This window comes from Podarcis filfolensis (assembly GCF_964270895.1).
Source record: "Podarcis filfolensis genome assembly, chromosome: 2".
Classification (NCBI taxonomy): Eukaryota; Metazoa; Chordata; class Lepidosauria; order Squamata; family Lacertidae; genus Podarcis; species Podarcis filfolensis.
The window spans coordinates 4,361,611-4,422,558 of NC_139605.1; the positions used below are offsets into that span (position 1 = coordinate 4,361,611).

The following is a 60,948-nucleotide window of genomic DNA, read 5'->3' on the forward strand; positions in this document are numbered from 1 at the left end:
GACATTCAGTATTGTAGCTGAAAGTGATTCTACCTTGGTCTGCCTCTCAATCCAGACAGATCGCTTATTGAATAGAGCAACCAAGTTTTTCCAGCAAAACAGTCTCCCAGTCAAACTTCTGCGTTTAGTCAAATTGTTGCCATTCAAACTTTCTTCTAAGCTTGTTCTGCTGCCTAACATGGACCTCAGAGAGCACAGCACCTCTACTAACCACCACCACCACTGGCCTAACCCTGTTTTGTCCGTAGTGGCCCATTTCAAGTAAGATCTGCTGACCTTCCACTCAAGAGCTCCCTTGGGCAGGAAGAGGTGGTGTTGCAGAGGCTCTCCCTAACACTTCCTTTAGTGGAGTTCTACTTTGACATCTCTCAAGCTTCACTGAGCGCCAGTCTTGTTTGAAGGATCTGTGTGTATTGCTGGAGCCTGAATGAAGTGGCTGGATGGCTGATGTCACTGTTTGATTTATATGGAGATTTGTAATGTTTTTGTCTGATTGATACACATGAAACCAATGCCAGCATTTCTTGTATTTCTTCTTCACTTCATGTTTGCAGTTCATTTTATTTGTTTTTCTAAGGATCAGGTATTGGCCGTGTGCTGAAAATGCAGAATTTGATGCTGAGCCAAGGAGGTATCTCTCAACTCCATAAGAAAGATCTATTTTCCCGCAGTACCCTATGCCTTCTTAGCCAGAATTCCCATTAAGTTCAACGGGACACACAGAACCTGGACTTCCTTACTTGGGACTAAGCCCCATGGGGCATATGCAGTTGAGGCCAAACTTGCACACAAACACATACATGTCAAACTTTGTGTCCTGTGATTCATTGTAAACATGTTTTTCCTCCAGCTCTGCACCTGCCACTCAAGCTTCGCAATGACTAAAGTTTGTTGCAGTGGTCTTATTCTCCTTATAATTATCAAAATCATAGCTATTTATCATTGCCAAGATCAAGAGATATTTCTGGAGGTTGCCAAGACAGCACAATCAAGGGCAGCATGAGGTTATATCTAGCTCTGTGCCTGGGGAGAAAGGTTGATGCAGAGAATAGCTGATATGTCAGAGACAGTCTGATTGAACAGCTGACGGATACCAGAATGTTGCCCATACTGGGAAAGTCACTGCAGCTGTCCTCTTGCAAGAGTTTTTGACTTCTGATTATCTGGCTGGGCAGGAGAGAGGAGCAGCCACAAGAGAAGTGTAGGAGGTAGAGGCAAAATGATTTCCCTCCTGCTTCTCCTGCTAATGACGCATGGAGACTGCGAAAATCAAGGAAAAGAATGTCCCTTGAATCTGATCTGGGAAGAGAGTCGAACACAGAATTACTACCGGCCCGGAGACTTCCTAATTGCTGGGATCATATCTCCAAGTATGTTGTCTCTAGAAGACCCATACATTTTTTCCCAGATTCCCTCAAAAAGGCTTGGATGGTAAGTAATTAGATGCCACTGGATGTCATGCTTCTCCAACACCACTCCAATAGTTTCTACGTAATTCATAATAATAAAAGCAATATTCCACTTCTAAGGCTGTGTGCCTCTCTGTTTTCTTTCTTTGCAATGGAAGTTTTTATTTTTAAGTGGTAAATAGATTTACACCTTGTAATTAGTTGATCCTCAGATGAAGAGCAGTATATAAATTTATTAAATAAATAAATAAATAATAAAAAATATATGCCTTGTCTCAGCCCAAACTACAAACATACATATCATCATTTGGGGATGAGCTACTTTGAGATTGAGATTGCCTAGAAATAACATTTGTTTTCTTTACATGGTGAATAGGTTTCTGACATTTTTAATTTGATGTTTTATTGCAGTTTTTTACCTAGGTTCTACTGGCACATCTTGTCTTTCTTGTTCTCCACTCAGGAGATCAACCTGGATTCCAGGTTCTTACCCAACATCTCCTTGGGCTACAACCTCTTTGAGAACTTTTTGGATGCAAGGATGACTTCTGCTGCCATGCTAGACCTGCTTGCAGGGGGGCAAAGCAATACTCCAAACTATAACTGTGGAGAATGGAATAACCTGCTGTCTGTTCTTGAAGGGTGCAATTCTGCCATCTCGAAAGAGATTTCAGCCATGTCTGGCATCTACAAAATCCCACAGGTATGAAGGATAGGGACAAGAAATAAATTCCACTTTCTTTCCAAGAGAGTCAATATGGGAAATGAAAAAGTGAGCAAACCCTTAGCGATAGTAGATCTTTCTTTCAGCATCCACCAATCTGGCACTGTCCAAATATTTCAGACTAAAACTGCAATCAACCGCAGCAAGCACATTTTTTTCAGACAATAACAGATAATAAGTAATAAGAGACAATAAATACAGTATCTATTCCTTTTCCTGAAAGTGAAACAAATCACTAATCTATTTCTTTTATCAATAGATCAGTTATGGCTCTATGACTCAGACACTGGATGAGAAAACTGAAGTCCCCTTTGTCTACCAAATGGTCCCCAAGAGGGAAATCCAGTATTGGGGGATTGTCAAGTTGCTCCTGAATTTTGGATGGACATGGACTGGCCTCTTGGTTTCAGACAATGATGATGGAGAAAGGTTCTTGAGTGCCTTGACACCTCTGATGATCAACAATGGAATTTGCATTGCCTTATTAAAAAGAATACCAGAACATAACCTAGATCCATATCTCATCCCAAGTGAACCATTTATCATATGGGACAAAGTCAAAATATTTGTTTACTATCAAGTGGCATTTATTGATCTCATGGTAATACAACAATTTCTTGAGAATCAAATTGGGGGGAAAGTCTGGATCTCAACAAATCTTCCAGATGCTAATGCTAATTTGAATATAAATCCGGATCTCTTCCAGTACATCCATGGATCTTTGTCCTTCATAATGAAGCCCCAACTAAGGAAAAATTACCAACACTATAAGACAATTTCCAAATTTCTTGAGCAGTTTTGGGATAAAGCATTTCATTGTTTATATAGAAAGGACACATTGGCTGAAAAAGGTCGGACAAGATGCACAGAGAATGAGAAACTGAAGATGGTGCCAGAAGAGGAGCTTGAGAGAGCCCTGTCTCAAGACAGCTACATGACTTACTTCAGTGTCCAAGCTGTGGCTCAGGCTTTGAATGCTGCATATTCATCCAGATCAAAGGTCATGCTGATGGCGAGTGGAGGAGACAGGCTGGAACGTCTAAGGCTACAGCCATGGCAGGTATTTCCTTTTCCTTGTTGCAAATTGCCCTCATTTTCCCACCACTGGATTCAGATTTAGGACTGAGATTTTTATTTCTTTTTGCTCATTTTGGCGGAAAATCTTAGTCAGTCTTGTGGCGGAAGTAAACCTTTCTGCCTATTGTGGTTATGCCAGAACAGTCCCCCAACATCTAGTTCTTCGTCTCTGGCACCCTGAGAGAGATGCAGCCATCATAGCAGAAGTTGGTTCCTCCTCATCTTCCACTGTGTCTCTGCTGGGACTTGAAATTGCCCACCAACTGTTCAACAGCAGGAACAGAGAACACAGTTCTCCTAGACTCAGTCTTCCCCGTTATGGTATGATGTGATTCAATTTTTAATTCTATATTACTATCTAAACTTTTACATGATGAAATTGGCCTTTGTCAAAAGAGTGCAGGGTGGTTTAACAACTTGGATAGTATGAAACACACTGTAAAACTACAGAAAGAACATGAAAAGCAAAGAGCTTCTCAGCTTGCTGGAAAAGCTGTTGAAATAAAAATATTTTTTTAAAAAGGATTTATATTTAAATGATAGTAACTATTAAGAAATTTACCTCTATGCCAATAAATTAGCACAACCAAATGATAATGGGAGACGATGTCCTCCTTTGTGGCATTGTGCAAGTTCCACTGAAAGCGGCTACACTTTGAAGGGAAAGGAGAGACTTCACATTTCCAGGCTTCCACATTATCTAGGATTCTGAGCAATAAAAGTTTCAATCACATGGGAGTATGTATGTGCAAATTCCCCCTACTTTCAGATAATTTTACCAGGCGGGGGGACTACTCTGAAAAGCCACACATCCCACTCCTACGCTCTTGGCTATGAGCAGACCTGAGCAGCCCCTATTGACAAATATCCTTCCCTGGTGATACAGTGAGCAGCTGAGGAAATGGTGTTCTATTCATAAGGTAAGGGTCTAACTGTGCAGTAGGAGTGCCAATATGGCCCCTATGCCTGGGCCTGTAGGTGTCATGCAGCAGGCATGGCTTTGGCACCAAAATTTGTGGATGCCCGACCCCTTCATGGGGAATTTTGTCGGTGCTTAGGCACCCAGGGCCCCATGGAGTTGGCATCTATGCTGTGCACTGATTTGTAGGACCATCTATGTTTAAAAAGATTTGTATTTGCGCTATTTTTATTTTTTAAGAAGTATTTTATTCTTTTGTATTTACCTTATTCTCCAGAAACCTTTTTTTTTAATACAATGAGTTGCCTACAAATGTTCTAATAAAGAAAAAGGAATGGTTGCAAAAGGCTCATGTCCAGATGAAATGTGCACAGACCCCAATTCCTATATATTATTATATATATATTAGTTTTATATATATATTAGTTTTCAAATACAAAACAGAATTATACATTCCATACATCTTAATTACATCTTATTTCTCTTTTTTGGCTTCCCTCAATTTGTCTGCCAATCCTTCATATTTTAACTTTTTACACATTTCTTCCTTATTGTCTATAATATTACTGTAAACTTCCTCCCATTTTTAATACTTATTATAACATTCTCCCATCACAGCGGTTCATTAAAACTTACAAACGTAATCTGATTATCACTTAATTTTTGCAAATATTCAATAAATTTTCCCCAGTCTCCTGTAAATCTTTGGTCTTGTCAGTTCCGGATCCTTCCTGTCATTCTGTCCAATTCTGCATAGTCCATCAATTTTGTTCTCCATTCTTCTATCGTAGGTAGCTCCTCCTGTTTCCATTTCTGGGCCATCAATACTCTTGCCGCTGTCACTGCATATAAAAATAACTTCTTTTCTTTCTTATTTATCTCGTTACCTGTAATGCCTGGTTTCTTAACAAATGTATATTTCAACATTTTCTTCAATTCATTATATACTATTTCCCAAAAGCTTTTTACTTTCTTGCATTCCCACCACATATGATAGAATGTACCTTCTTTTTCTTTACATTTCCAACATTTGTTACTAATCTTGTACATTTTTGCTAACTTCACCGGTGTTACATACCATCGACACATCATTTTCATCACATTTTCTTTTATAGTTGTACATGCAGTAAATCTTAGACCTTCTTTCCATAATTTTTCCCAATCCTCCATTTGTATATTATGTCCTAAGTCTTTGGCCCAATCAATCATAACTGATTTTACCTCTTCATCCTTCGTGCACCATTCTAGTAATATCTTGTACATTTTTGCTAAAATTTTAAAATCATTATTCAATATTTCTGTCTGAAATTTTGATTCTTTATCAGCAAAACCCCTTTGATTTAAATCTTTTCTGAACATTTCACTAATTTGAAAAAAATGCAACCAGTCATTAACATATTCCTTAATTTCTTCAAATGGTCTCATTTTCCATTTACCTTCTCTTTTACTTATTAACTTCTCATATGTCACCCATCCCCTAGTCATATTGACTTTCTTCACACTCGCCTCCAACGGCGATAACCAATATGGAGTTTTTTGTTCCAACAGATTTTTATATCTTTCCCACACTTCAATCAGAGACCTTCTTATGATGTAATTTTCAAAACCTTTATGTACACGTTTCTTTTCATACCACAAATACGCATGCCACCCGAATCTATTGTCAAAACCTTCCAAGTCTAACAAATCAGTATCTCCTAATTTCACCCATTCCTTCAACCAACAGAGGCAAGATGCTTCATAGTACAATTTCAAGTCTGGCAGGGCGAAGCCTCCTCTTGCTTTCGCATCTGTCAATATCTTAAATTTTATCCTCGGCTTCTTACCCTGCCAGATATACCTTGAAATTTCTCTTTTCCAATTTTTAAAAATTGCTGCCCCTTTGATTACTGGAACTGTTTGAAATAAAAATAACATCTTCGGTAGCACATTCATTTTAATCGTTGCAATTCTTCCCCAAAATGACAATTTCATTCTTCTCCACACCTCTAAGTCCCTTTTAATTTTATTCCATGTTGGAACTGTTACGAAAAAGGAGCAATGCTGCTGAGTGCTCCAGATGGCTGGAAAGCCAAACAGGATGTTGATGTTATGGGACTGTACCGTGGGAACAAAGGACAGTCTATTCTGTGCTCTGAGCACCGGATGTTAGCTCAGAATGTCACATGACCCTGTACCAGAAGTACATGGGTGGAGTTATTCTCTCTCTGCTGTGGCTGCTGAGGAGTGCAGACATGTTTCCTCTGCACTGCTGGAAAGACAGAAATAAAGGCATGTAAATACATTTCTGTCTGTCTCTCTCCCCTCCCTGGGGATGGCAGGGGGGAGTGGTTGTGTTCTTCTCACGTTGAGGAGGATCGGCCGATAGAGACCTCGCCTTGTCTTGCCGGGAGTCGCTGACGGGGGAGGCCAACAGGGAATCAAGCCGGGCACCTGGAGAGTGGCCAATGCCTCTGAATGATATGGCTTTGAAGATCCAGACATATGGTAGCAGAAGCTGCTGGTTATCTGATCCATGGGAATCAGCATGAGAGGTGAGAGGTTGATGGATCGTGTGCCATCCTCTGCACCAAGGAAAGAAGATAACGTCTGCATTGCAGCCAGAAGCTGAACAGACGGCTGGACACCGAGAGGGGGTGTTTTCCAAGCATCGGAGCCCCGGAAAGGTATGCTGAATATCGGGCTGAGAGTGTGAATGCAGATTGATTTATTCTCTGGTTCACAGAAGAGCTGCGTTTGGAAAAACAGCTCTGAGAGCCTAGGCTTGCATACCAGAGATTCTTGTGGTGAGATAACGAAGAAGAGGTATGCACAGTTGCTAGGCAACGACCGTCAGTTGACTTGGAAAGTTACTGACACCTGGGGCTGGCTCAGTCAGAGCACTGCAAAAGAAGTTGTTTTGACTTCGCTTCTTTGCAAGGACAGTGAGACAGCTTGGAGATTGCCTGCCTGAGAGAGGCAGAAAAACAGCTCAAAAGAGCTTTTGGATTTTACTAGCTCGAGTGTGAGAGCTGAGACTTGGCTTCAAAATGGATGCCAAAAAGGGGGGAGGCTTGCCTTACCCGCCTCCCCTCACTAATGACAATTATTCATCTTGGTCTGTAAAGATGAAGGCCCTGCTGCAGAATCAGAGGATTTTTGGGGTGATTGAGAACCCCATCCCTCAAGCACCAACCCGAGGTTGGGAATCACAGAATGTGAAGGCCAGGACGGCTATAATTCTGTGTGTCTCGGATGATCAACTTGTGCATGTTCAGGATTTGGAATATGCGCGTGAGATTTGGGAGACGCTGCGTAGAACACATCAGAGAGATGCTGGATCTTCAGCGTTGCTGTATTTTGAGAAGCTGACCAATCTGAGGCTTGCGCCTGATGGAGATGTTCAAGCGCACCTGACGGAAATGAAATATCTGCGCCAACAGATGGTGGAACGTTTGGAGGTCAATGACGTCCGGGGGTCCGGCACACTTCCCTTGCGCAGCTCTGGTCTTCCCCCCTGGGACCTTTAACTCAGCAGAGCGTAAAACACAGCGGAACAGAAGCAGGAACGTTCTTCGTGTGAAGGCAATAATTCAGGCTGAAATGCAGCAGTCTCCTTATCTTAAAGTCTTTATTCCTTAGCAAAACACAGCATCTATAAATCTCCTGGCGACAGTTCGCACATGGCTGCTGCTCTCTCGGAGCAAACACGCACACAGTGTGTGTCTTTCTCTCTCTCTCTCAGAGATACTGACCACTCCCAGTGTTCTAAACACACCTCTCGGAATGTGAAGCGTCACTCAGAACTTCTTAACCCTGTAAGTTCTGACTCTCTCAACACCCCCTCTCGCATCACATTCTGAGAGGACTTGTGAGCACACCTTCTCACCTGCCTGTTGAGTCTCCTCACAAATCTCTGGTTCGCACTGTGCGAGACCAACCCACGCATTTGTGACTTGAAACCTCTCAGGTGGAATTCCCTTTGTTGCCCGTGAAGACCGCCTGGGCACAAACTGGGGTTCTTCTCCTGACCCACTGGGGCCAGCAAGAGCGTCTTCTTCATCAGAGTCCCCCTCTGACTTGACCCGTCTGTGAGCTTTCTCCATCACTCTAACAGGAGATGAGGGCTCACTCTTGGACACTCCTTTCACAACCTGTGGAGACGCCTCCCCCTGGTCCTGATCCTGATCATCGACCAGATCACCATTATCTGGCTCTCCCTCCTGCTCAGATTCGGATTCAGACAGACAATCTGAGACAGTGTCATGGCTGACTTTGCGCCTTGAACTATTTCCCTGCTGCTCTTTGAACTCAGCATGCTTGCTGACCAGAAGCTTGGTCTGATCACCTTCTGGGTACGCAAATCTCCACCCCTTGGTCGCGGGTTCATACCCACAGAAGATCATTTCCTGGTATCTTGGACCACCCTCTTGCTGCAACCACTTTGGTACAGGCACCATGGCCCTGCAACCAAACGAACGGAAGAAATGCACCTGTGGCTTCTGTCCGTTGAGCAAGAAATATGGGGTGTCACCTACCACTGCATTGTAGCACCTGTTCATCGTGAAATTGGCCGTTTTTACTGCCTCCCCCCAGAAACTGTGAGGCAAACCAGAGTCACTCAATAGGACTTCTGAAACTTGGATCAGAGCCTTACTCCTCAGCTCTGCCACGCCACTCTCCTGAGGCGAAGTCACCTTGTGACGTATCCCCCTCTGGCGAAAGAAACTCTTTAGAGCAGACCCAGTGACCTCAAAACCACGGTCAAACTGGAAACCTTGCACCTTGGTGGAGAACCTCTGTTCCACCTCTGCAACCCAATCTTTGATCAGTTGCGCTGCTTCCTCCTGCGTTGTCAGAGAAAAAGCCCAGGAGTTCCTAGTAAAATCATCGATCAAAATCAGCAGATGCCTGGCTTTGCCCAGACTTGGCTGAGGCATAGGCCCAAACAGGTCTGCGTGCACAAGCTCAAAAGGCTTTGTGGTTACCCTCTCCACTCTGGGATAACTGCATCCCTTGTTCTTGGCTTTTCTACAAGCCCTGCAATTTAGTGTTGCACCACATTCTCTTACCTTGCACCCTTTGGTGCATTCTGATAATACCTGCAAGTCATCACAAGACCCGTGTGCAATCCTCTTGTGCCACACGCATGCACATGAAACATGAGTGTTCCCCGCTCCCTTTCCCTCCAGAGGTGATTCCAGAACAAAGAGATTGTTCTGATTTTTCTCAACACGTACCAGTTGCTTCCCCCCTCTGGAAATTGTGCAAACATTGTTTTCAAAACTCACTGAATATCCCTCCTGTAAAAGGCAAGGTACAGATAACAGGCAATGTTTTATCTCAGGGAGAACATAGACCTTCAGTTCAGCCTGTAAAAAAGAGACAAACATGTTAGCAACATGGGTCACATGTCCCTGTGAACCAGTAGCAAATTTAACTGTTTTCTCAGTTGAAACAGCCTTGCAGTTCCACATTTGTCCATCAGGTGGCGCTGTTACCAGATGGGCATTCGCAGCCGAGTCAACAACCCAACGTAGGACTCTCCCCCCTCTGGAGTTGTCCTTCTTTGTTGCCTTAGCAACTGACTTCCTGCTGCCCCCGACCTTGGAGCTTTCGCTGCAGGTGTTGTTGTTGTCCAAAACTGCCATAGACGCAGACAGCTGATAAGCGTTTTCCTCCCCTTCTGGAGCGCGTACTTTCTGCGGTTTCCCACGCCTGCTCCCTCTGTTGCCATGGAAACCTGGCTGGTTCCCATGGGAAGCAACGTTGGGACTTTCCTGCCCTTTGTCTCACTGTGGACAGCTTCTGCGCAGGTGCTCCGGAGAACCGCAAACAAAACAGCAACGAATGGAAAACTTTTCAAACTTGCCTTTGGACGTCAGTGCCCCCCCACTCTTGCCAGCAGCACTACTTGAGGCTTTTCTGCATTGAGGCTTGGGGACGTGGCTTTTGGCTTCCAGCTCTGTGGTTTCTCTGCAAACCTTCTCCAGCTCCTGCCAAACAGCCTTGGCACTCTCAAGACCCTTGGACTGGCCTTTCTGGCCTGCACCCCCAAACTTAGGTGCACAGCCTCCAGAGGAACAGCTAGCCACTGTTTTCCTCTTCCCAGCTCTCGGCAGCTTCCCAGCACATGGCTGCCTATCACGTTGGCGTGTCAAAGCATTGCAGCAGCTTCCTGACACGGCTCTAGCCCACTTTGGGCTTCCAGGGCGTTCCACAGCCCCTCCTGGCATCTCTGGGCGTTCCCCAGCTTCTGCAGCGTCTGTGCAGCACTTGGCCCCCTCTGGGCGTCCCTCAGGCTGGCGTCTAGCCCCCTCTGGTGTGGCTCCCACTTTCTTCAGTGCCTGCCACTCTACCCAGGGCTCCTTCCCGTCTGCCTCTTCAAAAAGGACTGCACGCGACTCATGGCTCTCTGCCATCTTGCCCCGGGGCCCGGCCTACTTACGGTACAGTAGCACCTCCCGGTCCGGCAGATCCCAGCTCCTCCCGGCTGGCTCCAGCTACTCCTTAGCTGGCCCTTTGGCTGCACCTCAGCCTCTTTGCCTGCAGTCACACTTCCCAGCGTCTCATCGGCTGGCCTCTGGCTGCAGTCTCTCACACGCACGAACATTTCTTATCTTTATTGCTGATCACCCATAACCTTTGGAGGTCAATGACGTCCGGGGGTCCGGCACACTTCCCTTGCGCAGCTCTGGTCTTCCCCCCTGGGACCTTTGACTCAGCAGAGCGTAAAACACAGCGGAACAGAAGCAGGAACGTTCTTCGTGTGAAGGCAATAATTCAGGCTGAAACGCAGCAGTCTCCTTATCTTAAAGTCTTTATTCCTTAGCAAAACACAGCATCTATAAATCTCCTGGCGACAGTTCGCACATGGCTGCTGCTCTCTCGGAGCAAACACGCACACAGTGTGTGTCTTTCTCTCTCTCTCTCAGAGATACTGACCACTCCCAGTGTTCTAAACACACCTCTCGGAATGTGAAGCGTCACTCAGAACTTCTTAACCCTGTAAGTTCTGACTCTCTCAACAGAACGCAATTTCCGTCTGCAGGAGGAAGTGTTCTGCTTCATGATGATAAACAGCTTAAATCGGACTTACAAAACGGTTGCCAGTCAGCTGGTGTCAGGGAATCAGGAGCAGGAGCACTGGGGAGAGAGGATTGGGAGAGCGAAGGGGAAGAATCCGAGGGCAGCGTAGGGGAGTATGACAGTGGCCCGAGAGATTCCATGAGCTTCTCCAGCGAATCAGAAGATTCCCAGAAGGGGGCGCCGATGGTCAGGGCAAGGGGGGTCCCAGGGGGGACGCACCAGAAACAAGGAGCCAGAGGGGAACCCCAAAGCAGCAGTGGAGGATCAGGACCAGTTTCCCCACCAGAGCGTAGTGGGGGGGAGGAGTCACATGTGTCAGGAGCAGTGTCTCCTCCAGAGAGGGAGTCAGGGCTGACCACGCCTCCAACGGAGGGGAGGTCAGTTGCAGCTAGCCCCCCCGATGGGGGAAGCAGTGACAGCAGCAGTGGAACGGTCAGGAGGAAAGTTGCTGGCTGGGCGCGCGCGCCAAGTTCAAATGTGCAGGCGCGCGGAACAGCAGGAGACCCGGATGGGGAACCAGCTCCTAAAGCCCGCCGGAGGGAGGGAGAAGGCTCAGGGGAATCAGCGGGAGAAGAGGCTAGAAAGGGCGGAACCCCGGCGGGCAGGCGGACCCAGAGGAGGAAGGAGCAGCGGAGAAGGTGGAGCAAGGCTAGACTCTTAAATTGGTGTCAAGGGGGAGGAGACTCAGACGGAGCATCAGTGGTCTGACACTTTAGACGTGGGGCTGCGTGCTGCGGCTCTGGAAGTGAAACTGAACTTCAATAAAGGCTTTTATACTTAACAACGAAGCAGCGTTGGTCCTTTGTGAGCTGGGACCTAGGGTAGCCCTGACAGTATGCTCCGTCTCACATAAAAACCTCGCAGCGTGAGTTGGTGCAGCGAGGGGCAAGACTTGGTGTTTTGCGAGCTCACGAAGATAGGCAAAGATGACTACAGAGAGCCAGGTGAAAGAACTGCAAGAAGCAGTCACGACGCTTTACGCGGAAGTAGCAGCATCCAGGAAAAGAGAAGAAGAAGCAGTAGCGCTCTGCCGGGATCTGCAAGCCAGGTGGGACCGTTGGGGGAAAGAGGGGCTGCCAGGACCCAAACCGGAGGGAGTTGGCCTCGGGAAGAGGGGGGGCAGCCTGGTGGCGCACTTTGATGGGAACCTGCAGCAATACCCTAACTTCAGAGCTGACGTGGTTTACGCGCTCAATTTGCTTCGGAAAGACTTTAGAGATGAGGAAGAGAAGGTGGGCTTCATAATCACTCATTTGCATGGGGAAGCAAAAGCGTGGCTGCGGAATTTGTGGCGCGAAAAAGACCCTGCCCTCAAAGATTCCGATGCATTTATCAAAGCTATGGACGCTTGCTTTAAATCTACGGTAGATGTAGATATTGCTCGGAGGGAAATGCATGGACTACAGCAAGGGAAAGCGACGGTGAGGCAGTATCACTCGCGCTTTTTTGCCTTACTGAACGTGCTGGGCTGGGAGAAGGACTCCATTGCTGTCAGAGACCTGTTCTGGGAGGGGCTAAGTGGAGAGGTGAAAGATGAACTGGCAAGAGGAGAAAGACCCCAAAATACCCAAGAAGTTGCCCAAAGAGCGTTGGCAATTGGTGTGCGCCTGGAAGGACGTAAGGGAAGCACCCCAGCCAGGACAACCCCTTTCTTTCCCAGAGAGGCGGGGCGGGCGCTGTCCATGCCTCCTTTGGGAAGGGGAGAAGAGCCGATGGAGATTGGTGGTGCAAGGGCTCAGACTGCCAGCAGAGCCCAAACACCGGGAGCAGTCAAGGGGAAGGCTCCTAGAGGGACCAGGAAGTGTTACATCTGCGACAGTGCACAGCACATGGCCAAAGAGTGTCCCCAGAGGCTCCAGAAGCACACTGCAGCCTCAGCAACAGTAAAGGGAACAGGTGAGCAGCTGAAACAGCTGCAGGGGGAAGAAGAAGCCTGGTTGGAAACAGAGCCACTGGGGCCCAACCAGGCAAGTCAGTGAAGCAGTCCCCAGAGATTTTACAGCCCACAGACCCCCTCCCACCCAAACCAGTGGTGCAACTCACCGCATCGCTCCAGTTGCCCAATGGGCACACCATGCAAGTACCAATAACCATTGACTCTGGGAGCAACGCAGACTTTATTGGAGTGGACTTTATCAAGCAACATCGCATAGCACTCATGCCAGCCACGATGCCCCTAAACGTCGTCACGGTCGATGGCAGGAAGCTACTGGGAGGAGAGGTGGTACAGCAAACACCACCGATGGTGATGCAAATCGGAAACCACCGCGAAGTCATCAGCTTCAACGTCACCCACCTGTCGGACACGCCCATAGTGTTGGGTATGAGTTGGCTGGATAGGCACAGCCCGGCATTGGCATGGTACCAGCGGCAGTTGACCTTCTGTTCCTCCTACTGCGCAGAACACTGCATCCAGACCCGCCAGGAGGAGGAGGGGCAAGAGGATGAACCGCAGCTACACCTAGGCATGGTGCAAGCGGTACCCAACAAGTACAAGGAGTTTTTGGAGGTCTTCTGCGAGAGGGAAGCGGATAAGCTGCCTCCCCACAGGCCTTACGACTGCAAGATTGACCTCCTGCCGGGAGCGACGCTGCCGACTGGGAAACTGTATTCCATGTCTGAAGATGAACTGCAAGAACTCAGGGAGTTCATAGATCACAACTTGAAGCGGGGGTTCATCCAAGAATCTAAAGCAGTGGGGGGCAGTCCCGTGTTTTTCGTGAAGAAGAAGGACACGCCCCAACGGAGACTCATAGTTGATTTTAGGACCATAAATTCCAAAACAAAGCCCGCAGCATTCCCCATGCCCAAGATCGACGACCTGCTCGCGACGGTGAGGAAGGGACGGATCTTCACCAAGTTGGATCTACGAGGGGCGTACAACCTTATACGCATGCGGGAGGGCGATGAGTGGAAGACAGCCATGTTTACACCTTTAGGCACCTATGAATATCGCGTAATGCCTTTTGGTCTGCAAAATGGCTCCCATACCTTCCAAGCTTTCATGCATCACGTGTTAGCGGGACTCCTCTACAAGAAGTGCGTCTGCTTCCTGGACGATATCCTGATCTTCTCGGAATCGCAGGAGGCTCACGAGAGGGACGTCAAGGAGGTCCTGCAGAGGCTACGGGAGCACAGACTTTACGCCAAATTAGAGAAGTGCCAGTTCGACATGACGGAGGTGGATTTTCTGGGCTACAAGCTGTCCGACAAGGGACTCGCCATGGACAGCGCCAAGGTCCGCGCGGTGTTGGACTGGAAGAGCCCGCGCAATCGGAAGGAGGTCCAGAGGTTCGTCGGCTTCGCCAACTTTTATCGCAAGTTCATCAAAGGGTTCGCGAAGGAGACGGCGGCCATCACGGACACCCTCAGCTCCAAGAAGAAGAAGTTCACCTGGACGGACCAGGCGGAGCAGTCCTTTCGGAGACTCAAGCGTCTCTTCGCGTCCGAAGAACAGCTGCTACATGTAAACCCCAGCAGACCAATGAGGGTTGAGACGGACGCCTCAGACAGAGCAGTGGGGGCCGTCCTGTTGCAGCAAGATCCGCAAGGGGAATGGAGGCCGTGCGCATTCTACTCCAGGAAACTCAGCAAGGCGGAACAGAACTACACCATCTGGGACAGGGAGTTGCTGGCCATTCATGCAGCTTTCAGGGCGTGGCGGCACTTCCTCGTTGGAGCCAGACACACAGTGCAAGTCCGCACGGACCATAAGAACCTGGAGTACTGGCGCACGGCGCGGTTCCTGAACCAGAGACACATCCGCTGGGCGGAGTTCTTTGCGGATTTCGATTTCCGGATAGAATACATCCCGGGAGACAACAACGTCATGGCGGATGCACTATCCAGGAAGCCGCAGTATCTCGAGGAAGCAGCGCCGGTGGCGGCCAAGCACATTTTCGCACCGAAAGCGTGGGCGTGCGCTTCAGCTGCCGTGGACCTGGACGCGGTGCGTCGAGCGCTGCAGACGGATTCGTTCGCACAATCCAAGATGGAGGAGGTGCGAAGAGGCACAGCGAAGGACGACGAGTTCCAGATACGAGACGGACTGCTCATCCGCAAAGGGGCTCTCTACGTGCCCGGAGACGACCTCCGCGCGAAAGTCTTGCAGCAGCTACACGACGCGCCCAGCGCTGGGCACTTCGGCAAGGACAAAACGGCGGAATTAGTAACCAGAGACTTTTGGTGGCCCAAGGTGAGGGGAGAAGTCGCGGATTACGTCTCCAGGTGTGACACCTGCCAAAGGGCCAAGCCAGTACACAGGAAGCCAGCGGGTCTACTAGAACCCCTACAGACGCCGCTCGAACCGTGGGAGAGAGTGGCCCTGGACTTTGTCACAGATCTGCCCAGCTCGCGAGGCAAAACAGCGGTGCTCGTGGTCGTAGACATGTTCACCAAGATGGCACACTTTATTCCGTGCGCGAAGGTGGCCACAGCGGAACAGACCGCCAAGCTGTTCATAGACCACGTGTTCAAAGCTCACGGCTTGCCGCGGTCCATCCTGTCCGACCGGGGTCGCCAATTCGTCTCGAGCTTCTGGCAGAAGCTGCTGGGCATCCTGAACGTCAAGATCAACTTAGCGTCGGCACGACACCCGCAGACCAACGGACAAGCGGAGAGGGTCAACGCCATCATGCAGCAGTACCTGCGATGCTACGCCAATCAACAACCCTCGACCTGGGTGGACTACCTACCGCTGGCCGAGTTTGCCTACAACAACACGAAGCACGGGTCTACGGGAGTGACACCGTTCTTCGCCAATAATGGGCGGCATCCCAGAACTTTCCCAGGGTTAGAGACGAAGGGGGAGGGGGAGCCAAGGGGAGCAGAGCACTTAGCAGCAGAGTTACAGGAGGTCCACGAGCAACTCCGCAGGCAATTGGAACTGGCGAAACACGCCTACAAAATGCAGGCAGACAAGCACAGGAGGGTCGGGGAGGACATCCAGGTGGGGGACTGGGTCTGGTTAGCAGCCCAGGCAGTGCCGGCCAGGACGCTAGCTAAGAGGAAGCTCAAGCACAAGCAGCTGGGACCTTACCAGGTCGCGGCGCAAATCAATCCAGTGGCCTTCCGGTTGACACTCCCGGAGGGCTCCAGAATGCACCCAGTCTTTCATAGGTCAGTGCTCACACCCTACAGGGAACCCCACAGGTTTCAGGCGACAGGGAACGCGCCAGACACACTTAGTGAATCTCCGAAGAGGGAGGGGTCACGGAGGGCGACGCCACTCAACGAGGTCACGGAGATTTTGGACTCGAGGTGGGGGGAAGAGGGGGTGGAATACCTCCTCGCCAGGGAAGGTACCCCAGCCAGTGCCAACAGGTGGGTACCGTGCTATGCCGTGGAGGAGCACTATCTTAAAGACGAGTTCCATGCACTCTTCCCACACAGACCTATGCCGGCAGAGTATTTCGACGACTGGCTCTTCACGCCCACACTGTCAGCCAGTACGTTCCAGGGTTTTTCATCAGCTGAAGAGACGACGCCAGACACTAGCTCCTCGGAGGGGTCTCTCTCGGGGTTTGCCACAGACCGCTCCTATTGGTGGGACACTCAACCGGAGGTGGGGTGGCGCAGGGAGCTGCTGCGGGGACCTTTGCAAGCTGTCTCACCAGAGGTACCCGGGGGAGGGGAGGACATGGACGTGTTGGGGGAGGATCCTGGATTCGAGCACATCAGCAGAGAGATGGAAGCAGAGGAAATCGACGTCGACGAGCCCGTTGCGGTTGGGCCGGATCCAGTGGACCGGCTACACACCAGGGGGGAAGAATGGTATCCCGCACTCACACCCACTGGACTGGAGCACCCGGAACCCACACCCGAAGAGGGGGAGGGGGGAAGGGGGGGCTTCGAGGGGGGGATGGATGTCAGGGAATCAGGAGCAGGAGCACTGGGGAGAGAGGATTGGGAGAGCGAAGGGGAAGAATCCGAGGGCAGCGTAGGGGAGTATGACAGTGGCCCGAGAGATTCCATGAGCTTCTCCAGCGAATCAGAAGATTCCCAGAAGGGGGCGCCGATGGTCAGGGCAAGGGGGGTCCCAGGGGGGACGCACCAGAAACAAGGAGCCAGAGGGGAACCCCAAAGCAGCAGTGGAGGATCAGGACCAGTTTCCCCACCAGAGCGTAGTGGGGGGGAGGAGTCACATGTGTCAGGAGCAGTGTCTCCTCCAGAGAGGGAGTCAGGGCTGACCACGCCTCCAACGGAGGGGAGGTCAGTTGCAGCTAGCCCCCCCGATGGGGGAAGCAGTGACAGCAGCAGTGGAACGGTCAGGAGGAAAGTTGCTGGCTGGGCGCGCGCGCCAAGTTCAAATGTGCAGGCGCGCGGAACAGCAGGAGACCCGGATGGGGAACCAGCTCCTAAAGCCCGCCGGAGGGAGGGAGAAGGCTCAGGGGAATCAGCGGGAGAAGAGGCTAGAAAGGGCGGAACCCCGGCGGGCAGGCGGACCCAGAGGAGGAAGGAGCAGCGGAGAAGGTGGAGCAAGGCTAGACTCTTAAATTGGTGTCAAGGGGGAGGAGACTCAGACGGAGCATCAGTGGTCTGACACTTTAGACGTGGGGCTGCGCGCTGCGGCTCTGGAAGTGAAACTGAACTTCAATAAAGGCTTTTATACTTAACAACGAAGCAGCGTTGGTCCTTTGTGAGCTGGGACCTAGGGTAGCCCTGACAGTTGGGTTCCCTTCCGGCAAATGAATTGACCGCGGAGAGGGTGTCTGCCGTTGTTTTGAATGAACACGACAGGCTTGCTGCACTGGAGGTGAAGGACAGGGGGAGGGAAGAACGGAGTTCTAATTCCCCCACTGATGTAGCTACTGGAGAGGATGCTGTAGCTTTGAACGCTGTCCGATGTTACAATTGCGGACAGGCTGGGCATCTTCAGCGGAGCTGCAAGAAGCCACGCCAGCCGAAAGGAGCGAAGGGCCGCTCAGCAAAGCCTGAGGCAGCAGGCAAAGGTCATACCAAGTCTTCGGTGAAACCTGCAAAGGCCCTGATGGCGAAAGGAACCACGCCAGATGTTGGACACTCGTTTGTGATCGATACGGGCTGTAATTTTCATATGTCCCCACACAAGGCGCTCTTTTCAACGTTTAAGAAGCAAAGCTTCGCTGTGGAACAAGCCAACGGTCAGAAGCTGGAAGCGACCGGGATTGGAACTGTGTATCTCAGGAGTCTGAACCTGACTATACACAATGTTTACTTGGTTCCTGAATTGAAGTTCAATCTGCTGAGTGTTTCGCAGATTGCAAAGAAAGGACTGAAACTGTCCTATGATGCTGAAAGCTGCAAGATCTTCAAAGATGGAGAGTTGTATCTTTCTGCCAGAGAGAAAGATGGACTGTATTTGTTGGACTTTGAGCAAAGTGATTACATGGAATGTAATTCTGAGTCTAACTTGATTTCTCTTGCAGGTGTGACCAAAACGAGCGCCAAGAAGGTGGCCAGGGTCGACAGAGCGTTTCAGCGGGTGTATGCTGATGTGATTGGTCCTCTAGAACCATCTAGAGGCAATGCAAGATTTTATCTTGTGTGTGTGGATCATTTCTCTAACTTTGTCTGGGTTTATGTGTTAAAGAGGCCACAGGAAGCCTTGGAAAGGTTTCAGGAGTTTTGTGACAAAGTTAAAGATATGCATGGTGCTAACATTGATTGTCTTTTGACAGATGAGAAGCAGATTTTTCTTTTACAGGATTTCCAGAGGTTCCTGCACAAGAAAGGGATAAGACACAAGGTTGCTGTTTCAGCGGAAGCGTGGAACAGGGGTGTCTGTGTACGGGTGAACAAAGAATTGCAAAAGGGGATGAATGCGCAATTGCTTAGTTCACATCTGCCACATGAGTTTTGGGCGGAGTCACTCATGTCGTTTAGTTATGCGTGGGTGAGAAAGGTTTCAAAAGAGTTGGGAAGTTCTCCTTTTGAGAAACTGTTCCACAGAAAACCTTCTGTTGCCCATTTCAAGGTTTTTGGGTCTCATGTGAGGACAGAAGCTCCAGGTGGAGTAAAGAATGCCAGAGGCATTTTTGTGGGATATGAAAAGGGTCTCTACAGAGTAATTTTGTCTGAATCTGGTCAGGTGATTCTCACAAAATTTCTAGAGAGTGCTCCCAAACAGGAGAGAGTGATTGTACACACATTTCCCACAGAGGACGATTTAGATGATGATGATGATTTCACAGACTACAGTGGTACTGAGAGTGACAGTGATAGCTCAGAGAGCTCTGTTGTCACAGTCATTGAGAGGAAGTCTCACACAATGGATAGACCTTCACAGGTGAAGGATGAACCACTGTTTGCTATTGGAACTGGTTCTTCTAAGAGTCCTGAGACTGAACCAGTGAGCAGAGAGGATCAGCACCTCTTAAGCAAGTCTGAGAGAGTCACAAAGGGTGAACCACCCAAAAGGTACTCAGAAGAGTTTGCTAACTTAGCTGTTGCATGTGTTGCTGTTGTACACAACCGAGGACAGGTTGGAGCTGTGTCTAAGTCAGAGACAAAGACACAACAGAGAGTTGCTAGCCAAGGTAATGCAGATGCACTCATTCCTTGGAAGCCAGACAACCAGAGAGGTACACTGGGGAAACCAGTGGCGGGTAGTTCCAAGGGTGGAACTGATACAACAGGGGAGTGTTATGTGTATAACAACTGTTTGTTTTCTTCTCTGGATCACGCTTTGCTTGCCGCAACACGCATTGATTCTTTTGGGGGAGGTTGTTACGAAAAAGGAGCAATGCTGCTGAGTGCTCCAGGTGGCTGGAAAGCCAAACAGGATGTTGATGTTATGGGACTGTACCGTGGGAACAAAGGACAGTCTATTCTGTGCTCTGAGCACCGGATGTTAGCTCAGAGTGTCACATGACCCTGTACCAGAAGTACATGGGTGGAGTTATTCTCTCTCTGCTGTGGCTGCTGAGGAGTGCAGACATGTTTCCTCTGCACTGCTGGAAAGACAGAAATAAAGGCATGTAAATACATTTCTGTCTGTCTCTCTCCCCTCCCTGGGGATGGCAGGGGGGAGTGGTTGTGTTCTTCTCACGTTGAGGAGGATCGGCCGATAGAGACCTCGCCTTGTCTTGCCGGGAGTCGCTGACGGGGGAGGCCAACAGGGAATCAAGCCGAGCACCTGGAGAGTGGCCAATGCCTCTGAATGATATGGCTTTGAAGATCCCGACAGGAACATAATTATTCTGAAACAAATCAATACTCCTGGGGGTTAACCATACTCCTAAATATTTAACTTTCTTAACCACTTCTATCTCTGTTTGTTGCTGTAATCTATTAATTACCTCCTGATCTATATTTTTGGTAATTGCTTTAGTTTTTTTCTTGTTCAGAATAAATCCTGCCAACTGAAAATGGAATGGCTGCAAAAGGCTCATGAGTCCAGATGAAATGTGCACAGACCCCAATTCCTAGGAATTCCCCAATTCATAAATGCCGGTGTTTTTTCCTGCCGTTCCAGCTTCACCCATTCTTAAGAGGACTCCAGTTTTTGAATACTTCCATGGGCAGCCTCACATTGGATGAAAATGGGCAGATACCAGCCTACTATGACATTGAGAACTGGGTGATGTTTCCCAATAAGACTCGTGTAAGAGTGCCGGTTGGGAGTATAGGGAGAGACGGACCCACTGGCATGAAGTTCACAATCAACTCACAAGCCATTGTGTGGCCCAAGTGGTCTGAGAAGGTATGGCATTCTACTCTATCCCACATCTGTAAAGCTCTAATCACTAACTGAATCATTCCAAGGGCACTTTGACTAGAGCCCTTTGCACACCTGCTGGGGAGTAAGGGCTCATTGACACTTCCATTTGTGCCACAATGTGACTTACAGGTCCTGATCTGTTTTATGATGTTTTTTTCCATTCTTTGCCAAGACTCAAAACACTTTGGAAAAAGAATAATAATGTAACCATAATTCAGGAGGCACTTTTTGAAATTGGAGTCTTTAGTCAAAATTAGAAACAGAGCTTTTGGAACCCAATACTAAGAATCTGTCAAGAATGTATAACTTGCTGTTGAAATGGAATACACAGGATGAGACGGTTAAATCAGCTATGATTAAATGGGCAGAAGACATTGGTCATGACATTATGTTTGCTGACTGGGAACAGTTATGGACTACCGGTATAAAGTTTACGGCATGTAATGCCTTAAGAGAGAACATTATGAAAATGATCTATAGGTGGTACATGACCCCAGTCAAGCTTGCAAAAATCTATCATACGCCCAATAATAAATGCTGGAAATGTAAGGAAACTGAAGGTACTTTCTACCACCTTTGGTGGACGTGCCCAAGGATCAAGGCCTTCTGGGAAATGATCTATAATGAAATTAAGAAGGTACTTAAGTGTACTTTTCATAAGAAACCAGAGGCCTTCCTCCTGGGCATGGTAGGCCAATTGGTGTCAAGGAAAGATAGGACGTTCTTTATGTATGCTACAACAGCAGCAAGAGTTCTTTTAGCAAAGTATTGGAAGACACAAGAACTACCCACGCTGGAAGAGTGGCAGACGAAGGTGATTGACTATATGGGACTGGCCGAGATGACTGGCAGAATCCGTGACCAAGGGAAAGAGACGGTGGAAGAAGATTGGAAGAAATTTAAAGTTTATCTTAAGAACTGTTGTAAAATTAATGAGTGCTAAAATGTCATGGGTAACGTAAAACAGAATTGCAGCGATAAATAAGGTTTAAGAAAAAAAAGGTTATGAAATTATACGTGTTTACATGTTTGTTTGTTAATGTGTTATGTTGTGAATTGTTAGTTTTTGTGTGTTAATATCTGTTGTAAAACCAATAAAAATTTATTATAAAAAAAAGAAAGAAATTGGAGTCTTTAGGTGGTGGTATGTTTAACTGCTGCTCCCGTTGCTCTGTCTCAGCTGCTGCCAACCTAGCAGTTCAAAAGCATACCAGTGCAAGTAGATAAATAAGTACCGCTGCAGCAGGAAGGTAAATAGTGTTTCTGTGCACTTTGGCACTCATCACAGTGTCCTATTGCACCGGAAGCCATTTAGTCATGCTGGCCACATGACCCAGAAAAGCTGTCTCAGGATGGACGCCGGCTCCCTTGGCCTGAAAGTGGGGATGAGCGCCCCATGCCACAGTCAACTTTCACTGGATTTAACCATCTTGTGGTCCTTTGCCTTTCACTGGATTTAACCATCTAGGGGTCCTTCATAAGTATGTTTTATTGCTGCTCTTTTGTTATCTCTGTCATTCTAGGGTTTCTCATTTGCTTTTTTAATATATACTTTTGCATAGAATAGTCCGATATAATTGTCTGAACAAAAAAGGAAACACACCAAAGAGGTTTCCCTGCCATGTTGTCTTGCATCAAAATGCTTCCCTGGAAAAGTGCCTGGGGTCAGTGGGAATAGGGACCCTTGTTAGGTCTATTCCAAACTCCATAAATAAATGACATAGACACAAATAGTCTGACACTTTCTGTTTGATTCATGTTCTCTATGTTTAGACTGTACCTAGCTCCAGGTGTACCAAAAGCTGTCAACCTGGATATGCCAAAGTGGTTCAAGAAGGAAAGCCCGTTTGCTGCTATGCTTGTGCCCCATGTGCAGATGGGACCATCTCTGCTCAGGAAGGTAGGTGAATATAAACAGGAGCCCTTGGGAGAATAGGAATTGTGGAAACATTCACTTAGGGACACTTTCCGTAAAGAGTCAAAGACATTTTTGAATGTGTCTCCTTTTTTGGCTTCTCTATTTTTATTCACCTACGTTAATTCTAGGAAGTGGGTTGAAACAAAGAATGAAAAGGAAGCAATTTGTGGACTACAAATTAACGATCATGGAGAGGACACTGAGGGCAACCTCAGTGGTCAAATATATTATTTATGTAAAGTAAAACCATTTCACATGGAACAGGACAGTATAAATTCAGCAAAAGCTGTACAAGAAGCACCTCTGTGGGATGTCACTGCCTCTCAGCTTTAACTGTATCACAAGGTTGTTTTGGTGATAAAACAGAAATTTTTGAAAACCACCTCTATCATCATGGAGGAAGGCAACAGTATAAGCATAAATATTAAATAAGCAAATAAATAAACCAATTTTGTCTACTCCTTTTTGGGACATTCTTTTTTCCTGGCCCTTCCTTATTTTGACATCTTTCCCCCTAAAATGTCATAGAACATAGATGGTTATGGATTTAAATGACGCTAAAGCACTCCTTTTCCCTCCTTAGATGCAAAGAATTGTACCAAATGCCCCGAAGATCAGCATCCAAACAAGGGTCAAGTTCAATGCGTTCCCAAACATATCGCCTTCCTGACCTATGCAGAAACTTTGGGGAGCGTTCTAGCTTCCATTGCTATCTTGCTGCTATTAATGACAAGCATTGTTTTAGGAATCTTCCTTAAATACAAAGAAACGTCCATAGTCAAAGCCAATAACCGGGACCTCTCTTACATCCTCCTTGTATCCCTCCTGCTCTCTTTTTCATCCTCCTTCCTATTCATTGGCCGGCCAAAGAAAGAGACCTGCCTTCTCCGACAAATGGTCTTCAGCGTCATCTTCTCAGTTGCCGTCTCTTCTTTGTTGGCTAAAACCATCACTGTGGTGCTGGCCTTCATGGCCACCAAGCCAGGGAACAGAGTGAGGAGATGGCTGGGGAAAAGTCTGGCCAATGCTGTAGTCCTTTCCTGTTCCAGTGTCCAAGTTCTCATCTGCACCACCTGGCTGAGTACCTCTCCCCCATTCCCAGAGTCTGACATGCACTCCCAGCCTGCAGAGATTATCCTTCAATGCAATGAAGGGTCTGTGGCCATGTTTTATGGTGCCCTGGGCTACATGGGCTTCCTGGCTGCTATCTGCTTCGTGGTGGCTTTCCTAGCCAGGAAGCTGCCTGGGGCATTCAATGAGGCCAAGCTGATCACCTTCAGTATGCTGGTCTTCTGCAGTGTTTGGGTGTCCTTTGTGCCCACCTACCTGAGCACCAAGGGGAAATACATGGTAGCCGTGCAGGTCTTCTCTATGTTGGCCTCCAGTGCTGGTCTCCTGGGCTGCATCTTCATGCCCAAGTGCTACATCATTATACTGAGGCCTGATCTGAACACAAAGGAGCACTTAACAACAAAAAACTAAAGATGGCATCTGATTCTCCAGGCTATATAAAGGGATGGGTTCTGCTTCAAACAGACTCTCAATCAGAAACAGTTGGTTTGAACTTAATTCAGGGGTGATACGGGACATTGAGACAAGTAGTGGGCTTCAGGTTCCCTGTTATTATTCTATAATAGGTACTTACATACTTTTATATAGCCTTTACACTTTTTTGCCAGGAGAAGGTTCACTGTATATATATTTTAAAGCTTGTTTACCTGCTAAAAGTTAGTGATGAAACATGAATACATTATTAAAGCAGTGTGACTATCATGAATAAATTTTTGCAAGTTACATCTCATTTGTTTATGTTGCTTCATTTTCTCTAAATGTACTGTATTTTCTCATGTACAATATGCTCCCATGTAATAATAATAATAATAATAATAATAATAATAATAATTACGTAACACCAGTAAAACTAGCAAAAATGTGTAAAGTAAGTAATAAATGCTGAAAGTGTAAAGAAAAAGAAGGAACATTTTATCATATGTGGTGGGAGTGTAAAAAAGTGAAATGCTTTTGGGTAATGATATATAATGGGTTAAAAAAAAGGTTGAAATATTCATTTGTTAAAAAACCAGAAGCATTTCTATTAGGAATAATAGGAAATGAAATTAATAAAAAGGATTGGAAGCTGTTTTTATATGCAGTAACAGCAGCAAGAATTTTGTTGGCCCAAAAATGGTAACAAGAAAAATTACCTACGATTGAAGAGTGGGGAATGAAATTAATGGACTATGCAGAACTTGATAAACTAACAGGGAGGATCTGGAACCGACGAGACCAGAGATTCACTGAAGACTGGAATAAATTTACAGATTATATGAAAAGTATATGTGATGATCAGATAACGTTTGTAAGTTTTCAGGAAGTTCTGTGAGAATGTATAGTAGAAATATTGTTTAAATAATAATATAAGATAATAATGTAGTGCAACATTAAATCGAGAAATGTGGAGGAAGTGAGCAATATGGAGAATTAACAGACATGCTGATGGAAGTCCAAAAAGAGGACGTTGGTGATAAATTCGATGTTTTATTTTGTACAATTTTATATTGGAAAATTAATAAAAAATATAGTAAATAATAATAAAAATTTTATTATTTATACCCCACCCATTTGGCTGGGTTTCCCTGCTACTCTGGGTGGCTTACAGCACTTAAAAAATTGTTAAACATCGAACATTAAAAACTTCCCTATATTTATTATATATTTATATATTTATTATATATTTAAACTGGGCCTTGTTTGGATGCTGATTTTCTAGACACTTGGTGCAATGCTCTGCATCTGCAAGGAACAGGAGTAATGTTTAAGAGAGTTTTTCAGCTTTTTTAGCCAGAAAGCTGCCTGGGTCCTTCAATGAAGCCAAGCTGATCACCTTCAGCATGCTGGTCTTCTGCAGTATTTGGGTGTCCTTTGTGCCCACCTACCTGAGCACAAAGGGGAAATACATGGTAGCCGTGCAGATCTTCTCTAGTTTAGCATCCAGTGCTGGGCTTTTTGGTTGTATCTTCCTACCTGAGTGCTACATTATTGTACTGAAGCCTCATCTGAACACAAAGGAGACCTAACAACAAAAATTAAATATGTCATGTGATTCTCTAAGGACTCAGCTAAACAGCTGCAAATAAAATGTTTTAAATGTGTTGTAAAGTGCAATATATAAATATGACACAAGAAAGCAACAGTGATCTATGCTAAATTCAATGTATTTGTAAAAAAGTCCCCCCCCCAAAAGCATTTTTTACAAGTGTGTAGATTTCACCTATGAATTTTTTTCAGTTTTGATGTTTGATGTCCAGCACAACAGTTATGAAAGCTACATACATGTCATGTGACTGCAACTTTTTCAATGTAATTTTTTCTTCCTCTCACGTAAATAATGAATGATGAAAATGTATTTATAATATTGGGGGGTGTGCAGTGTGCAGTCAGTCCGCCAGTGGATTGTGTAATTGAAGCCACAACATTGCTTGTAGAAGAAAATATGTCAGACAGTTAACTAAGGTCAGGGGTAGTATATTGTACTGGCACATAGTAGAACAGCTATGTACAACACAGTTCTTTTCGCATCCTTAGAGCCCAAGGAAGGCCAGTAGCTTATGCAGTTAATGACATTCAGTATTGTAGCTGAAAGTGATTCTACCTTGGTCTGCCTCTCAATCCAGACAGATCGCTTATTGAATAGAGCAACCAAGTTTTTCCAGCAAAACAGTCTCCAGTCAAACTTCTGCATTTAGTCAGAATGTTGCCATTCAAACTTTCTTCTAAGCTTGTTCTGCTGCCTAACATGGACCTCAGAGAGCACAACCCCTCTACTAACGACCACCACCACTGGCCTAACCCTGTTTTGTCCGTAGTGGCCCATTTCAAGTAAGATCTGCTGACCTCCCACTCAAGAGCTCCCTTGGGCAGGAAGAGGTGGTGTTCATAGAATCATAGAATCATAGAGTTGGAAGAGACCACAAGGGCCATCGAGTCCAACCCCCTGCCAAGCAGGAAACACCATCAGAGCACTCCTGACATATGGTTGTCAAGCCTCTGCTTAAAGACCTCCAAAGAAGGAGACTCCACCACACTCCTTGGCAGCAAATTCCACTGTCAAACAGCTCTTACTGTCAGGAGGTTCTTCCTAATGTTTAGGTGGAATCTTCTTTCTTGTAGTTTGGATCCATTGCTCCGTGTCCGCTTCTCTGGAGCAGCAGAAAACAACCTTTCTCCCTCCTCTATGTGACATCCTTTTATATATTTGAACATGGCTATCATATCACCCCTTAACCTCCTCTTCTCCAGGCTAAACATGCCCAGCTCCCTTAGCCGTTCCTCATAAGGCATCGTTTCCAGGCCTTTGACCATTTTGGTTGCCCTCCTCTGGACACGTTCCAGTTTGTCAGTGTCCTTCTTGAACTGTGGTGCCCAGAACTGGACAGTGTTGCAGAGGCTCTCCCTAACACTTCCTTTAGTGGAGTTCTACTTTGACATCTCTCAAGCTTCACTGAGCGCCAGTCTTGTTTGAAGGATCTGTGTGTATTGCTGGAGCCTGAATGAAGTGGCTGGATGGCTGATGTCACTGTTTGATTTATATGGAGATTTGTAATGTTTTTGTCTGATTGATACACATGAAACCAATCTATTCCACCTTTTATAAATGCCAGCATTTCTTGTAGTTCTTCTTCACTTCATGTTTGCAGTTCATTTTATTTGTTTTTCTAAAGATCAGGTATTGGCTGTGTGCTGAAAATGCAGAATTTGATGCTGAGCCAAGAAGGTATCTCTCAACTCCATAAGAAAGATCTATTTTCCCGCAGTACCCTATGCCTTCTTAGCCAGAATTCCCATTAAGTTCAACGGGACACACAGAACCTGGACTTCCTTACTTGGGACTAAGCCCCATGGGGCATATGCAGTTGAGGCCAAACTTGCACACAAACACATACATGTCAAACTTTGTGACCTGTGATTCATTGTAAACATGTTTTTCCTCCAGCTCTGCACCTGCCACCCAAGCTTCGCAATGACTAATGTTTGTTGCAGTGGTCTTATTCTCCTTATAATTATCGAAATCATAGCTATTTATCATTGCCAAGATCAAGAGATATTTCTGGAGGTTGCCAAGACAGCACAATCAAGGGCAGCATGAGGTTATATCTAGCTCTGTGCCTGGGGAGAAAGGTTGATGCAGAGAATAGCTGATATGTCAGAGACAGTCTGATTGAACAGCTGACGGATACCAGAATGTTGCCCATACTGGGAAAGTGACTGCAGTTCTGCTCTTGCAAGAGTTTTTGACTTCTGATTATCTGGCTGGGCAGGAGAGAGGAGCAGCCACAAGAGAAGTGTAGGAGGTAGAGGCGAAATGATTTCCCTCCTGCTTCTCCTGCTAACGACGCATGGAGACTGCGAAAATCAAGGAAAAGAATGTCCCTTGAATCTGATCTGGGAAGAGAGTCGAACACAGAATTACTACCGGCCCGGAGACTTCCTAATTGCTGGGATCATATCTCCAAGTATGTTGACTCTAGAAGACCCATACATTTTTTCCCAGATTCCCTCAAAAAGGCTTGGATGGTAAGTAATTAGATGCCACTGGATGTCATGCTTCTCCAACACCACTCCAATAGTTTCTACGTAATTCATAATAATAAAAGCAATATTCCACTTCTAAGGCTGTGTGCCTCTCTGTTTTCTTTCTTTGCAATGGAAGTTTTTATTTTTAAGTGGTAAATAGATTTACACCTTGTAATTAGTTGATCCTCAGATGAAGAGCAGTATATAAATTTATTAAATAAATAAATAAATAATAAAAAAATATATGCCTTGTCTCAGCCCAAACTACAAACATACATATCATCATTTGGGGATGAGCTACTTTGAGATTGAGATTGCCTAGAAATAACATTTGTTTTCTTTACATGGTGAATAGGTTTCTGACATTTTTAATTTGATGTTTTATTGCAGTTTTTTACCTAGGTTCTACTGGCACATCTTGTCCTTCTTGTTCTCCACTCAGGAGATCAACCTGGATTCCAGGTTCTTACCCAACATCTCCTTGGGCTACAACCTCTTTGAGAACTTTTTTGATGGAAGGATGACTTCTGCTGCCATGCTAGACCTGCTTGCAGGGGGGCAAAGCAATACTCCAAACTATAACTGCGGAGAATGGAATAACCTGCTGTCTGTTCTTGAAGGGTGCAATTCTGTCATCTCGAAAGAGATTTCAGCCATGTCTGGCATCTACAAAATCCCACAGGTATGAAGGATAGGGACAAGAAATAAATTCCACTTTCTTTCCAAGAGAGTCAATATGGGAAATGAAAAAGTGAGCAAACCCTTAGCGATAGTAGATCTTTCTTCCAGCATCCACCAATCTGGCACTGTCCAAATATTTCAGACTAAAACTGCAATCAACCGCAGCAAGCACATTTTTTTCAGATAATAACAGATAATAAGTAATAAGAGACAATAAATACAGTATCTATTCCTTTTCCTGAAAGTGAAACAAATCACTAATCTATTTCTTTTATCAATAGATCAGTTATGGCTTTATGACTCAGACACTGGATGAGAAAACTGAAGTCCCCTTTGTCTACCAAATGGTCCCCAAGAGGGAAATCCAGTATTGGGGGATTGTCAAGTTGCTCCTGAATTTTGGATGGACATGGACTGGCCTCTTGGTTTCAGACAATGATGATGGAGAAAGGTTCTTGAGTGCCTTGACACCTCTGATGATCAACAATGGAATTTGCATTGCCTTATTAAAAAGAATACCAGAACATAATCTAGATCCATATATCATCCCAAGTGAACCATTTATCATATGGGACAAAGTCAAAATATTTGTTTACTATCAAGTGACATTTATTGATCTCATGTTAATACAACAATTTCTTGAGAATCAAATTGGGGGGAAAGTCTGGATCTCAACAAATCTTCCAGATGCTAATGTTAATTTGGATATAAATCCGGATCTCTTCCAGTACATCCATGGATCTTTGTCCTTCATAATGAAGCCCCAACTAAGGAAAAATTACCAACACTATAATACAATTTCCAAATTTCTTGAGCAGTTTTGGGTTAAAGCATTTCATTGTTTATATAGAAAGGACACATTGGCTGAAAAAGGTCGGACAAGATGCACAGAGAATGAGAAACTGAAGATGGTGCCAGAAGAGGAGCTTGAGAGAGCCCTGTCTCAAGACAGCTACATGACTTACTTCAGTGTCCAAGCTGTGGCTCAGGCTTTGAATGCTGCATATTCATCCAGATCAAAGGTCATGCTGATGGCGAGTGGAGGAGACAGGCTGGAACGTCTAAGGCTACAGCCATGGCAGGTATTTCCTTTTCCTTGTTGCAAATTGCACTCATTTTCCCACCACTGGATTCAGATTTAGGACTGAGATTTTTATTTCTTTTTGCTCATTTTGGCGGAAAATCTTAGTCTTGTGGCGGAAGTAAACCTTTCTGCCTCTTGTGGTTATGCCAGAACAGTCCCCCACCATCTAGTTATTCCTGTCTGGCACCCTGAGAGAGATGCAGCCATCATAGCAGAAGTTGGTTTCTCCTCATCTTCCACTGTGTCTCTGCTGGGACTTGAAATTGCCCACCAACTGTTCAACAGCAGGAACAGAGAACACAGTTCTCCTAGACTCAGTCTTCCCCGTTATGGTATGATGTGATTCAATTTTTAATTCTATATTACTATCTAAACTTTTACATGATAAAATTGGCCTTTGTCAAAAGAGTGCAGGGTGGTTTAACAACTTGGATAGTATGAAACACACTGTCAAACTACAGAAAGAACATGAAAAGCAAAGAGCTTCTCAGCTTGCTGGAAAAGCTGTTGAAATAAAAATATTTTTTTAAAAAGGATTTATATTTAAATGATAGTAACTGTTAAGAAATTTACCTCTATGCCAATAAATTAGCACAACCAAATGATAATGGGAGACGATGTCCTCCTTGGTGGCATTGTGCAAGTTCCACTGAAAGCGGCTACACTTTGAAGGGAAAGGAGAGACTTCACATTTGCAGGCTTCCACATTATCTAGGATTCTGAGCAATAAAAGTTTCAATCACATGGGAGTATGTATGTGCCAATTCCCCCTACTTTCAGATAATTTTATCAGGCAGGGGGACTACTCTGAAAAGCCACACATCCCACTCCTACGCTCTTGGCTGTGAGGAGACCTGAGCGGCCCCTATTGACAAATAACCTTCCCTTGTGATACAGTGAGCAGCTGAGGAAATGGTGTTCTATTCATAAGGTAATGGTCTAACTGTGCACTAGGAGTGCCAATATGGCCTCTATGCCTGGGCCTGTAGGTGTCATGCAGCAGGCATGGCTCTGGCACCAAAATTTGTGGATGCCCGACCCCTTCATGGGGAATTTTGTCGGTGCTTGGGCACCCAGGGCCCCATGGAGTTGGCATCTATGCTGTGCACTGATTTGTAGGACCATCTATGTTTAAAAAGATTTGTATTTGTGCTATTTTTATTTTTTAAGAAGTATTTTATTGTCTTTTGTATTTACCTTATTCTCCAGAAACCTTTTTTTTTTAATACAATGAGTTGCCTACAAATGTTCTAATAAAGAAAAAGGAATGGTTGCAAAAGGCTCATGTCCAGATGAAATGTGCACAGACCCCAATTCCTATATATATATATATATATATATATATATATATATATATATATTAGTTTTCAAATACAAAACAGAATTATGCATTCTATACATCTTAATTACATCTTATTTCTCTTTTTTGACTTCCCTCAATTTGTCTGCCAATCCTTCATATTTTAACTTTTTACACATTTCTTCCTTATTGTTTATAATATTACTGTAAACTTCCTCCCATTTTTAATACTTATTATAACATTCTCCCATCACAGCGGTTCATTAAAACTTACAAACGTAATCTGATTATCACTTAATTTTTGCAAATATTCAATAAATTTTTCCCAGTCTTCTGTAAATCTTTGGTCTTGTCAGTTCCGGATCCTTCCTGTCATTCTGTCCAATTCTGCATAGTCCATCAATTTTGTTCTCCATTCTTCTATCGTAGGTAGCTCCTCCTGTTTCCATTTCTGGGCCATCAATATTCTTGCCGCTGTCACTGCATATAAAAATAACTTCTTTTCTTTCTTATTTATCTTGTTACCTGTAATGCCTGGTTTCTTAACAAATGTATATTTCAACATTTTCTTCAATTCATTATATACTATTTCCCAAAAGCTTTTTACTTTCTTGCATTCCCACCACATATGATAGAATGTACCTTCTTTTTCTTTACATTTCCAACATTTGTTACTAATCTTGTACATTTTTGCTAACTTCACCGGTGTTACATACCATCGATACATCATTTTCACCACATTTTCTTTTATAGTTGTACATGCAGTAAATCTTAGACCTTCTTTCCATAATTTTTCCCAATCCTCCATTTGTATATTATGTCCTAAGTCTTTGGCCCAATCAATCATAACTGATTTTACCTCTTCATCCTTCGTGCACCATTCTAGTAATATCTTGTACATTTTTGCTAAAATTTTAAAATCATTATTCAATATTTCTGTCTGAAATTTTGATTCTTTATCAGCAAAACCCCTTTGATTTAAATCTTTTCTGAACATTTCACTAATTTGAAAAAAATGCAACCAGTCATTAACATATTCCTTAATTTCTTCAAATGGTCTCATTTTCCATTTACCTTCTCTTTTACTTATTAACTTCTCATATGTCACCCATCCCCTAGTCATATTGACTTTCTTCACACTCATCGCCTCCAACGGCGATAACCAATATGGAGTTTTTTGTTCCAACAGATTTTTATATCTTTCCCACACTTCAATCAGAGACCTTCTTATGATGTGATTTTCGAAACCTTTATGTACACGTTTCTTTTCATACCACAAATACGCATGCCACCCGAAGCTATTGTCAAAACCTTCCAAGTCTAACAAATCAGTATCTTCTAATTTCACCCATTCCTTCAACCAACAGAGGCAAGATGCTTCATAGTACAATTTCAAGTCTGGCAGGGCGAAGCCTCCTCTTGCTTTCGCATCTGTCAATATCTTAAATTTTATCCTCGGCTTCTTACCCTGCCAGATATACCTTGAAATTTCTCTTTGCCAATTTTTAAAAATTGCTGCCCCTTTGATTACTGGAACTGTTTGAAATAAAAATAACATCTTTGGTAGCACATTCATTTTAATCGTTGCAATTCTTCCCCAAAATGACAATTTCATTCTTCTCCACACCTCTAAGTCCCTTTTAATTTTATTCCATGTTGGAACATAATTATTCTGAAACAAATCAATACTCCTGGGGGTTAACCATACTCCTAAATATTTAACTTTCTTAACCACTTCTATCTCTGTTTGTTGCTGTAATCTATTAATTACCTCCTGATCTATATTTTTGGTAATTGCTTTAGTTTTTTTCTTGTTCAGAATAAATCCTGCCAACTGAAAATGGAATGGCTGCAAAAGGCTCATGAGTCCAGATGAAATGTGCACAGACCCCAATTCCTAGGAGATTAAAGCTCAAAGAGAGCCAGTGTGGTGCAGAGAGCCAGTGTGGTGTAGTGGTTAAGAGCGGTAGTCTCCTAATCTGGGGAACCGGGTTCGTGTCTCCACTCCTCCACATGCAGCTGCTGGGTGACCTTGGGCTTGTCACACTTCTTTGAAGTCTCTCAGCCCCACTCACCTCACAGAGTGTTTGTTGTGGGGGAGGAAGGGAAAGGAGATTGTTACCCGCTTTGAGACTTCTTAGGGTAGTGATAAAGCGGGATATCAAATCCAAACTCTTCTTCTCTTCTTCAAAGTGTAGAGGGCTTATATTCAACTTTTCTATTTCATAAATGCCGGTGTTTTTTCCTGCCGTTCCAGCTCCACCCATTCTTAAGAGGACTCCAGTTTTTGAATACTTCCATGGGCAGCCTCAGATTGGATGAGAATGGGCAGATACCAGCCTACTATGACATTGAGAACTGGGTGATGTTTCCCAATAAGACTCGTGTAAGAGTGCCGGTTGGGAGTATAGGGAGAGACGGACCCACTGGCATGAAGTTCACAATCAACTCACAAGCCATTGTGTGGCCCAAGTGGTCTGAGAAGGTATGGCATTCTACTCTATCCCACATCTGTAAAGCTCTAATCACTAACTGAATCATTCCAAGGGCACTTTGACTAGAGCCCTTTGCACACCTGCTGGGGAGTAAGGGCTCATTGACACTTCCATTTGTGCCACAATGTGACTTACATGTCCTGATCTGTTTTATGATGTTTTTTTCCATTCTTTGCCAAGACTCAAAACACTTTGGAAAAAGAATAATAATGTAACCATAATTCAGGAGGCACTTTTTGAAATTGGAGTCTTTAGGTGGTGGTATGTTTAACTGCTGCTCCCATTGCTCTGTCTCAGCTGCTGCCTACCTAGCAGTTCAAAAGCATACCAGTGCAAGTAGATAAATAAGTACCGCTGCAGCAGGAAGGTAAATAGTGTTTCTGTGCACTTTGGCACTCATCACAGTGTCCTATTGCACCGGAAGCCATTTAGTCATGCTGGCCACATGACCAGGAAAACTGTCTCAGGGTGGACGCAGGCTCCCTTGGCCTGAAAGTGGGGATGAGCGCCGCATGCCACAGTCAACTTTCACTGGATTTAACCCTCTAGGGGTCCTTTGCCTTTCACTGGATTTAACCATCCAGGGGTCCTTCATAAGTATGTTTTATTGCTGCTCTTTTGTTATCTCTGTCATTCTAGGGTTTCTAATTTGCTTTTTTAATATATACTTTTGCATAGAATAGTCCGATATAATTGTCTGAACAAAAAAGGAAACACACCAAAGAGGTTTCCCTGCCATGTTGTCTTGCATCAAAATGCTTCCCTGGAAAAGTGCCTGGGGTCAGTGGGAATAAGGACCCTTGTTAGGTCTATTCCAAACTCCATAAATAAATGACATAGACACAAATAGTCTGACACTTTCTGTTTGATTCATGTTCTCTATGTTTAGACTGTACCTAGCTCCAGGTGTACCAAAAGCTGTCAACCTGGATATGCCAAAGTGGTTCAAGAAGGAAAGCCCGTTTGCTGCTATGCTTGTGCCCCATGTGCAGATGGGACCATCTCTGCTCAGGAAGGTAGGTGAATATAAACAGGAGCCCTTGGGAGAATAGGAATTGTGGAAACATTCACTTAGGGACACTTTCCGTAAAGAATCAAAGACATTTTTGAATGTGTCTCCTTTTTTGGCTTCTCTATTTTTATTCACCTACGTTAATTCTAGGAAGTGGGTTGAAACAAAGAATGAAAAGGAAGCAATTTGTGGACTACAAATTAACGATCATGGAGAGGACACTGAGGGCAACCTCAGTGGTCAAATATATTATTTATGTAAAGTAAAACCATTTCACATGGAACAGGACAGTATAAATTCAGCAAAAGCTGTACAAGAAGCACCTCTGTGGGAGGTCACTGCCTCTCAGCTTTAATTGTATCACAAGGTTGTTTTGGTGATAAAACGGAGAAATTTTTGAAAACCACCTCTATCATCATGGAGGAAGGCAACAGTATAAGCATAAATATTAAATAAGCTAATTAAATAACCAATTTTGTCTACTCCTTTTTTGGACATTCTTTTTTCCTGGCCCTTCCTTATATTGACACCTTTCCTCCTAAAATGTCATAGAACATAGATGGTTATGGATTTAAATGATGCTAAAGCACTCCTTTTCCCTCCTTAGATGCAAAGAATTGTACCAAATGCCCCGAAGATCAGCATCCAAACAAGGGTCAAGTTCAATGCGTTCCCAAAAGTATCACCTTCCTGACCTATGCAGAAACTTTGGGGAGCGTTCTAGCTTCCATTGCTATCTTGCTGCTATTAATGACAAGCATTGTTTTAGGAATCTTCCTTAAATACAAAGAAACGTCCATAGTCAAAGCCAATAACCGGGACCTCTCCTACATCCTCCTTGTATCCCTTCTGCTCTCTTTTTCATCCTCCTTCCTATTCATTGGCCGGCCAAGGAAAGAGACTTGCCTTCTCCGACAAATGGTCTTCAGCGTCATCTTCTCAGTTGCCGTCTCTTCTTTGTTGGCTAAAACCATCACTGTGGTGCTGGCCTTCATGGCCACAAAGCCAGGGAACAGAGTGAGGAGATGGCTGGGGAAAAGTCTGGCCAACGCTGTTGTCATTTCCTGTTCCAGTGTCCAAGTTCTCATCTGCACCACCTGGCTGAGTACCTCTCCCCCATTCCCAGAGTCTGACATGCACTCCCAGCCTGCAGAGATTATCCTTCAATGCAATGAAGGGTCTGTGGCCATGTTTTATGGTGCCCTGGGCTACATGGGCTTCCTGGCTGCTATCTGCTTCATGGTGGCTTTCCTAGCCAGGAAACTGCCTGGGGCCTTCAATGAAGCCAAGCTGATCACCTTCAGCATGCTGGTCTTCTGCAGTGTTTGGGTGTCCTTTGTGCCCACCTACCTGAGCACCAAGGGGAAATACATGGTAGCTGTGCAGGTCTTCTCTATGTTGGCCTCCAGTGCTGGTCTCCTGGGCTGCATCTTCATCCCAAAGTCCTACATCATTATACTGAGACCTGATCTGAACACAAAGGAGCACTTGACAACAAAAACCTAAAGATGGCATCTGATTCTCCAGGCTATATAGAGGGATGGGTTCTGCTTCAAACAGACTCTCAATCAGAAACAGTTGGTGTGAACTTAATTCAGGTGTGATACAGGATCTTGGGACATGTAGTGGGCTTCAGGGTCCCTGTTATTATTCAACAATAGGTAAATACATACTTTTACATAGCCTTTATCCTTTTCTTTTTTGCCAGGAGAAGGTTCACTATCTATATATTGTTGTAACCAATCCTAGTATCTTATGGTGAAGGGCAGGTAGGGGGAAAAAATGAGGATGTGAGGATATCAGGGCTTCCTTTTATCCATTTTTCCCCAACATGTGGTGATGATTTCTAGTTTTTCTCCAAACAGTTCAAAATATCTAACAAGAATTCAGAATTCTGGTTGCAACAAGGGAGATCCCGAAGACACATATGGAAAAGCTTTCTGCCAGTAAGAGCTCTTTGACAGTGGAGGTGGTGAACTCTCCTTCCTTGGAGGTTTTCAAGGAGAGTTTTTTTTTAAAAAAATAATTTTTTATTAGTTTACAACAAAAACAAAAACACATATTAATTTCACATCAAATTTTTCACAAATTATTCCTTTTCTGAACTTCCTTCAGCTTTTCCGTAAATCATCCATAGTCATTATTTAAATTACGCATTCCTTAGATTTATATTGACATTATTTATATCTTTCTTTCTATTCCCTTTAGACAATACTTCTTAATTTTTCACAGTGCTTCTTTAAGTCCCTCTAGCGTTATCTGTCCCTCACTTATATTTTCCAGATATTCCACAAATTTCCCCCAGTCCTCGATGAACTTTTGGTCTCTTAAATATCTAATCTTCCCTGTCAATTTGTCCAACTCCGCATAGTCTAACAGCTTCATTCTCCATTCTTCCACAGTCGGTATTTCCTGTTGTTTCCATTTTTGGGCCAGTAACACTCTTGCGGCTGTCACTGCATATTGAAAGAATTTACAGTCCTTTCTTTTTATCTCATTTCCTAATATTCCTAACAGAAAGACCTCTGGTTTCTTTATAAATGTATATTTTAAAATCTTCTTCAATTCATTATATATCTTTTCCCAGAAGTCTTTCACTTTCTTACATTCCCACCACATATGGTAAAAAGAACCTTCTTTATCTTTACATTTCCAACACTTATTACATGTCTTATACATTTTCGCTAGTTTTACCGGTGTTATATACCATCTGTAAAACATTTTCATAACATTTTCTTTTAACGTCATACATGCTGTAAATTTTAAATTTTCTTTCCAAAGTTTTACCCAGTCCTCAAATTGTATGTTATAGCCAAAGTCTCTAGCCCAGTGAATCATTACTGACTTGACTTCTTCATCCTTCAAATTCCATTCTAGCAACAGCTTATACATTTTTGATAAAATTTTAACATCATTATCTATTATTTCAATCTGAAATTTAGAATCCTTGTCAGCATAGCCACATTCTTTACTATCTTTCCTAAACATTTCATTTATTTGAAAATAATGCAACCAGTCATATACGTGTTCTTTAACCTGTTCATATGGTTTCATTTTCCATTTTCCTCCTTCTTTAAATAACAATTGACCATATGTGATCCAATTGCCTCTCATATTAATTTTCTTTACACTCATAACTTCTAAAGGAGATAGCCAGTGTGGTACTCTAGGTTCTAATAGGTTTTTATACCTATCCCATACTTCAATTAGAGGACCTCGGAAGATGTGGTTCTCAAAACCTTTATGGACTTTCTTTTTCTCATACCATAGATACGCATGCCATCCAAATCTGTTGTCAAACCCCTCTAAGTCAAGCAATTCCTTATTTTCTAGTTTTATCCAATCTTTCAACCATCAAAGGCATGATGCCTCATAATACAATTTGAAGTCAGGCAGGGCAAAGCCTCCTCTTTCTCTTGTATCTGTTAACAACTTAAATTGAATTCTTGGCTTTTTGCCCTGCCAAACATATCTTGAAATCGCTCTTTGCCACTCTTTGAAAATCCTATTCCCCTTAATTATGGGGATAGTCTGAAATAAAAAGAGCATTTTTGGTAGCACATTCATCTTAATTGTGGAAATCCTTCCCCAAAATGACAGTTTCATTCTTCCCCACACCTCCAGGTCCTTTCTTATTCCATTCCATACTGGCTCAGTTACCCATATTCCTAGATATTTCACCTTTTTAACCACCTCTATCTGTATTTGCTGTTGCATTATTTCAATTGCACTTTGATCCATATTCTTCGCAATCATTTTCGTTTTCTTCTTATTTAGTCTAAAACCTGCCACTCCTCCAAACTGTTCAATTTCCTCCAATACTTCTTTTACTGTACTTGTTGGCTCTTCAATCGTTATTACCAAATTGTCTGCAAACGCTTTAATCTTATATTCGTTTTGGCCAATTGTCACTCCTTTTATTTTCTTGTTTTGTCTAATCGAGTTCAGAAGGACTTCTAACACCGTTATAAATAATAGTGGCGAAAGTGGGCATCCCTGTCTTGTTCCTTTTAGTATCTTTATTTCTTCTGTGACTACATTATTTATAATCAGTTTGGCTTTTTGTTCTGTATAAATTGCCCTTATTCCATTGAAGAACTCTTTACCAACCTCCATATATTCCAGGTATCTCAACATAAAATCCCATGCTATATTGTCGAAAGCCTTCTCCGCATCCACAAACATCATTATGGCTTGTTTATCATTCCTGGCAGACAGATATTCCACCATATTGATTATATTTCTTATATTATCTTTCATCTGCCTGCCTGGAAGAAAACCCACCTGATCCTTATGGATGATTTCCAATAATATATTTTTCAACCTTTTCGCAAGGATTCCTGCAAATATTTTATAATCCGTATTTAGCTATGAGATCAGCCTGTAATTTTTAACTTGAGTTAGGTCTGAGTCCTGTTTTGGAATAAATGTAATATATGCCTCTTTCCATGTTTCCGGAATTTCTCTTTCTCTTAAGATGTTGTTCATCACTTCCTTCAATGGCGTCATCAAAATAGATTTCATTTCTTTGTAGTAGCTCGCGGTGAATCCATCTGGCCCTGGAGCCTTTCCCCTTTTTGAATCTTTTATTGCTTCTTTTATCTCTTCTATTTCAATTGGGGTATTCAATTGTTCTTTTTTATCTGTCGGGGTCTTCTGCACCTTTTTCTCCTTCAAAAATCTCTCTATTTTCCTCAAATTGTTTCTTTCTCTATTTTTATATAATCTTCTGTAGTAGTCCAAGAATCCCTTTCTAATTTCCTTCGGATTGGTTATCTCTTCTCCTTCCACTGTAATTTTGTTTATTGTGTTCTGTTCCTTTCTTTTTTTGATTTGCCATGCAAGCCATTTTCCTGATTTATTCGCAAATTCGAAATTTCTTTGTCTCAATTTTTTTAATATTCCATTCCACTTCTCTATTTATTATAATTGCAAACTGAGTTTGTAAAGCTTTAATATTTTCTTTTATTTTCGGGCTGTTTAGTTTCTTGATTAATTTTTGTTCATTGTCCATTATCTGCTTCAAAATTTCTTCTTTACCTTTTTCTCTATTTTTATTCTTAATTGTATTCTGCTGGATGAAGAATCCTCTCATCACTGCCTTGCTTGCATCCCAAACCACTTTTATCTTTGTACCTTTGTTGCAGTTGTCAACAAAGTATTCTGCTAACCTCTTTTGCGCTTTTTCAACAATTTTCTGGTCATTTTCAAGGAGAGTTTGGATGGCCAAATATCAAGGATGCTTTAGCTGAGATTCCTGCATTGCTGGTGGTTGGACTAGATGACCCTCAGGGTCCCTTCCAGCTCTACAATTCTATGTGAACTTCTAGATTCCCCATCCTCCTGGCCCTAACTCAAAGACCACAAGCGCTTCAGCCTCTCTTCATAGTGAACATGCTCCAGCCACAAACATGTTTCAGACTCTTTACAATTCTTTCTTGACCTCATAAAATCTTTGAGAAGTGACCAGAATGACAAAGAGGATTCTAAGTGTTTCTGCAGCAGTCTCTCTCTCTCTCTCTCTCTCTCTCTCTCTCTCTCTCTCTGTGTGTGTGTGTGTGTGTGTGTGTGTAGAGTGCCAGGGCTGTTAGCTATATATTTTAAAGCTTGTTTACTTGCTAAAAGTTAGTGCTGATCCATTGCTGTTGCTTGAGCTGCCTGAAGATGCTTCCCTGGTGGCTTTTGAGGGTGAAGATTCTTGGACGAATCAAGATGCAATGAGGCCACCCAAGGAGGAGAAACCTCTGAGCTTTATTGCAATATAAAAGAGGGAGGCTTGAAGTAATATAAGTACTTCTAACATGGTGTGATATTTTCCTGTTTCTTTCCCAATAAACATTCATTGGTGGGATGCAAAGTTTGGGTTCCACCAAATGCTCTTTTCAGAGCTGAAGCATTTATAAGGTTTTTCTTCCATGTAGATTTCCTGATGAAAAATCACACTTGAGCTAAACCTGAAGTGACTTTCACATTCAAAACACGAATACATTATTACAGGAGTGTGACTATCATCAATAAGTTTTTGCAAGTTACATCTCATTGGTTTATGTCACTTTATTTTCTTTAAATGTACCATATTTTATCATGTATAAGATGCTCCCATGTAGTAGTAATAGTAGTAGTAGTAATAATAATAATAATAACAATAACAACAATAATTTTATTATTTATAACCCATCCATCTGGCTGGGTTTCCCCAGCCACTCTGGGTGCCTTACAACACTTAAAAAATGGTAAAACATCAAACATTAAAAACTTCCATAAACAGGATTACCATCAGATGTCTTCTAAAAGTCAAAGTTGTTTATTTCCTTGACATCTGGTGGGAGGGCGTTCCACAGGGAGGGTGCCACTACTGAGAAGGCCCTGTGCCTGGTTCCCTGTAACCTCACTTTTTGCAGTGCGGGAAACGCCAGAAGGCCCTTGGAGCGGGACCTCAGTTTCTGGGCTGAACAGTGGGTGGAGGAGACGCTCCTTCACATACAAAATGACCCCTATTTTTTAGAACTCAAAAAGATCACCGAAGGTTGTTGAGGTTCTTGCATGGCTACGCAGCACTGCCACCACCACCCAACAAGGGAAGCTCACTGCTGGTGCTCTTACTGCTTCCCACATCGCTGCCTTCGTATTAACAACCCAGCTCATTGTTTTATGTTGTTGTTGTTTAGTCATTTAGTCGTGTCCGACTCTTCGTGACCCCATGGACCAGAGCACGCCAGGCACTCCTGTCTTCCACTGCCTCCCGCAGTTTGGTCAGACTCATGTTTGTAGCTTCGAGAACACTGTCCAACCATCTCGTTCTCTGTCGTCCCCTTCTCCTTGTGCCCTCAGTCTTTCCCAACATCAGGGTCTTTTCCAGGGAGTCTTCTCTTCTCATGAGGTGGCCAAAGTATTGGAGCCTCAGCTTCAGGATCTGTCCTTCCAGTGAGCACTCAGGGCTGATTTCATTAAGAATGGATACGTTTGATCTTCTTGCAGTCCATTGGACTCTCAAGAGTCTCCTCCAGCACTATAATTCAAAAGCATCAATTCTTCGGTGATCAGCCTTCTTTATGGTCCAGCTCTCACTTCCATACATCACTACTGGGAAAACCGTGGCTTTAACTATACGGACCTTTGTTGACAAGGTGATGTCTCTGCTTTTTAAGATGCTGTCTAGGTTTGTCATTGCTTTTCTCCCAAGAAGCAGGCGCCTTTTAATTTCGTGACTGCTGTCACCATCTGCAGCAATCGTGGAGCCCAGGAAAGTAAAATCTCTCACTGCCTCCATTTCTTCCCCTTCTATTTGCCAGGAGCATTGTCTTATACATGGCAAAATTTGGTAATGATTTGTAACATTCTGCAAACTGCTTTATTTCATCCGAATGTTATACAGTGGAACCTTGTGTTATGGCGGGGATCAATTTTGGAGGCCCCGCCACAACCTGAAAACGACGTGACCCAAAGCGTCACGTCTGCGCATGCGTGAACAGCGCAAACCCGGAAGTAACTCATTCCGGTACTTCCGGATTTGCACCGGTCGCAAACCAAGGGTAATGTAAGCCGCAGGCAATGTTACCCAAGGCTCCACTGTAATATCATTAAACTTTGTACATCATTGACACATTTCAGTGACAAAGTTGAACCTGTGTCTGACACTGGTTATGCTTTATTTCCCTGTGTATCATTGAACATTTACATTTTTTAAAAATGTAGTATAAACACTGACAACTGGGAAGTACTGGCCTATGACCGCTCTAGTTGGAGAACAGCCTTTACCAAAGGTGTCATGGGCTTTGAAGACACTCAAACTCAGGACGCAAGGGAGAAACGTGATAAGAGGAAGGCACGCTTGGCAAATCCTCACTGTGATCAACTCCCACCCAGAAATTGGCCTCCACAGTCACCTACAGACTCATTGTTAAAACCGTGTTTATGGATGACAATCTTACTTGGCTATGAGTAATTGCCAAAGAAGAAGAAGATCATTGAACAAATTTGAACCTGGAGTGAAGGACCCAGTTAGTGGTGGTGCATTTGCCAGGATTTGGCCTGTTATGTGCTAGCATGAATTGGACCCCCAATGTAACCATGATGACATTATATTTTGTACAGGAAGACTAAACTATTGTAACAGTGATCTAGGCAGAGGAGTGTTGGAGTGAGGAATTGGATGTCTGAAACATGTGTGGCCTTGTCTCATAGTCATCAGTCATATCAATAGGAGTGTTCATGAATTTTTCAGGAACAGTGTGGAAACATATGGAAAGTCACGCTCCATATTTGCACTCTGGAAAAGGGAGTTTGGAAACCAGCAGAAACAACCTTTGGTTGTTGTTTTTATTTTGATTATGTATATTGAGGTTTTATATTCTGATTTTATTCTGTGAACTGCCCTGAGACTTGAGAGTATAGGATGGTATATAAATTCAATAAATAATAATAATACAAATAACTTTTTGTGAAACAACTTGTTAACTTTCATTACGTGTGAGTGAATACACCTCTGTTCTCCTGCACATGGTTTCTCTGTTTATTATTTTTCAATACCGCCTTTTATCCAAGGCACCCGAGGAAGTTTATACAGTGGTACCTCGGCTTACATACGCTTCAGGTTACATACGCTTCAGGTTACAGACCCCGCTAACCCAGAAATAGTGCTTCAGGTTAAGAACTTTGCTTCAGGATGAGAACAGAAATCGTGCTCCGGCAGCGCGGCAGCAGCAGGAGGCCCCATTAGCTAAAGTGGTACTTCAGGTTAAGAACAGTTTCAGGTTAAGTACGGACCTCCGGAACGAATTAAGTACTTAACCTGAGGTACCACTGTAATCTTAAAATATTAACACCCATAGTACTAAAACTCAGAGGGTCTCAATTAACACCCTCCCACCAAATTTGGGATGATAACATGGGATCATGGAGAGGTTACATGACACCAAAGAGGTCTGTGCCTTTACTGAATTTATTTTAGCACTCCTAATCAATTTTCACAATGAAAATGAAAAATTATACTTTAAAAAATGGCCCAGCCATCAGTATAGACAATAAAGTAGCCTAACAAATCCAAGCATCGGACTGCTATAGAAATGAAATGAATTAGAAAACAAAACTGTGCAAAATGAGTCTGGGTGACCCCAGATGAAAACTGCATAAAGACTAGTGTTGTTGAACAGATACATACTGGGATCAGGCAGTGGTACAACAGCATATGTCAAACATTATGCCCAAATGAACATTATGAATTCTTTTTCATCATTCAGGATTTAGGTGAAAGGAAAAAAACATTTGTGTATGTGGAGTTCCTGACTTTTGTGCTGGACATCAATTGTTACAATGTAAAAGCATGTTAAAAATCAGGTGCTTTCTTTAGTTTTCGTTGTTCCTTTGTATTCAGATCAGGCCTGTGTAGAATAATGTAGCACTTGGGAAAGAAGATGCAGCCCAGAAGCCCAGCACTGGAGGCCAAGATGGAGAAGACCTGCACAGCTACCATGTATTTCCCCTTGGTGCTCAGGTAAGTGGGCACAAAGGACACCCAAACACTGCAGAAGACCAGCATGCTGAAGGTGATCAACTTGGCTTCATTGAAGGACCCAGGCAGCTTCCTGGCTAGGAAAGCCACTGTGAAGCAGATGGCAGCCAAGAAACCCATGTAGCAGAGGGAACTATAGAACAGGGCAATGGATCCTTCATTGCATTGCAAGACAATCTCTCCAGCGTGGGAGTGCATGTCAGACTCTGGGAACGGTGGAGAAAGTCCCAACCAAAAGGTGCAGATAGCAACTTGGACAGTGGAACAAGAAATGACAATGGAGTTGGCCAAACTCTTTCCCAGCCATCTCCTCATCCTGTTCCCTGGCTTAGTGGCCAGGAAGGCCAGCACTACAGTGATGGTTTTAGCCAACACAGAAGAGACAGCAACTGAGAAGATGATGCTGAAGACTGTTTGTCGGAGAAAGCAGGTCATTTTCCCTGGCTGGCCTATGAAGAGCAAGGAGGACAGAAAGGAAAGCAGGAGGGATACAAGGAGGATGTAGGAGATGTCCCTGTTGTTGGCTTTGACTATGGGAGTGTCAAAGTATTTGATGAAGATTCCTAGCACTATCACTGTGGTTAAGGACAATAAGAGGGCAAAGAAAGTTAGGAGGATCCCTAAATATTCTCCATAAGCGAGGAAGACGGTTATCTTGGGTACACATTTATACTGGGCCTTGTTTGGATGGTGATCTTCTAGACACTTGGTGCAATGCTCTGCATCTGCATAGAAGAAGAAGAATGTTTAATAGAGCTTTTCAGTGGGTTCAGCCAAGGCCCTGAGCCATATCCACCCTATTTGACGGGATTATGTTGGCATTCAGGTTGTGTTGAGACAGTCACATATCAATGTGGGTCAGGTTGGGTGGCCCAGAGTAATCTGGCTGTTTCTGTGGAGAAAGCCACTTTGCAAAGCAACGTTGGTCCAATCTATGACTCCTCTCAACAGCTGTTGAACATATGCATCAATTGTATGGTGTATAGGGGCTCATTCCAATTGGCGTCCCTGCAGAAAAGTCGCATATGAAGGGGCACCCTACAAAATAGACCCTGCTGCTTTTGGTTGGGTAGGACAGAAGGAGGCAAACTGTCTACTTCCTTGCCTCCAACCATCCGTATGACAGAGTTGTTCCGCCTGGCCTTTGGCTTGGAGCCAATTTGATTCCCTCCCCCTTTTTCTTTTTTCTTTCTCCTCCTGTGATGAGGCTGCATTTTAATATTTTAATGTTTCAATATTTTAATGTTGTATTTTAATCTTGTTTTTAAGTTGTATTCATTCAACTTGTTTTTATTATTGCTTGTTAGCCACCCTGAGCCCGGCCTTGGCTGGGGAGGGTGGGATATAAATAAAAATTATTATTATTATTAAATATTAACTAATCTGTGAACTAATGCAAGACTGGATCTAAGGTGGGTGTGAGTGGGTTCATCAGGTTGGCCTCTAGCTTATCAGGCCAATGGGGGGGCTGTTTTGAGGCCATGGGGTGTATCAGGGAACTATGCTGAGGCCTAATAATCTACCGTAGTTCCATAACAGACTTCTGTAAAACATGCACATCTGGATTCAGAATTTATACCAAAGAGCCTGAAAAGGCAAGTGGCTGTGAGATGACAACATGTAGTAAGGCTGAGGAGCAGGGGTGGCTGGGAGGCATTTAGTGATTTAGGTATTTCTATCAGACTTTTCAAAGAAGCTTAATTCACACACACACACACACACACACACACACACACACACACACAAATGTGCGAGAGAAATACAGTGAGACCTTAGTCCTTGAACTTAATCCATTTCAGAAATCCATCTGACTCCTGAAATGTTTGAGAACCAAGGCATGGTTTCTGATTGGCGCAGGCGCCCCAGAAACAATAGCCAACAACTGCATTGGACATTTGGCTTCTGAAAAACGTTCAAAAACCGGAACACTTACTTCCGGGTTTTTGGTGTTTGGGAGCCAATTTGTTCATCAACTAAGCCGTTCGAGAACCAAGGTTCCACTGTACAAGTATATAGAGGCACCACCTTCTCCAGAGGATTGAGGGGACCTGATGCAACATCCTAAACATTGGGGGGTGGCCCCTTCAAAAATAGATTGGGGCCCCACAGTGTTTCAGCTCCCCGGAGCCTTGAAAGTATATATCAAAACAATAGCATGAACACAATTAAAAATACAAAATTCCAATGAAATATATGAAACTTAGGAAACAGGAAGCCCAACACTTAAGCTCCCAGTCAAAAGTGACTTCATGGGTCATCCATTTCACCTCTTGCCTAAATCAAGAATTCTACTGTACTTGAAGCATACTAGCCCATCCTGCCTTGAAATGCTTTTAGAAGATGCCTGACTGGATTCTTCCCCAAGGGCTTCCCTTTCTGCTGGTGTCCCCCACCTTCCTGAGTGGAGATCATCCCTTTTGCACAGGGAATGCAGTCATAGCAGCAGATTGGTTTTCCTTCCTGAATCACTTTGACAAATCCAGGTTCACAACTTCCCACACACCTGGAAGTAGGAAGTGTCTAAGCATAAAGACAAGGCGAGTCAATGAAAACGTGTTCAGGATAATGTAACAATGTGAATAAGACGTAGGGTAGGGAAGGGCCTAACTGGACCTTTAGCCCCAGGTTCAACTTGAGCCTTGCATTTTTAAAGTATAGTAAGTTTAATGCGAATTTTGCAATTAAATCGAACCCTGCAAGGCTGAAACAACCACCACGTTGCTTGAGACACAATATGTTGCACGGTAACATAAAACTGGGTCTTCTCTGTTGCACACCCCAGCTGTAAGAATAGATCAGGGGTCAGCAAATTTTTTCAGCAGGGGGCCGGTCCACTGTCCCTCAGACCTTGTGGGGGGGCCGGACTCTTTTTTTTGGGGGGGGAGAGAACAAATTCCTATGCCCCACAAATAACCCAGAGATGTATTTTAAATGAAAGGACACATTCTACTCATGTAAAAACACCAGGCAGGCCCCACAAATAACCCAGAGATGTATTTTAAATGAAAGGACACATTCTACTCATGTAAAAAACACGCTGATTCCTGGACTGTCTGTGGGCTGGATTTAGAAGGCGATTGGGCCAGATCCAGCCCCTGGGCCTTAGTTTACCTACCCATGGAATAGATGTTTCTGTCAGCTTGCATTTCTTAGTACAGAAAGTATTGATCTGATGTGTAGAGATCTTTCCTATTCTAATTAATTCAAGAGGGTTCTGGATTTAGGCTCAACCAGGAAATGCCCCACCTGTCTCCATTCCTACCTGTGGGATTTTATACGTGCCCAGCAAGCTTGAAATCCAGATGGAGTTTTGAGAGCCAGCCCCTTCCGAAACAGTGAATACATTAGTCTGTCTACCACAGTTGTAGTTTGGAATATTTGCCTGCCCAGGAGATAGCAGGTCCAGCAAAGCATCATAGGTCACCCTTCCATCAAAAAAGTTCTCATAGATGCTGTAGCCCAGGGTGATGTTGGGTAAGAGCTTGGGATTCTGATTGATCTCTTGGATGGAAAACACAAAGGACAAGAGCTGCCAGTATTTTGTGGTTCCTTTCCTACAAAAATGTACATATCAGATCATCCTTGAGCATTCAGTGAACATATCAGATTTAACTCTGGCTGTTTAAGATAAGAAGAGTTTGGATTTGATACCCCACTTTATCACTACCTGAAGAAGTCTCAAAGCGGCTAACATTCTCCTTTCTCTTCCTCCCCCACAACAAACACTCTGTGAGGTGAGTGGGGCTGAGAGGCTTCAGAGAAGTGTGACTGGCCCAAGGTCACCCAGCAGCTGCATGTGGAGGAGCGGAGATGTGAACCTGGTTCACCAGATTACAGATTACTCTTGATGATTCACCCTCTTGCCAACACTTTATTTTCTTAACTTTCCATTTTCCTGACCTCCTACATTTATTCTCATTATATATGACACATGCAATGGAGTCTATTGTACTCTATAGTGCAGATCAAGCGAAGTCATAGCAACTGCACACTCATGCGCACACAAACGCACATACATTCACATGCAGCTGCAGTTCAGCTGCAAACACACAGAGAAGCTAAACACCACCTCCTGTTTCTAATTGTTGAAAGTATCTGAACACCCTTCCCCCAGTTGTCCCACCAAGCCTCACTACCTCTTTTTGAAGACCCCTTTCATGTTCATCTCCCTGGCTGAACATTACTCTGCTCTGATGGCTGCTCATTGCCCCATGTTTGCTCTGCAAACACCTCACTTCCCCCAGCTGCGCAGGACTGTGGATAAGCTAGTGATGGGAGCTTCCAGACTGTGGCTATCTTGCGGGTGGGATCCAATGGCACACCAGCAAATTCCGGCCACACCATTAATGTGGTGGATTTAGGCTCAATTACAACAATCCCTCCAAGCCCAGAGACATTTTTTGGGGGTAAGGAAAATGACAGAAAACATACTGGAAAGTGTGGGATAACAACCCCTCGATGGCATGTTGCATGACCTCCCCACAAGTGAATCAGAATGAACACTAATCAATGGGCCATATGGCAGTGACCTAGCAACGGTTGCCTTCTTTAAAATCTTAAGAACGTCCAAGAAGATGCTGAATGAGGATGTTGTACCTGGGCTACATGCAGTGATGTGCAATGCAGCTATGACAGAACTGGGGGGGGGGGGTTGTCCCTGCAAAAATCAGGCAAGGACTACTATAGCTACAACCCTGCATCTATTCAGAGGACTTGAGAGGAAAATTTGGTAGGTAGGTGGCATTGTGCTGTGCTACCACCCTTTACAGAAGTGCTCTCCTGTATCAGGCCCCAGCCGGCCCATCTGGTGCAGCATCCTGTTCTGATAACAGCCAACCAGACGTTCATGGGAAGCCATGAAGCTAGAAGCAAGCAGAAGAGCACTCTCCCCACTTGCAATTCTCAGCTATTGGTGTTGAGAGGCATGCAGCCTCTGTGAATGGAGAACATGATGACTAGTATCCCTTGCTAACCTAATATTCCATGAATCTTTCTGCATGCATGCTTCCCACAGGAATCTAAGTGACCACTGTGATAAAAGGATGCATTTTGCCTGATTCAGTGGGCTCTTATGTTCTTAGAGGGAGTACTAGATAATGAGAGAAATCCTGGTAAGTGGGGACATTTGGAGCTCATGGAAATGTTACACACACACACACACACAGAGAGAGAGAGAGAGAGAGAGAGAGAGAGAGAGAATTTTATCTGCATGCCACCCTTCCACAATTCAAACCAAGCTCAAGGTACTTACAATCACAGGAGCCAACTCCTAGGGACTGAGGTCCCTTCATCCCCCCCCCGATAAAATATTTGAGGGGGCTGCCCCCCATTGATGGGCATTGCTATTCAAATGATGTGCGTGTGCCACATCATGTGACAATGCAGGGTGGGGCTTACCTGCCCACCCCCCCAATATTTTATTCAAGTTGGCACCCCTGTTTACAATGTGAAAAATGAATAACTGCAACATAACAGAACAATGAAGAAAAACTAAAAATTTGCAACCAAACGGAACCATTTCTGCATAAATCACAATATCTAAAATCAAGATGTAAAAAAACCCAACAGCAACATCCCCAGCTCCTACAACATCCCTGCCAAACAACACTGCAGCCCAAGAGTCTGTTCAGCATCCTCAGCTTTTGTAGCTGGTATCAGTCAGCACCCAACCACCTGGCCAGGTGCGAAGAAGATAGGAAGGAAGGGAGCAAATGATAGGAAGCAAAGCACCCATAATTCCATCTCCACAAAACGGCTTACCAAAGAAAGTTGGTAGAGGGAGTGCTGTTGAAGCTATGAGGTCGAAATAAAGTATTTGTGGCAGAGATGACCCCGCTGATGAGGTGGTCTCCCGGCCTGTAATAATTAGCTGAGTCTATTCCATCCCTTTTCAAAGTAAGAGGGCACCTTGTCTTTTGAATCACGCAGTCTGCGTAAGGCAGTAGCAGCAGCAGAACCAGGGACATCCTGGGTCTTCCTGGAAGTGCTGCCTCCTTTATGACCCCTCTCCTACGATGAATTAGAAGAATCGTTTGAAGAAGCCAAAGCTTTTGTTGTAGTGATTTTGGTGGTTCAGTAGCTTTCTTGATGGAGCCCAGCCAAGGAATCACAAAGGACAGAGTTATGATGGCCTGTCCTCAATCTCAGCCCAGGCTTTCGGTGGCACAGGAGACTTTTGTGTGGCTCAGATGCAAGACATCACCTCATATTGTTCTAATTTCCAGTGTATCTTTTAGCAGACTCGAAGTTGATCTTTGGACAAATCCCCTAGGCTTTAGTGCAAAGTATCAGCACCCCTCTCCCCATGAATCACTATTATTTTGACAATTATAAAGGGAAGAAGTATCACTTCTGTGACACTCTGAACTCCTTATGCAGCTCCACCTGCAGGTGTGGCGCTGGAGAAAAACATGTTTGTGAAAAAAGGATGACACCTGGCTCCAAATTCTGACATGAACATGCCCAACTTTGGTGAAATAATTTTTTCCTTCCAGTAGCACCTTAAAGACCAACTAAGTTAGTTCTTGGTATGAGCTTTCGTGTGCATGCACACTTCTTCAGATACACTGAAACAGAAGTTGCCAGATCCTTCTATATAGTGAGAAGGTGGGGAGGGGTATTACTCAGAAGGGTGTATTATTGTACACAATAATACTACAACCAGACGTAACACGGACACTGGCACCAGAGCCTGCAATAAACCCAGATGCCAACTTTGCTGCCACATACACCCGGACAACACCATTACTGGCCCCAACAACATCACACATACCATCTCGGGACTATTTAATTGCTCATCGTCTAACATTGTATATGCCATCAAATGCCAACAGTGTCCTTCAGCTCTCTATATTGGACAAACAGGCCAAACCTTACGCCAAAGAATAAACGGACATAAATCGGACATCAAGAATCACAAGACAGAGAAACCAGTAGGAGAACACTTCAATCTCCCAGGACATTCTATACAAGATCTCAAAGTAGCTGTATTACTACAAAGGAATTTCAGAAATAGACTGGAAAGAGAAGCTGCTGAATTGCAACTCATTACCAAACTTAAAACCATGGAGAGACCTGGTCTGAACAAAGACATTGGATTCTTATCTCATTATACATGACAAAGCCATTTTTCACCTTCTCACCCCTTGCTTTTTCCTGTAAGACCTATTGCAGTCGTTAAGAGTCGTCAACAGGCTCATCACAGCTATCTGCCAATCACCCATTCCCACCACCCTTCTGAGTAATACCCCTCCCCACCTTCTCACTATATAGAAGGATCTGGCAACTTCTGTTTCAGTGTATCTGAAGAAGTATGCATGCACACGAAAGCTCATACCAAGAACTAACTTAGTTGGTCTTTAAGGTGCTACTGGAAGGAATTTTTTTTGTTTGTTTTGGTGAAATAAGACATTCATAGGAGTCAAAGTTCAATGTTTCCTTTTAGGATTTACCTGAATTATCATAGGCAACTGCATGACATCTGGCAGAGGCCTGTTGCCTACTTATGTTGGTATAAAAAAATCTTTAGACCCGGACAATATGGCCAACTATTGCCAGGCACGCCTGGAGGATGAACAACCCCAGGCATGCCTGGAGGATGCGGACCATTTGGATCCCTTCCATTCGGGATTCAGGCCTCACCATGGGACTGAAACTGCCTTGGTCGCGCTGGTCGATAATATCTGGCAGGCTAGGGACAAAGGTGAGAGCTATTTCCTAGTTGTGCTGGATCTCTCAGTGGCTTTTGATACCATCGACAATAACATCCTTCTGGACTGTCTTGAGGGGCTGGGAGTTGGGGGCACTGCTATACAGTGGTTCTGCTCCTTTTTCCTGGGCCATGTCCAGAAAGTGGTGGTGGGGGATGAGTGTTCAGACCCCTGGGCTCTTACCTGTGAGGTGCCTCAGGGTTCTGCCCTCTCCCCCATGCTTTTTAACATCTACTTGAAGCAGCTGGAAGAGATCATCAGAGGGTTTGGGCTGGGTGTTCATCAATATGGGGATCATACCCAGTTCTACCTCTCTTTTAAATCAGAACCAGTGAAGGCGGTGACGGTCCTGTGTGAGTGCCTGGAGGCGGTTGGAGAATGGATGGCAGCTAACAGATTGAGATTGAATCCTGACAAGACAGAAGTACTGTTCTTGGGGACAGGGGGTTGGCTGGTGTGGAGGATTCCCTAGTCCTGAATGGGGTAACTGTGCTCCTGAAGCACCAGGTGCACAGCCAGGGAGTCATTTTGGACTCGCAGCTGTCCATGGAGGAACAGCTTAATTCTGTGTCCAGGGCAGCTGTCTACCAGCTCCATCTGGTAGCAGGCTGAGACCCTACCTGCCCACAGACTGTCTTGCCAGAGTGGTGCATGCTCTAGTTATCTCCTGCTTGGACTACTGCAATGCGGTCTACGTGGGACTACCTTTGAAGGTGACTCGGAAACTGCAATTAATCCAGAATACAGCAGCTAGGCTGGTGACTGGGAGTGGCCGCCAAGACCATATAACACCTGAAAGATCTGCATTGGCTCCCAGTATGTTTCTGAGCACAATTCAAAGTGTTGGTGTTGAGCTTTAAAGCCCTAAACAGCCTCGGTCCTGTATACCTGAAGGAGCGTCTCCACCCCCATCATCCAGCCTGGTCACTGAGGTCCAGCACTGAGGGCCTTCTGGCGGTTCCCTCACTGCGAGAAGTGAGGTTACAGGGAACCAGGCAGAGGGCCTTCTAGGTGGTGGCGCCTTCCCTGTGGAAGGTGTTTTGTGTTTTTAATATTTGGTTGGAAGCCGTCGAGAGTGGCTGGGGAAACCCAGTCAGATGGGTGGGGTATAAATAATAAATTATTATTATATTATTATTATTATTATTTAAAAGTGGGGGCAGAGAGAGTGCGAAAGAAAGACAGAGGATTGCCCAGTGCAACTGGCGCTGGGAGGTTTCTGCTGTGTTTCAAATGCTGTGGCATTTCAGGAGTGACTTTGGTTTGGATGCTTGAAAACTAGCCATGAGTGTGTGCAAGAGGGAAAAGAGGTGGGGAGAATTGGCAGGGGCTGGGCTGGGGAGTGTTGAGAGAGTGACAGGGCCTCCCTGACTATCTCCCCCACCCCTCCTTTTTCCTTTTGCCCATGGCCAGGCTGAACATCTGATAAGAGGTGAATTAGGAGGGGAGTTGAGAGACAGACCAATAGCTGCTGCCACTGGGAGTATCTTGTGATTCACATGTAAGAGGCTTGAGAATTGTTGGCTGCTTCTTTCTTTCAGTGTGACAGAGCCCACCCCCCCATGTTAGACCCAACTCGGTGAGCCTGCCCTGTAGAGAAACAACTGTAGCCAAGAAGGAAAGACCAGCAGCTGCCAATGGCCAGTTTGATGGATGACACTGCAATAAACCAGCACATCTAAAACATGAAGTACAAAAGGTCTGTGACTAGTGGTGAGTTATTATGCATTGATTTTTATTGTTACCAACATTCTTATTTAGACAGGCCTACTCAGATGTTCATAAAGCTTGTAAGAGTTTTAATTTGTCTTAGTTTATTCTATTGTGGTTTTGCCATTTGTTAAATAAAAGGATAATTTTATTGCTTTATCCTTTCCGAAACTGCTATGAGGGGTTTTTTCCTACAACGAAGTGGAGCGTAAATTTTATGAAATTAATTAATTAATTAATTAAATGGGATGTACCATGTGTGAAGCTACATTTAAATGAGAAGTACTGCAGTTCCATTACTGCTGCACTGCAGTTCAACTATAAAATAATATTTTAAGTCAGATGCCATCTTTAGTTTTTGTTGTGAGGTGCTCCTTTGTATTCAGATCAGGCCTGAATAAGATGATGTAGCACTTGGGAAGGAAGATGAAGCCCAGAAGCCCAGCACTGGAGGCCAACATAGAGAAGACCTGCACGGCTACCATGTATTTCCCCTTTGTGCTCAGGTAAGTGGGAACAAAGGACACCCAAACACTGCAGAAGACCAGCATGCTGAAGGTAATCAGCTTGGCTTCATTGAAGGCCCCAGGTAGCTTCCTGGCCAGGAAAGCCACCGTGAAGCAGATGGCAGCCAGGAAGCCCATGTAGCCGAGGGCACCATAAAACATAGCAGCAGACCCTTCGTTGCATTGCATGATGATCTCTCCAGGCTGAGACTGCATGTCAGAATCTGGGAAAGGGGGAGAGATGCCCAGCCAGATGGTGCAGATGACAACTTGAACACCAGAACAGGAAATAACAATGGAGTTGGCCAGACTCTTCCCCAGCCATCTCCTCACCGTGTTCCCGGGTTTTGTGGCCATGAAGGCCAGCACCACAGTGATGGTTTTAGCCAATACAGAAGACACGGCAACTGAGAAGATGATGCTGAAGGATGTTTGTCAGAGAAGGCAGGTCAATTTCCTTGGCCAGCCAATGAAGAGGAAGGAGGACAAAAATGAGAGCAAGAGAGAGACGAGGAGGATGTAGGAGAGGTCCCGATTGTTGGCTTTGACAATGGGAGTCTCCAGGAATTTAATGAAGATTCCTATCACAAAGACTGTGGCTACAGACAATACGAGTGCCATGAAAGTCAAGAGGACCCCCAAAGTATCTTCATAGGCTAGGTAGCTGATAATTTTGGGGACACATTGATCTTGGTCCTTGCTCGGATGCTCATCTTCTGGACATTTGTTGCAATGCTCTGCATCTGCAATGAGCAAGAGAGATCACTGTCATGGTATCTCTGTTCCATCTATAATATTGATCTAGACTCTTCAACATTGCTTTGAACATCATTCTGGGTGGCAGCTTAGACCCAAAGCATAGAATTTTCCAAATAATGCAAATGAGACTCCAAGGTGCGCATTGGGATTTCACCCTCCCTATGTTTACTTCTACGGAAGATCCAACTTTTGGATCAGACGCCTATGGCTGGTGGGACATGCCACACATGTCATGCCACACATTGTTTTTCATGCCCACCTCCTCCCCCAGGATCATCCATCCAGCTCATTAATCGTGAAGTTAGCATTTGTTTTTCTAATCTCCAGAAATAATGTAGGATCACACTTACCCATTTCTGGAAATTAAACAAACATACAGAAACATACCCCAAATTATGTCTGTGCTCTCCTGAAAGGGCTTCCTTTCTCCCTGGAATTCCTTACCTTCCCAAGTGGAGAAGGTCCCTTCCGCACATGGTGCGCAAGCATAGCAGCACAATGACTTTCCTTCCTGAATCACCTTGACGTATCCTGGGTGACAGCTTTTGGTGCACTGTGACTGTGGCAAGGTCTAACCATAAAGAGAAGGAAAAGACTTAGAAGTGTATCAATAAGCTCTAGAAGTGGTTTCTTAGGTTTGCCCGTCTTGTTCTCAGAATGGCCAGTAGTCTTTCAGAAGCTGCATTCATCAGTTTTCCATGTTTCCTTAGTGAATAAATTTTCTAAACTGATTTCTGCCTCTTGTCATATCTTATTAATTACTTAGTGCTGCCATAGGTCTGGGATTCCCGGACATGTCCTCGTTTTGGGGGCCGATGTGCATTTTACATGAAATGTGCATGTTTGGGGTTTTATAAGACATTATTATTATTATTATTATTATTATTATTATTATTATTATTATTATTTGCACATGCTTGGGAGGGCGATGTGCTCTGGAAATTGAAGTGCAGTATCAGAGCAAAGGCTGTTGCAGTGAAGATCAGGTAAGAGCTGGGGTCATGTTTCTGCTCAGACTGGCATCAACATGGGCTTGGGTTCAGCCTCGGGCACTTTGGGCTTGGGTTTGGGCTGCTCTGCATGCCTCAGCCACTGCCACCCCAAGCCAGGACAAGAGGTGTGTGGTCCTGGCAGTGCACCCACACGTGTGTGCCTCTTTACCAGGCTTGGGCTGGCAGCGGCTGTGGCTGTCCTCTTTCACCCCCATCATGATATGGTAACCCTAAATGACCTCTCCTTTACTACCCAACAAATTACTAGAGTGCATGGTTTTCCTTTCTCCCCCCTCAACTTGCCCTCATTTCCTTTTCTGTATGAAGTGTTTATATACCACTATTTAACAACAGATCAGGACATTGTCTAGAAACATAAAAACACTTATCCAACTATAAAGATGTGCACATGCTATATTCTCAAGACTAAATGTACATATCTATAAACACATATACATGTCCTTTTATTTATGTCTTATATTCAAATAGCTTCCTATTTTGCTGATATATGTATATTCTTAAAAACATTGCAATGTGTGAGAGGTCTTACATAGGAATCAATACTGATAAATTTTCCATCCATGGCTTTCCTCACCTGGGTAAATCTCTTGAGCCGCATAATGGCATCCCTGTCAATGCGGAACCAAGTTTCTCGGGATGGCTGACGCTCTAGACTCCCAATTTTCACTGAAGCCACTGAAGTGTTGGGCCACACGATCCAGGTAAATATCAAGGCTGGCTGCAAGTTCCCCACCTTTGTTCAAATATACGCCATCCATTGAAGTATTGTAACACTCAAAGTTGCTTAGAAAAGGGTGGAACTAAAATGGCACACAGAGAAAATGAAAGTCATTTCAGTGCTGCCCATTTGGGGATAAATTTCCCTTCTTAATCCAGGCAACACAGAGAACAGAGTAACCACAGCACAGGCAGGATTCCTTCACATCAGGAGTTCAATCTGGGGGCAGGAAATGGACCCCCTGAGACTTCGCTTGGCTGGGGAGATATCTATGTCATTGTCCTGGAGCTTGAGGAACAGTAGACTCAAAGATGCCAAAGTGATGGTGATTTTTGCTTTGTGAAGATTTTTTTCTTGGAAAGCAAGTTGACGTCTAATTTTAAATGTGTTATGGAAAGAGGAGTTATTGATCCTTACATTCCCATTTTGCTCAGCAGAAGGTGAAGACAATTTATATACAGTTAAAGCTTTAGATTCAGCAATGTGAATTCCCTTATTCATTCCTTTAAAAACAAACTTTGCCTCAGAACTAAAGAGATATATATATTTAAAAATCTGATAGGCTATGAGAAGGTATTGGGTATAGACATAGAGTTGTGGAAAAATTCTGATGGAACTTAAGTTCTGAGGCTCCCTGTGCAGGTCTCTCGTTTTTTCTAATCTTCCTTCTGGAAGGAGACTTGATACATAACCCCATTAGAGAAAGTACTTGTAGCATGAGCATGAGTTTGACCAAACTGCAGGAGGCCATGGAAGACAGGACTGCCTGGCGTGCTCTGGTCCATGGAGTCACGAAGAGTCAGACACGACTAAACGACTAAACAACAACAACAACAACTAGTAGCCTCATTCCCAGCACTGCTCAGGAATCCCAAATATCAGTGCAGTTTTGAAAGCCTCAGCCCACTATATTGATTCAGAATGACACCTAATTACATCTGAATATACACACACAGAAGAAGAGAAGGAGGAGGAGGAGGCGGAGGAGTTTGGATTTGATATCCTGCTTTATCACTACCTGAAGGAGTCTCAAAGTGGCTAACATTCTCCTTTCCCTTCCTCCCCCACAACAAACACTCTGTGAGGTGAGTGGGGCTGAGAGACTTCAAAGAAGTGTGACAAGCCCAAGGTCACCCAGCAGCTGCATGTGGAGGAGCGGAGACGCGAACCTGGTTCCCCAGATTACAAGTCTACCGCTCTTCACCACTACACCACACTGGCTCACCACAAAACCTGCTCCCGGAGTTCAAGATCTAGGGGTCTCGATTCGGATCCAGGGTTTGTGTTCCCTTGGAAAGAGGCACTGTGGAGACTGGTATCTTCATGCAAATAATATGTATATTTCAGTGGAGCTATCAGTGGTAGAAAAAGGAATACCTGCCATGGCTGTAGCCTCTGAAGCCTCCGCCTGTCTCCTCCACCCATCATTGCCACCTGCTTGGATCTGGATGTGTAAGTAACATTTAAGGCATGGGCCACAGCATATGCACTGCTGTAGATGTTGTAGTTGTCTGGAGAAAGACTCTGCAAGAGGATATCCAGGGGCAATTCCCCCTTTTGTTCACATCCGTGACGTTCTTTCGCAGAAAACAAATGCTTTGAAAAGAAACAATCAAAAACTTCCTTCCAGTAAGGAACTAAGTGTTTGAAGTCAAAATTGTCATGTTTTAGGGCAATCTCTGTCTGAATTATGAAGGAAAAAAACCATTGGCAGTGCTGGAAATGTAACCCCCAGTCAGACAACCTTGGGGTGATGTCCCACAAAGCTGTTGTGATCCAGACTTTCCCCTCAGTGGACTGTAGCCACAATGTGAGTATTTGATTTATAAGGAATATCCCACTGAAGAAAGAACGAGTCTCTGCGTAGTGAACAAATACGTTGACTTGTCTCCATGTGAGAAATGAATGAATGTTAATTTTCACTTCATACTGAGTCATTTCTGGGATTCTGTATGAGACGGCAGCACAAATCCCATTCGAGGTGAGCATAGGGGTCAAGGACCTCATGAACCTTTCTCCATTGTCATTGTCTGGAGCAAAGAGACCGATCCACGTCCATCTGAAATGCAGGAGCAACTTGACGATACCTGTGTATTGGTGGTCATCTTTGGGGAGCATCCGGTAGAAAAAAGGGAACTGAGTTTTATCATTGATGTCATGGGAGACAAAACCATAACTAACCTGGAAGGGAATGGAAGAGAAAAGTGTCTTGCTTGGCTTCCTTTGAATCCTCTTGTATGCATCTCATCCCCATATCACAGAATTTCCATATCAAATATATATATATTTATTAATAGAGAAATTGTGCCAGGAACAATCCTAACCAGGTCTGCTAAAAAGCAAGACTTGTAGAATTTATTGGGAATTAGCCCCAGGTAAGTTGGATTCAGTTGCAGCCTTGGGCTACACTTGGTAACCAAACCCTAGTCAGACTAATATTATGTCAATAGACTCTCTGTTGTATTCATTCTGTGTGGACTGGAGCGAAATTCAACACCCTGTAATCCAGAAGGATTTAGAAAGAAAGTAGGCTGTTGAAAGGTCAAATAAAGCTTGAGACTGACACTAACTTTGTCCATCAGACAGAGAAAAAGGCCATTCAAAGCAAAGTGAAATTAAAGTGCACCTCATTTCACACCTGTGGGATTTTGTAGATGCCCAACATGTTTGAAATATGGACAGCGATTTCAGAATCAGCACCTTCTAGGACAGCCAGCAGGTTATTCTGCCTTCCACACCTGTAGTTTGGAATACTTGCATGACCGGTATAAAGCAGCTCTACCATGGCGTCATATGTGATTCTTGCATTGTGATAGTTCTCAAAGATATTGTAGCCCAGGGTGATGTTGGGTAAGAGCCTGGGATTCTGGTTGATCTCGTGGATGGCGAGCAGGAAGGCCAGATTGTGGAGTAAAATTGTGTGTTCTTTTCTGCAAGATATCATATATTTTGCATCATCACCCTCAGTTTAACAACACATGTAACTTTCCTCACTCTGCAACATGAAGGGAATTTTCAAGCAATACAAATTTAGTTTTAGGGTGATACTCATGTTCAGTCATAAAGAGGTTTTTAATAGCCAACCCACCTTTAAATAATCCTCACCACAAAGGCAAGGCTATCCAATGTGTCTATCCAATAATGTAGTGCTATATTCAGAAGTGACAGTGTCTGTCATGACAGTAACAGCCATGCCACCTTCTAGGATTGTACAACCTTACAAGAAAGACTTTTCATACTATGTCATGATACAATAATACAATTGAAAATGCAACTTAAAACCAATAAACAGCAAGGCAAAAGGAAATAAGGCATTGATCCAGGAGATTTGGAGACATACATCAAGGTCCAAACTTATGGGTCAGGTAAAAGCTTTAATCTGTGAAATATACTCAGAGTCGCAAAGTGATTTCATGCTCTTTATTCAGCTCATAGTGGTGAGGAGGAATGAATGAAAGTCCCCTCAAAGTATCTGCTTTATATACATTATTTACACAATGGGCTGCACATGATTGGCTAATTCCGGAATTCTACTGTAAGCCAATCAGGTTGTGGATTCACTTCTATCTGGAGCATGATTGGGTGGTTCCTGCCAACCAATCATACTGCTGCATTGTTCTAGGACCAATCAGACTGCTGCATTCTGAATCCTATTGTTCTAGGACCAATCAGACTGCTGTCTTTTGGATCCTATTGTTCTAGGACCAATCAGACTGCTGCAGTTTGGATCCTATTCAACTCAGTACATAACACCCCTCCCCTCTAAGTTCCAATCCTGCCCGGGAGGTCGCATTCATAGTCCTCAAGGTACGCCGGCGGCCTACGTGTGCGTTGCGGCCTGGGGTGTTCCCTGGTCTGGGGTTCAGGTTCTGGCTCGTGTTCCAAGGATGCTGGCTGTGATGGGGCTGTATGGTCTGGTGCAACTGGCTCGCTCAGTCGTGGTTCTGGTTCCGGTGTCCTTTTGGCCTCACGGGTCCTCTCTGTATTTACTGATTCTGCCTCTCCTGCTTGCCCCTGCTGCTCTATGGGCCTCACTGCCCCACTGTTCCCTTGGGACTCCT

At 44.3% G+C, this 60,948-nt stretch overlaps 1 protein-coding gene and 1 pseudogene across 2 annotated transcripts; one reads left to right on the plus strand and one right to left on the minus strand.

The window, feature by feature from the left end:
* The first annotated feature begins 33,677 nt into the window (after nucleotides 1–33,677).
* LOC310757016 (vomeronasal type-2 receptor 26-like) lies at nucleotides 33,678–36,624 on the plus strand. Its single transcript, XM_083602097.1, has 3 exons — nucleotides 33,678–33,939; nucleotides 34,839–34,965; nucleotides 35,569–36,624. Exons 1-3 carry the CDS (start codon nucleotides 33,754–33,756, stop codon nucleotides 36,465–36,467), a joined length of 1,212 nt encoding a protein of 403 aa, XP_083458223.1. The 5' UTR covers nucleotides 33,678–33,753; the 3' UTR covers nucleotides 36,468–36,624.
* A 17,605-nt stretch (nucleotides 36,625–54,229) lies between these two features.
* Nucleotides 54,230–56,842, minus strand: LOC310758083 (vomeronasal type-2 receptor 26-like; annotated as a pseudogene). Its single transcript has 3 exons — nucleotides 56,744–56,842; nucleotides 55,601–55,727; nucleotides 54,230–55,140 (listed from the first exon to the last, which is right to left on the minus strand). The product of its transcript is annotated as a vomeronasal type-2 receptor 26-like (transcript).
* Nucleotides 56,843–60,948: the final 4,106 nt, after the last annotated feature.

Bases quoted from the DNA above. Each gene is read 5' to 3' on its own strand.
- LOC310757016 (XM_083602097.1), top strand. From the start codon at position 33,754: ATGGGCAGCCTCAGATTGGATGAGAATGGGCAGATACCAGCCTACTAT. The intron at 33,940-34,838 runs GTATGGCATTCT...CTCTATGTTTAG, and splicing joins GGCCCAAGTGGTCTGAGAAG to ACTGTACCTAGCTCCAGGTG. The intron at 34,966-35,568 runs GTAGGTGAATAT...TTCCCTCCTTAG, and splicing joins GACCATCTCTGCTCAGGAAG to ATGCAAAGAATTGTACCAAA.